Raw genomic sequence first — 72,089 nt, forward strand, 5'->3', positions numbered from 1 at the left:
TCTAGTTTAAATTTGATGGTTATATAAAATGATTCTAGTGTACTTAATATCTAGAAATTGGAAAATAAACAATCTTAACTAATTGTTTAGGTGTAATGATGAAATTCTTTACAATTTTTTTCTTTTTGTTTTACATTATTTTGATGTTTTTTAGTTTTGATAGATATATGTGTGCGTTTTTAGTAATGGGTTGTCTAATTAATCTAATTAAGGACACTAGAATCATTAAAACCCTCCATTTAATTAAAATAGAAAATTATATATTAAAATAACTAAAGTAAAATGTTAAAATCTTTCAAGTTTAAATTTGATAGTTATATGATCATATTTAAATTTTTCTTTTTTTTTTGAAAAAACTATTTTGCATCAAAACAATATTACATATAAATAAACAATTAAATATTATATAAAATTATTATAAGATGCCTTAGTATTTTCTTGACAGGGGGATAGACCGTCAAATTTAGGTCCAAACACACAATCTGAAGTGTAAAACAATTACCAATAATATTTTGCTATTTTTTTGGCCATAAAAATAGTTTGCCCTGCTTTTAACACACCACGAAACCTTGTTTCCAGCTTTACCCACAAGCTGTCCCAAAACTACAAAGCCATACGAGTTTCCTTGCATGATATCCGCATGGCAAGCCCTAACCCAACTCCCCAACCGCAGTTAAACAAAACGCCACATAAACATTTACCGCCGCCGGCAGTCTACTTTACTCCGCCTTAACTTTAACCCCGACCGTAGTTAGTGTTCCGATGTACCAGTCAAGTAATCTGGTCTAGGGAGAGTCGTCTCTCAGAAAGCTTGGCAGCAGAAAAGAAGCCAAAAAAGAAAACAAAAGAGAGCGTGTCCAACCGAGAAGAGAAGAAAGAAGAGAAGAGAAGCCAAGTGTTTGATCGAAAGCCAGGAATTTGTACAATCGCCTGCAAAATTTCAGCTCTGAAAGAAGCACTACATTGGAGGAGGAGGCCTGTGAGGTCTCCTTCATATGATCGTCTTATTTATGAGAATAGATTGTTTAGGGTTTCATTGGGAATTGGTATTGTAGCTGAATTGAGGCTCGATCGTGGTGAGTGAGAGCTCCAGGTATGGATGATCGAATTGGGAAGGGAGTAGATATGAGTACGGAATGGCGTACGGATCTTATCGGGGATTCATAGCATGGTTTTTTTTGGTAATTTGGTTGTTTGATGTGTATTATAGTTAAATTTATGTGATTGCTGGCGTTAGGGCTTGTGGTTCTGGAAGGGAAGTGGGTTCGGATGAAGTAATGGAGTTAGGGTTGGAGATTTTGAAGAGGTAATGGATTTAGGGTTTGATCGGATAGGGAATTGGAGACGTTAGGGTTACTGCGTCTGGTTTGTTTGGATAGAAAATTGATGGCGGTAGGTTTTCTGGTTATGGTTTGATTGGAAGGAAAATTTACGGCGTTAGGTTTGCTGCGATTATATGAATAATTGGTGGCGTTAGTATTCTGCGTGTGGATTGATTTGGTGGGAATTTGATAATGTCAGGCTTTCTACTTCTGGTCTAATTGGAAGGGAACTATACGGAGTATGGTTTTGGTTTGATTGGAAGGATAATTGTGGCTTTAGGTATTCTACATGTGGTTTGATTGTACTGAAAATTGTGTCATTAATGATTCTACGTCTAGTTTGATTGGAAATAAAAATTATGACTTAAGCGCTTCTGTGTCGAGTTTGATTGGAAAGAAAAGGATAGGAGGGAAGTTATTGTTTGTGTGAGGGTGGGGTGTTAATATGGAGAGAGGCAGCAGTTCGGGCACCAGTCCCAGCAGTGAAGATGAGACAGATCTTCCGCAATCTGGCAATCGCAATGCTAATTCCTCATGGAGGCCGTCCGCAATGCTGTTTCGTCCTTATATTGCTGCACGTGGCAGAGGAGCTTCACATTCGCCGGGTTCCTTGCGTGTCATTGTCGGCAAACCTGTAAGCAAATCTGTAAACAAATTATGGTTATTTGATTTTGTCGTTGATTCAAAATCGTCAAGATTGCAGTATACAGCTTTGCTAGATGTTTGTGGAATCTACAGCATAAGAAAATTAGTGTCCAAATTTAAATCACTATTTGCAAAGTTTTAATATGAAGTTTACCAAAATATATCACAATGGTAAAATTATGGATGTATAAATTCGTTACGACATTTAAACTTGCAATGATGAATTTTCTGGTTCTCCTCAATAAACCTGTAAACTTAAAATGTTTGGCTTCCGAAATATCTTATTTGCTTTTTTTGTTTTCAAAATTGGCTTATTTATTCGGTGTCTGCCATTTGCCCAATTTTTCACGAAATTTAAATTTGTCAATAGATGAATTTTCAAAAAACTGTTTACATAGTTTTCATGTGTAATTTTAAATTTACCAATATGTATTAAAATGGTCAAATTATGATGTATAACTAGTTAATAATTGTGTTTCTCCGTGGAGTCAACCTGTATAGATAATAAATCCTATGTTTTCCCCTAGAATTGACATATAGTGACCAAATATGTGAATAAATAATGAATCCTATTTTTTCCTTCAAATTAAAGTACGCTGGCTAAAATAGACATATATAAGTAGTATGTTGAAGAAGAATAATTTACCAAGCTTTCTGCAAACCTTGTTTTTTTCCCTTGATTAAACCTATTGTGATCGATATATATTATAAATAGGAAATCCTATTTTTCTGAGAATTAATCTATATTAAACGATAAATCCTATGTTTATTTCAGAATTAACCTACATTGGCCAAAACATAATTGATAAATAGTAAATGCTATGTTTTTCTATAAAACAAACCTATAGTATGTCTTTTTTGAACGAGGATTATTTACCAAGTACGTGCAACCATTGGCCGTCATTTCATATCGCTAGTTATTTTCCTTGCTTTCTAGACACTTTGATGTGAACAGTCTAGTTTGTACCCAAATTATCAACATATTTCCGGAAACAAGGTGTCAATGTAAATGACCTAAAATTTCTTGTCTAATTGAAAGCCCAGTAGATCAAAGAATGGAGGTTTCCACTCTTATTTGTTGGGGTTGTGTTTTCTGGTTTCTACTGCACTATATTTGAGGTCTTATTTTAGATGATCTTAGTTCCATAACCTATCATCAGAAAGAAGTGAGAAAAAATGCGTGACTAATCTTCACATGCACACAAGATATATCTTTGATTAAAAATCTGGCTATCCCACAGATGCCCAGATTGAGTGCAGAGGTTATTCATCAGTTCTATTATTTGAGTATGAATTGGACAATGGTGTATTGTGCACTTAGATGACCAAGTCACAGCATTGGCAATTACCGAAAATACTTTGGACCTTTTGTTTCCTTTGTTTCACTCGCATAAACAGCATATGCCAGCTACATAGCTTGTGACATATATTTTGTCCCTGCCGTCTCTTCATATTGGTGTTGGATTTAATACATAGTTATCAAGAGATGGGAAAAAGCAGGGACAAGTAGGTGAACACTAATGGAATTAGTGTAGATGAGTAAATGAATAAGGATTCAGCTGTATGGAATGTGGATGACAGTCAGATTAGGGTACAAAATTTAACAAGTAAGGATTTGTTTATGTATATAAATGTACTAAATACAAACTGTGAGTATGGGGACAGGAATGTGGTCCGCTTTCTCATTATGGAGGTTTCCTTGTAATTATGATTTAATCTTTCTTGCCATGCATCTCAATCCCAATATTTGAATGTATCCATTGTTAGTGATTTATGACAGCGTTAATCCATACTATTACTTCTTTACCTGCATTGTGCAAGCCTGCATTTTATATTTGGATGTAAGCTGGCACGTGGAATTCCATCCTATGGTGCTTATTCTGATTTAAATTTCTAATAAGTTTGTAATGCTCAAGGGCCCCCACCCCCCATTTTTTTTATATTATTTGTGTGTTTTTTTAATTGGGCCTTTTTTGGCCAAGTTGTAGGGGATAACTAGCCAAATTTTTTTTGGCCGTTTCCAAATTTTTTTAAAACATCTCCGAGATGTCTCAAAAAAAATAAAAATGAATTTTTGGGGACATTTCTGATTCATCCCTGCGTCCATATGACTTTTCCAACTAGGATGGCACCATTTTGGCTAAGGAGGCGTCCTCAGGTAACATAGTTCAATTGGTACCTTTGTTACTAGAAATGTGATGGCAAGGCTCCATTTTGTGTTTTGATAGGCAAAACGTAGTTTCCATTACATAGAATCATTTCTAAGCTTGTTGTGCTGTTTCTCGCCGTTGTAGGGAGTTCTGAAAATTTTAGATGAAAATGAACAAAAAATTTGCCATTTTTTGGCCATTTCCCTTTCTTAAGGGGGGGTATTAGGAATTTTTCTTTATCTTCAGCAATTTCAAACTTAATCAATACCGTAAGAAAACCATTGTTGCCTTGGATATTAATATGGCCATTGCCTCTGAAATTGGCTTTGCATCAATATTTTGTTTCAAATTTCCAACATTTGTATTAAACTCTCAAATATGCATTCTTAATTCAATTCCTCAATATTTAATTTTAGCAGATTTTTTGAGTCCCTGCCTCTTTTTTCGTTTGATTGATAAAGGTGCTATAAGGGAATCACTCCCGTTTACAATGCTCTGAATTTGGCAAAATATTTGTAGCTACACCCATTAAACTTAAAAAAAACCCTGAGATTGCCAAAAAGAACCCCACCTGAAATCCACCTATCACCAACTCCTACGATCAACCCTCCAAAAAGATAAGATTCACAAAAAGTCGTCCTTACAAGTCGTTCCCCAGTTCACTGTGCTTCAATGCCCATTACCACCATAGTTCCTTGGCCAGTGGTTTGTCCAGATCATCCAGCAGGAAACAAATACTCACTACGGCCTGTCTATGCCTATGACTCATTCATTCTTGAGCCCCAAATAGTAAACGGGACTAGGGGTCTGTTAAATTTGTGTAAAGCCTTGGTCAACACTCTTTGCCTGGCCAAATACACGCTCTCTTTTTTGCCATGGCTAGCCACTCCATTCCACCTCTCTACCTCGATTGAATGTATGCCAACATCATCTTGTGCACCATTGTTTTCATCTCCAATTCTAGCAGCCAGGCCATGAACCTGGCAGCAACATCTGCATTCGTTCGATATCTCTGCGGTTGGAACAGGTACTTATCCCCTAAAAACATTTTAATTCCTTGTGTAATTCCTTGCAGGATCATGGGAGAATTGCATTGGAAGACTACCCTTAGCCTACTATCTGTCACCTTCCCCTGGAAAGCCATCAACCTTTTGCATGCCTTCATACTGGAAGTAGCCTCCATGGTAGCGAATGATGATGCCATCCCACCTCCCCACCATTTAAAAGACTCTTCACCGTCCTTCCATGTGTATGAGCCCACTCCCTCCCAGTCTTGGTCATTAATGAAATTTTTTTCTTACCTTAACTTTGCTCGCTTCTCCCATTACCTGTATGTGTAGTCCATCCAATTTATCGTTAAATTGTTTTGCATTTAATGCTGTTGTCCTTCCATCTTGGGCCTCTCTCGTGCATGTATTTTCTAATTGGTCCAATTCAATCTGTTCTCTGTTACCCCTCATATTAACCACCCACTTCGCTATTTGATTAGCTGTTGCATTTTCTTCCGGGTATGTATGTGTTATTTTAAACCCTTCCAAATCTCCAATCCCCTCCAAATTGGGTCCTGAAGCTTTTGCAACTTCCAATTTGGCATCCGTTTGCATCGGAATGTATTGATGGCTATTTGGGAGTATCATTCCAAATGTAGTTTTCAGATGTCTAAACTCTTGCAGAATTCTACTGGCATCTAGGTGGCTTGGAACTCTGCCTCATTGTTTGTCTCGGGCTTGAGCCTCCTTGCTTCCAGAGCTAAAATATTGTCCTGATCTCTCAATATGACCCTTGCATCCATGGCCCTGGGTTCCCTCGGGAAGCACCATCAGAGTTTGCCTTAACCCATCCCTTCTCAGGTGGACAACACTTTGCCTCTACACACAAATTTGCCTGCAAATCAACCTGCGCAACCCCATGAATGGAGGGAGACCTCGCCTCTATTAACATTAAATATTACTAGGTGAATTAACATTGACAATAGACAATTCCTTGATGGTACAATTCAAAATAAATTCTTTTGAAGTGCATTTGATTTCTTTGTAATCAATCATTGGAGATTTAAATAATGAATCAATGAAGTTGGGACTGCATAATATTTTAGAATTAGTATGTGGGAAACTTAAACATCTAAAATAAATAAATATTGGAAGTAGTTTACAAATATAGCACAGGAGCATCAAAGTACAAACACCATCAGACCAGCTTCCAAGTGCAAAATGGGACCAAGTGTGAAACATATACCAAAGGACTAACCAATCAGTCCAACCATCGCAAAGAGGAACCCTTACATAATGGCCCAGATCAGAGGTCATCTATTACATACACTGCTATCCTTTACTTATAAGAAGAAAACACCCAGTAACAAGGCCCTTCCAAAACCATTATTAATCTGACCATTGCAGAATGAACCAACATGAAAGATGTCTTTTGAGAATGAGCCAGCGATCCTCAATTTGTGATCTCAAACATTGGGCCAGTAAGCCAGTTTAGTGATAGTCATGATTATTGCAAGGTGTCATATGCTTATAAAGGCTCCCATTATTTGTTCCATCTCTTATTTTTGTTTGTCCTTTTATTGAACTTGGCAATCTTCTGATAGAAGGGAAGGTTTTGCAGAACCAGTTACCCAACCCTTGTGATATCACATGCCCCTAATAGTTTTACATCTAGGAAGGGTACAAAGTTACATTTGGATCCTTTATTATGGTTCTCTTGGGGATGAATTTGTTTAGGCTCAAAATTTTAACACGATCCTCAAGTTGACCTCTTTCTCCCAAACTTTCTACTCAATGTATTATGCAAAAAATGGTATTTACTCTCGTGTCAAGGGTCCAATTAATGAAGTCCTTGAATTATTTCCTCCAAAACCAAATGCCATCAGAAATCACACATATACAATAGAGATGTGATGGAATTGAAAAATTCCATTATTACTATTATAGGAAGGGGAAGAAGTTATATGCAATGGTTCTAAGTTACTGGGTATGCCTGGAACCTAAGTTGCTGGTCCGGGTTTGTGTTCAAATTCAGGTTCAAGAGCTCAGTTCGCCGGTTCGGCAAAATTGGAAATTGGGTTTTGGGTTCGTTAGTACAAAAACAATTTAAAAATTATATATATGTGCGTGTGTGTGTGCGCACATGCATGCGTGCAGCCTAGAAGCCTGAATTAAGATTAGAATATCACACAGCATCATAAAAACAACAAAACCACCATAAACTAGTAATCATAGCATCATATACTCCGAGTTCAATATCAAAATAATAATATCGAACTAGAACCAAAACCAGACTAGGTTCAAACCAGACCAGTACCCAGCCTGCCAATGGGAGAACCCTGCAACATAGCCTAGAACCCACTCTGCACTTGTACTAGGTGCATTTGGGTATGGGTTTACACGGGTACGCCTAGGGTGTGCTGTGGATGCTCTGAGTTCCCCGTGGGTACACGGGTGCATACCCATGGGGAACTCGGGGCGCACTCTTGGAGTACCTGCAGGTACCCAAAGGTGTTGAGTGCCAAAAAGTAACAAAGCAAAACATTTTTTAACTTTTTTTTGGCATCCAAAAACTATAAAACGCCTCTAAATGCATTATTTCACCCAATACAAACATCAATTTGCTCTCTTCACTCTCTCTTTTCTCATTTTGGCATCTTTTTTGAATATCACATAGCATCATATAAACAACAAAACCACCATAAACCAGTAATCATAGCATCATATACTCCAAGTTCAATATCAAAACAACAATATCGAACTAGAACCAAAATCAGACTAGGACCAGAACTGTGTTCAAACCGGACCTGTACCCAGCCTGCCAATGGGAGAACCCTGCAACATAGTCTGCAACCCACCCTGCACTTGTACCAGGTGCATTTGGGTATGGGTTTGCTTGGGGGTACGCCTAGGGTGTGCTCCGGATGCTCTGAGTTCCCTGTGGGTTTTTCGGTGCATACCCACAGGGAACCCAGGGCACACTCTAAGCGTACCTGCGGGTACCCAAAGGCATTGAGTGCGAAAAAGTAACAAAACAAAACATTTTTGTAACTTTTTTTTTTGCATCCAAAAACTATGAAGCGCCCCTAAAAGCATCATTTCACCCAATACAAACATCAATTTTCTCTCTTCACTCTCTCTTTTCTCATTTTGGTATCTTGAAGGTCAGCTGGTTAATTTTGAAGGTGATCAATCAAGGAGTGCCAAAGGAGGAAAGATTGAAGACAATTATGTTTTTGATTGTCAATTTTGATCTTGATCCTTTTGATGATTTATGAAGATTGAAGTCAATTATTATTTTTGATTGTCATTTTGTAATTGTAATGGTTTTCATTTGAATCGTGGTCCTAAACATATATGATATATATTATATGGCATATGACATAATATTGAAATTCTGAACTATCAATTGGCATTTTACATTTATCTTTATCACTACCATTTTGGCTTTTGGCATTGATCAATGATGAAGTATCATACTATCAAATGTATTTAGTTTTACAATTTTGCGTACATATATATACCGTACCCAAGGAATTTGTTTGCTGTACTGGCATACCTGTACTCGTACCCATACCAGCAACTTAACAGTGGTTATATGAGGTTAATTTGGACACGTAGTTATTGTTTGTTGTAGTCAATTGATAATTTTCTTTGCAATGTAATCAGTGATATGAATACATATAACAAAAACATATTTTCTGCAGTTCATGGGTTAAACTCTCTATTTTATTTGCTCTTTATATCTCTTTTTCTAATTTTTCTAATTTATTTTCTAAATACGATTTTTTTTTTCTGGTTTTTTGAAAAAATCTTATACTTCTGAGTTGTTGATTTTTTTTCAATTTTTTTCCGCTGCTATGAGAGAGACCAAGCAATGAGAAGGGGCATCATTGAGAAACATTTTTATTATCTGATTTATGCTCCTTATGGAGCATAGAACTTTGGTTCTGTTAACCTCTGGATGAAACCCGCTAGGTATGGCATTGGAGGATGAAAACTCACAATTCCTTAGGGTGATTTCACATGGAGGTTACTATCGTGCAGATTTGACTAATTTTCAAGTTAATAACATTTGCTGTTCATCAACAAATCTGAGCGTTAGCTTTGAAGAAGGTTTATGTCGAGTGTGGCCATGGCATTTTGAGGACTGGTTAGATTAGATCACAGCATTTTGTTAATCATTTTAAAATCTTTGTGAAGAGTTGTATCCTTCCATAAGGGAGTTAAAAATTAATGTGGCTGTTTAATACTTGAAAACAGAAGATTTGGGAAGTTAATATTATTAACCTACAACAGCCAATTACTATGGATGTTACTGTCAAAAATTATGGATGTTCTTGTGAATATCTGGAAAGCATAGCCAACTCCTGGAGTGAAGCTTATCACTCGTACTGCTGGTATGGGTGACTTAAACAAAAGCTGGACACTTGTGGCATCTGCTACAGGCGAACATGTAACCCTACAAAATTTAGCAAACTGCTGTAGGTGACTTGTAGCCTTGTTATTGTTAAGAAGTTTGTTATGCGCATCTTCCCGCCTTGCTATATTTGACTTCCAAGCTGCAAAAATTGTCATGTAGCTTGACCCTATTTGTTCACCTATAATTGATCCATTTCCGAAACATTAACAAAAGATTACGTGGTTCTTGCCACTATTTTACTACTGTTACATACTACATTTTCCGGTCAACAAAAAGTTTATTGCTTATCATATCTATTCATTTAAAAAAAAAAATTGCTTTATCCAAACCTTCATGCACTGGGGATTCCTCATGATTTGAGCCCTCAGCACAGCAAATTGGGATTTGCTTAACTTCTTTTGGTGATAGTGTGAGTCTGATCCTGAGCCGTACTGCAGTTTTTTTATTCCCCTGAATCACTACACAACCCCAGATAATCTCTTATTTAGCATTTATTTGAAAATATTCTTTTTTGTAAAGACTGCATGAATCAGGTAGCCTCCTCTATAAACTGCAGTGCGCTGGATAAACTTTCTAACGTTATTGGTTACGCTGGCGTAACACGCCCTCCAGTACCACGTGGGCTGGGGGAGACTGGAACTTGTGACCTCGTGCCTACCACAGGAAGCTCTCACCAATCGAGCCAGGCCTGAAAATATTCTTTTAGTTCTTTAAGATTTCATATATTTTGTTTTATAGAAATTCTTCTAGCTCAGAATTTATTTGAAAATATGCAGTAGGTTCCTTAAGATTTCATTTATTATTTTATTTCAGCATTTATTTGAAAATATTCTTCTAGTATCTCAAGATTTCATATACATTCATCTAGTTCCTTAAGATTTTGCATATACTGTTGGGGAGTATTATAAAATAAAAAAATATTGTTTAAAAGAAATTTTATTGAATCTTAATTTATTGTTTTCGAAATTGTGAATTTTTTTTTGTGTGGAATGGAAAAAAAATATCCTATCCAAAAATAATATCCTCTGAAATCATCTGTACATTTTTATGTTGCTGGGAAAGAGAAACAAAACTTTTACTTAGCAAGCCACTTAGGCAATAGTTGTACTGTAATTCCTCTATTTGCACTTGCTTCAATAATCTAACGGTTATCAGTGCTGAATTGATTAAGTCAAAATTCTAACCACCAGACTATGAGGAAGGTCTGTGCTTGTGACGACTGTATTTTCTCGTAGAGTAGAGACAAAGTGTGCACCTGCATACATCAAAAATTTGAAAGGCGTAGCACTTCAACAGTTTGAAAGGCTTCAATTTTATTACCAAAAGAAATTTCAGCTTACAGGCTTTAAGAGTATTGATGAAGCAAGCGAGCAAGTACTCTAGATCAACTTGGATGGCAAGGAGGAACAGAGCATGTCATAGCACTTCGGACATAGATGAAAATGTTTTGTGCTCATCATTGTTGAGGAGGATTAGTAGCTGATGGAGCAAAAAAGATTTAGGTAACATTAAAATTTGAGTGAGGAATAATAAGATGATTACACTTTTAATTTCCATTTATAAAGTGATTTGGTGCAAAAGGGTTGTTTCAGCTTAATTTGGATATATATAAACATGGGCACTTGTATCCATCGGGTTGGTGGAATAGGGATCCAAATATGTAAGTCACTAGACAAAGGAAAATCAAGTTTGTTATATCAGATAAGTACATTGATGAAGTTAAGCATGTTAGTCCACCACTAGTTATATTTGATGTTGTGCTTGGAAGCTCTTATATGGGAGTGAGAGGCGTTATCTTTATGAATAAGAAATTCAATATCATTTTTCCAAGCATAAGTGAGTATTTATTGTTAATGGGCTGAATGGATAAAAAAGATGTTAGCTTCGACAAAACCTCTTCCTTCTATCATCGATTTTCTTTTTGATGTCGGGTGTCTATGGAATGTTGTTGCCAAATGACCCCTGTATTTTGTTTATAATTTTTGGTTTTGACTTTGACTGTTTATAATTCAAGGTATTCACTAGCATAATTTAGTAGTTGGAATTAAAGACTACTCAAAGTGCCTTATGTATTGCATGTAAAAATTTATATCTGTTGCTTTCGTGGTTTTTTAGTTGTTTCTACCAGTTCATCTTTGATGTAGGCTACACCTAACAGCATGGACTAGCTTCTTGTCATTTTTTTGACGGAGCAATTACTGATCACTAGAATTTATGAATATATTTCTATTCTCGATTAATTAGTGGACTAATGTTCCACAGTGGGTATGGAAGTGAATTTAATACAGATTCTTGTAGAGGAAGAATTCAAACATTTTTGTTGGGCTGATGCTTTAGGGGACTTGTTTTCTGCAGCTTGTTGTCAAGCTGACAAAGGACATAATTGAAACATACCAAATTTGTAATCCCACGTTCACTTACTCAGACTCTTTTAATCCAAAGCGATACCTTACAAATCCATCTACTGGGGTCCTGAATGATGCTGCAGACAATGCAAATTCAGATCTAATCTTGACTGTTAATGCTATACTGGTGAATTCTGATGCCAACCGCAGGTAAGATGTTTTGTTGAATTATTTGTTGGTGAGACTGCTGGAGATGTGTTTATAAGAAGAATATGCTATTGTTGGTATATGCTATAAATAAATGTTTTAATCGTGATGTCTTTAATAAGTCCTTAGTTCATTAATACCCAATCTTTTTATGTGTATTTAATGTTCACTATTTTTTTTTCCATAATTAAGATAATGTTAGTTTGTTTGTCCATATATTAAATGGAGGTAGAGTGGCATTTCATTTTTAGGTGTGTATATTATGAGATAATGGGAGATATAATTTCTTGTACATCAATAATTGAAGAGCTTTTATGTTTCGTTATTTATTTACTTTTTATACTTGTGAGTTGTTCATGACATCTTAGAGACAATTTTGTGAATTCTTTTTCACTAGAAGCTGTTATAATGTTTATTAACTTAATTTCATAAATTGGTTGTATTAGTTTATTTATGCATATATTACATGGAGTTGGAGGGGCATTTCAATTTTAGGTGTGTGTATGATGAGATTATGGGAGATACTATTTCATGTACAGGGATAATTGAAGCTTACATGCTGCATTATTGATTTATTTTTTATACTTATGAGTAGTACATGACATCATAAAGCCAATTTTGTGATTTTTTTGTGACTAGAAGCTGTTTTTGGGTGTTATATTTCTAATTACTAATACATTAAAGAGAGTTTTCACAGTCCATGAGATTACTAGACAGGATTTTGATCTGATAAACTTTTTAGAAGCCTGTCTTACAGCTAATATATAATAAAAATAGGTAATAATTATTAAAGTAATATTGTAATATTAAGCTTATAATGGTCATTTTAAGTCGTTTAGTTAGTTTTTAGTAACTTTATATTCTGTAAGTCAGTCAGTATTTAGAATCTTTAGAATCTAGTCAGTATTTAGAATCTTTCTATTCTAGTCAGACTTTGGTTTGTTTCAGCAAGAGTTTTTGGCACAATTGTTTCATCAAAATCATGGGTATCAGTTTTTTTCAATGTTTTGGGGTTGTGCCTAGGGTTTCTAGGACAAACGACATTTGTACAAAAGTAGTATTGAGTTCTTGCACAATTTTTTTACAAAATCGTGGGTGTTGCTGTTTTTCTCCAAAGCAGTGGAGGGTTTTTGCCCTATTTTTTTTGACGATCCATGTCGAAATCATGGATTTTCAGACTTATGAAGGTTTAGAGCGATTTTCCAGAAAATCGTGGGTATGCAGAATTTTTGCATGATTTTTTTAAACAAATTGTGTGTTAATCATGGATTTTCAGACCTATGAAGGTTTAGAGCGATTTTCCAGAAAATCGTGGGTATGCAGAATTTTTGCATGATTTTTTTAAACAAATCGTGGGTTTTAGTTTTTTTAAAATTTTTTTTATCAACAAAAATCAAAGATATTTGAGAAGATGTTTTTTTATCTCGTTTTCCGTGTCTCTGGATAGAGGGAGGCTGTCACTATTGTGGTAAACTTGGTCATATGAAGAAATTCTGCAGAAAGCAGTTTGCTGATAAAAAATCCAACCAGGGAGGGTCTCAACAACAGACTTATGTCATAGAGCATTCAAAGGAGAAGGGTTCAGTCTTCTATGCATTCATGGCCAAAAGACCAGTAGATCATGACAAGTCTTCTGCATCGTAGTTAGTAGAATGACCATTAGGGGATTCTATGCATTTATGGCTAAAAGACCAGTAGATCATGACAAGTCTTCTGCATGGTAGTTAGTAGAATGACCATCAAGGGAGGGTATTAAAGTGATATTGTAATATTTAGCTTATAATAGTCATTTAAGTCATTTAGTTAGTTTTTAGTAACTTTTTATTCTGTATGTTAGTCAGTTAGTATTTAAAATCTTTCTATTTTGTCTTTAGTTCTCGATCGTTTCCGTTACGGGAAGATCTTCCTTAATTGCTTATATAAGGAGTATTTCTGTCCGTTGTTAACAACAATCAATTATTATTTCAATAACTAATATCATATTGTAGGTTTACTACATTGCCTAGATAACTTATGTAATTTGTGTATATTAAAGACTCTTGATTTTCACGGTCCATAACATTGGATATGAGTGTTTCTGGATTTTAACTGTGTTAATTGTTAACATCAACACAGTTAAATTCCAGAAACACTTATCCAATTTGTATATAGTTAATGACCTGCATATCCAACATCATTGTTGCATATATTTATATATCTGTACACCTATATTTGTTTGTTGCCTTCTGCATTCCACATCAGGTGGTGTAGTGGTTATGGTTTGTAACATGTGAAAAATGATTGTCTCGTCTTTTGCTTCACCCTTGTAAAATGCTCACAAAGCTCAGGCAGAAAATGTCTTACAGGCAACCCCTTTTCTTTTTTTGACTGGAAGTGCTGGCAGTCCTGGAAAGTTGTTCAAGGTCAACATGATAATCTCCATTAGGGCCTTTACATGGCTTGGTTGAACTGTGTGGAAGCTGCAAAATTCTGCTGTGCAGTTTATGCATTAGGTCATATTCAATCTGTAATTTCTCAAGTTCCTACTTGCAGGAAATTTAATGCATAATGTAAACTGTTTACGCTTGAATTGAACATCAAGTGGCAGTGAATTGAATTTAGTTTGTTCAACAATTAGTTTGTAATTTTACAGGAAACAGAATATGAAAGATAATAACTTAATTCAAATGAAACAACACATAATCAAAAGTAAACATAAACCTTGAAACATTGCTGTAGAGAAACTCAGTTTGAAAGTGTCAATTTATCAGTTCCACTTCTTACCTACAGCTCAATGTTGAGTTCGCTTACAACAATTGAGCATTACTACACTTATGACTTATCTTAACTCTTTGTTGCCTTGCAACTTCCTGAAAATACAAATCATAGAAGCAAACATATTTCTCACGTATATCTAAACAGACCAAAAGATAAGTCTATTCTTAATTTATTGTGATAAAGTTGTGAAAAAGATGGTAAAATGTTGGGCTCGGGTGAAAGTTTGGCAAAAATCAGAAACAGTTGCCTCAAACTTCAGAAAAAATCCCTAACCCTAATTTTGAACTGAAAATTTCAGATTTGAACCAGAAAAATCACATTACTCTCCACAAAATTGTGTTTTATCAAAGGTAAATTGTGTGATAAACAGTCGAAAAATTGGCAAAAACACATAAACCTGATAAATTAAATTTCTCTTGTTTTCTAGCAAAATTGGCAGATGCGGTGATAAACGATTTATTAGGACAAAATTAAAGACGTATGCTTTTATTATACAAGCAATTAGATTGGCTTGTTATTCTCCTAGCTTTTTGATAGGCGACACCACCTCCTTTAACTGGACCTAGAGTTCTTTTTTTCTCATGCACTAAATGACCCCCAACTGTTGGTAATCGTAAGAAATACAACTTCTTGGCCATAATTGGGCTTTCTGTCAGATTTGAGCAAAGGTGCTACTTTCTCAGACAGAACCACTTGTCATATGAGGAACTACTGTTGTGACAAATAGAATCACAAGTCCTGCAGAAACACCATTTCTACTGATGAAACTGCCCCTAGCACAAATGCAACCTTAAACATAACTGGTGGTTTTGTCATTGCATAGATAGAAGGTCAGAACCTTGCAATATTTCTGATTTTAGTAGAATTCTTAATTGTTTGTTATGGGATATGTTTTTCTGATTTTTATTCATCAGTTCATCCTTGTGTAACCTATGAAAACTTAGGAGGTAGAGTTTAAGGGTAAGCTATTATATCATATAAATTGAAGTATAATCGGATCACTTTTAGAGGATGGATTTAAGGATATAAATATGATATATAATATCCTTTAGTTACAACTCGCCAACTTCAAAGGAAACCCTCAATTTTGGAAATTGTCTCAATATTTGGGAATCTCGAAAAAATTCCTTAATTACAAATGACTTTGTAATGTCCCCTTTTGGGATTGCCCTAAATTTTGACCTTACTATTATCAAGTCTATTGGCTTCCTCTCTATATCATTCTGAAATCAGTTATGAAGTTCGATGCTCCCTTGAATGGATTGACTGATCTTCTTTTTGGTTCGATTCTTTTCAAATGATGTTGGTTTGATCCTTCTTCAAATGATGTCTCCTTCACTTTATACCCTTCATGGAGAAAGAGGGTCACACCCTTCCGTTATGAAAAGATACATCTGTTTGGCAACAACTTCTGCCCTTTCACTTCTTATTTAATCTTCACCTATCTCTCACTTCTCAAATCTGTCTGTACTTCTTTTCAAATCTGCATATATCCCATTTAAGATCTGCTGCATATCTTCTTCTAGATCGGCATATCCTATTTTCTCCTTCCCTTCCCAAATCTTATTTCAGATCCCTCTCTATACTTCTAATTTGAATCTGCTCTACATCTCCTCTAATTCCACTTTATTCCCCTCCATTCCATTTGATCCTTCTTCCTCTTTATATCTTCCAGTGTGAGGGAGAGGTCACACCTCTTCATCATGTCTGCCTTTTGGCAAAAGTCACAACCTTTCACAATTAGCACCCTTTGAAAGAGTACAACCCTTCATAATCTGTACCCTTTTGAATGAGTCACTTTACCATTCCTTTCTTCTTCCCTTAATTTACATGCTTCTTCCTTGATTTACATAATCCATTCTTTCTTCCTTTCTCCATTTCCTTCCCTTAAAATTAAGTTCTTTTCTCCCTTTTATATCTCATGTTTGAGGGAGTCACAACTTTTCATTTCATGCCTTTTGACCATTCATTAAACTTAACTAACTTTTAATTATTTTAATTTTATTCTTTTATATTTAATTTTAATTTCTTTTTTGTATTTTTATATTTTAATTTTATTATTAGCATTTATCGTTAAATCCTATTTCAAAATGGGGACATTACAGACTTGGGGAATTCCTTAGAGTGGTCTAAATTCTGAAAGAGCATTTGAAGGTGTGTAATAGCTGCGAGGCAAATATATATATATATTTTCTCTGATTGCTAAATAGATTTAAGAGCCTATAGCTGTACTCAATTAGCTAGTGATAACATTAGTAAGATATTAATAGTATGTTAGAATCATATGTATAATGTAATAGTGAAACTCCTATTACACTTATTCGTTAACATCGTTCGTAATTGTAGATAGTTTTCCTGGGTATTGTGTGATTCTTTTTCTCATCAATTACATTTGTACATTAGTATCTTCTGGTTTGTTTGGGTCTGCAATTTATCATTTTACATTCTCTTCTCTTGTTAACATTGCTTGTAATTGTAGACAGTATTTCTGGATATTGTGTGATTCTTTTTCTCATCAATTACATTTGTACATTAATATCTTCTGGTTTGTTTGGGTCTGCAATTTATCATTTTACATTCTCTTCTCTTATTTTCTCTCTACATTCTAATGATAGGTGACAAAAGTTTCTAAGATGAGAAAATTTGTTACACAATCTAATCTAGAAAAACTACCTATGATATTATGGATTGTGGAAATTTAGTGTCTTCGATCTTTTGTAACATCTTGATGGCATTTAGAAGTTCATCAATAATATAGGATGCCATCTTCTCTTGAGATTGATAAGCCTCTTCTCTCATTTCTTTCTTCTGCTTTTATCAACATTGGTAACAAAGCTAGCACAATTTAATCGTGTAGAAGAAATTGGGAAGAGAAGTTTGCGTGCATAGGCTTGTTGAAAGATTGTGATTTCTTTCATTTGCGTGGCATAGCAGAAAATCGAACAATGGTAGCTAGTCTGGAGAATAATAAGCCATAGGTCATGGGAGGTGGAAGAAAATTGTTGACACATAGAAAGGTAGAAAATATAGTTATGGAAAAGAAACACAATTGTGATGTCATGCTTTGTAGTTTTAAGGGCACATTCTAGTCATTGGGGGGTAGAAGATTCATGAGTATTTGCAAACAAGGCCGCAAAACATTGTTGAGAATTGTTGAGCTGTATGGAGGTTGTGACCTGCAAAAATTGTGATGAAATCCTAGGTAAGGAAAAAATTGTGTTTTAGGGTACAAGTTTAAGAGTGCAAGAATTGTTGGTTTTTTTGGTTGTGAGAAGAGTTAGTAAAGGATTTTAGGAGAGTAGAGGCTAGGCATGATTTTTGTAGTAAGAAAACTACAAGAATCTAGTCACAGGATTGAATATGTTTAGGATTTTTTAAATTTTTTTAAATTTCCCTTCAAAGTTTGCAAACAAATATTTGTGAAACTTGGGGTTTTCAAATTTAGAAGGATGTGATATTTTGTGACAATATTTTTTTTGTGTCAAATTTAAAAGGAGTTTTCCAACATCTTGAGGGTAGAAATATTCTTGGGAAAAGTTTATTTTTGGTTCCAGTATTCAAAATCAACAATTGCTAGAGTTGCAAAGATCAATATGACAAATCTATAGTATATGGAGTCACCAATTACTAGCTACCACTGAGTATTGAGAGCATGGCTGAATCCTTTTAGGCATAGAAACCAATGCCATAAATAATCTTGGTGACTTGATAGACATCATAGGGAAGAAATACCAATTTTGAAGTTATTAGTGTCAAATGATCTAATTATCAAAGCTTGAATTGCCACATTCCCATATGTCTTGTGGGATAGCTTGGAAATTAAAACTTAAGTTTTAAAAACAGGTTGGGTTATGTATCTCAAAAATTTGTTATTTTCTATTAAATTGGTTAAGTGGGGTCTTTGTACAAACATCTCTTGAAAATCAAAGATCTTAAGGATCATCTTGTTGCCATCAACGGACCGCTTGATAAGGACATTGTTGCACTATTCATTAGTAGTCTGTCACCTTCCTTTGATACACTTGTGGTAAACCCTAAGTTTTGATAACATAAATTAATATTTATTACAGAAGGAGCATAGACAACAACACATAGGGCCACTAGAAATGCTCTTGCTTCCCTACCTGGTTTAAGGGCAAATGTCAATTTTTTTTTTGATGACACTTATTTCAATCAATCCAGACTAAAGGTTAAATGGTTTTCTCATAACAAGTTTGGGCATGTGAAAAATGATTAAAAAAAAGATAGTACGCTCTATCCCAAAAGCAATATAATGAAGCTAATGTGGTGGATATTGCTAATGAAGACCATGAAGAGGAGTATGCATTGATGGCTTTTTGACATATTGTTGAAAGCAATTGTTGTTTCTTTGATTTATGTGCGTCTAGACACTTCATTTGTCAAAATGACTTGTGTGCTAGGTTTATGGGATGACAAGTAACATACAGTTTATGGGATGGGTGATGTTGTAATTGCACTCAATAATGACATCAAACTTTTAGTACAAAATGTTAGGTATGTTTCAGGTTTGAAAAAATTTTACTCTCTAGTAGCCAATTTATGAAAAATCCTAACTTTCTAGTTCAATTTCATGGGAAAGAGTGCATTGTTTGTGATGTAAAAACAGGGATGAGGTAATTGTTCGAGGTGTTACAGCAAGGTGGTGTGTACAAACTACAAAGGCTTGTCCAAACTTGCTAATCCTATTTTGCCTCCTACACTCACAGAGCCATGGTTGAGTCTGACGTAATGTCCTTTAGATATACTAATGGCAAACCCTGATTTTTTATTTCTGTATTTTCAAATGAAAATGGAATGTTCCAACTGATATTTAACTCTGAAAATGTAAATTTCTGTTTTGTTTAATAAACCCTAACCACTGTAGAAAAATCAGAACAAACCCTAGGGCAGAAAATAACATGAAGCCCTCTAAAAGTAATTTATTTTTATTGCCAAAATGTTGATCAGATTTTACAACCTCAAAAATAATATTTGATTGAGTCTTTTGCACTTACAAGCTGCTGCCTTGCCTTGTACAGTTGTATGGCACTGCATTAAAATATTAGCAAGGTGCAGACACTTCTTGATGCTGATTCTTTCACAAATGATGAATATTTCATTATCCCTTCGAATGGAACAACTAGCTAGAGATCTCAATAAAAATGCTAATAAAATTCAGATCTGCCTTGGAAATATCTTTAATATGTCATAAATCAGGGGTTTTCTCTTTACCAAGCCCGCCTTGCAAGGTTGGCGCTTTACTTCAAATTGCTGATTGGATGACTGAAATAGCACAAACAGCAGCTGATGTGACTGTTTTAATTCTCAAATGTCTCATTTTCTTACTTCAAAGGTGACCCTCAGCTAGGGTTGATTGGAAATGCCATAAACAATTTAGATCCATTTAATTAGTAATAGCCATGGATGTAAAGAGTGCCTTCTTTAATGGAGATTTGGAGGAAGAAGTGTGCATGGCCGAACCACAGGGTTTTTAGGTTGTAGGGAAGGAGCATCTTGTATGCAGACTGAAGAGAGCTTTATATGGCTTGAAGTAGGCACTGAGGGCATGGTAAGTTAAAATTGATAGATATTTGGTTGAATAGGGATTCCGGTGGAGTTCTCCTGGTCCAAATCTGTGCTTGAAAGACATTGGTAATTTTATCATTCTGCTAGTCATTTATATAATTACAGGTAACGAGATACATGTGAAAAGGTCAAATCAAATAGAAATCAAATACAAGTACAACTTTTGACACGATTGATGTAGGCTTCTTTCCTTGCTCTGTGTAGGTGTAGGAATCATAGAATCCAAATAGAGGAGTTTGCTTGATAAATTTAAGATGACATTGCAAAATGTTGTCAACACCTATGGAGAAAGGGCTGAAACTTTTAGGCAAAACTGACTCTCTGACAGTCAATGAGTCATTTTGCAGCAACTAGTGGGGAGTCTAATAAATTTTATAGCCATTAGGCTTGATTTGAGCTATGTTGTAAGTTTCGTTTCTAGATTATTGGCAGCACCAAATGTACAACATTGGATTGCAATGAAGAGGGTGTTGAGATATGTGAAAGGGATGCTTGACTTTGGCATTCTGTATAGAAGCAACAAAGATCCTAGGCTGGTTGGGTCCACAAATTCAGATAGGGTAGGTTTTGTTGATGACAAAAATTCAGATAGGGAAGGATTTGTTGATGACAAAAATTCAGATAGGGCAGGATTTGTTGATGACAAAAATTCTACATTTGGATATATATTCAATCTTGGCATGGTGCAGTCACATGGACTGGCAAACAGTAAAAGTAGCATGGCAGGTAGTATGGCTCCCAAGGATGCTCTCAGACGTTAAGATGCCTCAAGCAGAGCCTTCACCCGTGTTCTTTGACAATCAAGGGGTGCTCAAACTTGCCAAGAATCTAGGCTTCCATGAGTGTACTAAACATGTGGAACTACATTGTCATTTTATCACACAACTTGTAGAAGGTGGAATTGTTATGTTCTAGCATTGTCCTTTAGGGGATCAAATTGTAGACATTGTTACGAAGCCTTCGGGTCTTGAGAAATTTGGAAATTTTGGGATAAAATTATTGTAGTTAGTGTATGGACCATTAAGGGAGGGTATCGAAGTATTATTATATTGTAATGGTCAAATAGTTTGTAGATTGATGTGATTGTTTTAATGCTTGAATAGTTTCAGCTGATGTGACTTTTAATGCTCAAATATTTGATGTTATTACTTCAAAGGTGGCCCTCAGCTAGGGTTGACTGGAAATGTCATAAACAATTTAGATCCATTCAATTAGTTATAACCATGGTAGCTTAGTTTGGATAGTCCATTAATAGGAGGAAAAAAAATCCTTAATGGAGATTTGGAGGAAGAAGTGTACATGTCTCAACCATAGGGTTTTTTGGTTGCATGGAAGAAGCATCTTGTGTGTGGACTGAAGAAAGCTTTATATGGCTTGAAGTAGGCGCCGAGGGCATGGTACATCCAAATTGATAGGTATTTGCTTTAATAGGGATTCTGGTGGAGTCCTCCTTATCCAAATTTGTTCGTCAAAAGCATTGGTGATGATATGATTCTGCCAATCATTTATATAAATGGCATCATTTTTACAAGTAATCAGGTACATGCAATTGAAAAGATCAAATCAAATATGAGTACAACCCTCAACATGATTGATGTAGGCCTCTTACACTGCTGCCTAGGTGTAGGAGTTTCGCTTAACAAGTGGTTACATATTTCATTTAGAATCCAAATATGCTAGGAGTTTGTTTGATAAGGCGAAAATGTAAATTGCAAAATCTTGCCAATACCTATGGAGAAAGGGCTGAAACTTTCAAGCAAAATTGACTCTCAGACAGTCTGAAGAATCAAAGATCCTAGGCTGGTTGGGTGCACAGATACAGATTGGGCAGGTTTTGTTCATGACAGAAAATCCACTTTTGGATATGTATTCAGTCTTGGCGTGGTGCAGTTGCATGGACCAACAAGCAGCAGTAGGTAGTAGCTCTTTCTTGGACTGAAGTAGAATATTGAGGAACAGTAAGAGTAGCGTGTCATGTAGTATGGCTCCTAATTTAAGATGCCTCAAGCAGAGCTTCACCTTTGTTCTTTAACAAGCAAGGGGTGCTCAAACTTGTCAAGAATCTAGTCTTCCATGAGCGTACTAAAAATATGGAACTACGTTGTCACTTTATCACACAACTTGTAGAAGATGGATCAGTTATGTTGCAGTATTGTCATTTAGGGGATCAAATTGCAGACATCCTTACGAAGCCTTTGGGCCTTGACAAATTTATAAAATTTTGGGATAAACTTTGTGTAGCTAGTAGACAGACCATTAAGGGAGGGTATCAAACTATTATTATATTGTAATTGTAGTATGGCTCCTAATTTAAGATGCCTCAAGCAGAGCTTTCACCTTTGTTCTTTAACAATCAAGGGGTGCTCAAACTTGTCAAGAATCTAGTCTTCCATGAGCGTACTAAAAATATGGAACTACATTGTCACTTTATCACACAACTTGTAGAAGATGGATCAGTTATGTTGCAGTATTGTCATTTAGGGGATCAAATTGCAGACATCCTTACGAAGCCTTTGGGCCTTGACAAATTTATAAAATTTTGGGATAAACTTTGTGTAGTTAGTAGACAGACCATTAAGGGAGGGTATCAAACTATTATTATATTGTAATTGTCAAATAGTTTTTAGACAAGTTTAATAAAGTCTTTTCAGATTTAGTTTAGTCTTAAATTAGTCTTTATGCTTTATTTAGTTTTCACTATTTTTAGCTCATTGTAAACCTATATAAGAAAGCGTTTGCTGCTTAGTTTATTAATTGAATATCTTGTTAATCATTCTGTTTTGAACTTTCGTTATATCTAACACATCACTTAAAGATGAGAAATGTTATGTGGCATAGTGTAGCAGTCATTTGTGATTTCTTTGTGTTTGTTTGTTTTGTAGTCTGGTTCATCATTGATTGACTTTGGTAGGCTGCCTAGGCAGCCTTTTGAGAGCTGTATTTTTTTCATCAAAACTTTGTATTCGGTGAATTAGGTACATTGTGAAAGATATACTGGGACAGGGAACATTTGGACAGGTTGCCAAATGTTGGGCACCTGAGACAAACAGCTTTGTTGCAGTCAAGATTATAAAAAATCAGCCAGCTTACTACCATCAGGCGCTTGTGGAGATCTCTATTTTGAACATGGTAAGAAAATAGTTGTTTGTACACAGCTGTGTGGGAAAAAAACAGTTGCAGCTTTTGTTAAATGTGATAATTTCTGTTTTATAAAGGTTACAGTTATGTTTTTTATTTTTGGCAATGGCAGCTCAATAAAAAATTTGACCCAGAGGACAAGCACCATATTGTCCGCATCCTTGATCATTTTGTTTGTCAAAGACATCTCTGCATTGCTTTTGAAATTCTTGGAGTAAATTTGTAAGTATATTACAGTATTTATAGTTTGCAAGAAGATTGGCATCCTTAAACATAGATATCTTTGGATATCTTTGTTCTTTTGCTTTTAAATGATATTAGGAGGTTGTTTTCTTGAAATTGTATTTCATAGTTAATTTCACTATGAGTTTATTCTTGATTTTATTTAGTTTCTTGGTAATCTCAACTGTTTGAACAATAATGTATTATTTGTACAGGTTTGAACTACTCAAATTGAATCAATATAGAGGAATATCTCTGAACCTATTAAGGTTATTTGCGAAGCAGGTGCCATCTGATTTATCATTTCATTATTTAGAATTTCAACATTTAGCAATTTATTCTCTCCGTAATATTACTTTCAACAACTTGAAACCCATTTTTAGTTCTTCATCACTGAAACTTGATTTTTTCTTGGGGGATTTGTTTTTGATTTTGTTTTGTCAGGATTGGTTCTATCATATGATGATTATGAAGCTTGATGCATGAAAATTACTTAAGTTGCTTTGTTTTCTTATTTGTGTTGTTTCTTTCAGATCTTGGATGCATTACTTGTGCTGCGAGAAGCAAGTGTTATACACTGTGATCTGAAACCTGAAAATATACTCTTATCAACAAGGTGGTATGATGTTCTTTTGTGTGCTAGAGTTTTGTATCCTCAATGAATTTTCACATTAAATAACAGCATTCTCGATTTATACAATGCAGTCTGCAGTTAGCAGAAATTAAGCTTATTGACTTTGGGTCAGCATGTATGGAGAATAGAACAGTTTACTCTTACATACAGGTATTTTCTCTTGTAATATTTGGCGCTTTGTTTGTTAACACTCCAAAATTATCTGCATCATGAAATGAACATACAACATTCTAATACCATGGAAACAAATTTCTTAGTTTTAACTTTTTCATAAAACAGTGTTGTCAATGAGTTTTTGTCATTTCTTACCGCAGAGCCGTTTCTATAGATCTCCAGAAGTTCTTCTTGGGCATCCGTATCCTTGCAAGTGTGTTGCTTATGATGGAAGTTTTCCTCATTCTTATTACATGATTCATCCTTGTCATTTTCTTTTCTTTGTTTCTTTTGAGCAATACATAAATCACATGAATGCAGGATAGCTATTAATATAGATTATTCATATTTGGAGAGCTAATCAAACACCTTTTCTTGTTCACCTTTGCTTTTAAACAGTTAAATGCATGTTTTTGATTTTCTAGCTGCTACTTAACTCATTACCAGATATACAACTGCTATCGATATGTGGTCCTTTGGATGTATCGTTGCCGAGCTGTTCTTAGGCTTACCTTTGTTTCCAGGAGCTTCGGAATATGACCTCATTAAACGAATGATAGAGATACTTGGGTAAGTTTATGGGGCTTATACATAATTATTATGTTCAAAATGTTTGCTTAGAAAACTATTCATACTTAGGAAATGAAAAATGAAGAATTCAAATTTCAGTGAAATGTTTCTGCTTATGTTGCTTGTGACATTGCATTCATTTAAAACCATTTCACTCCCAACAGCCATGAATGGGGGAAACTTGATTGATCAAGTTAAGTCAAAATTTACTATTCACAATCTACAATTTTAATCAGTATGATTGTTTCCTCTGTTTGCATTCTGTTGACTTGCCTTTATGAGCATAAACTTTGTAATTTGCATATGTTTTGTTGTTTAGAATACTTGTCCCTTGTTTTGATTTCAGACATTCAATAAATGATATTTCTTTTCTCTTATGTAAAGACTTAGAGTTATTGAATAGTTTTTGTTCTCAATGAGAACTGCAAGATGCTTGCAGCAGTCAAGTTTACATATCAAGCATTATATTGGGTAGTTTATAAATAAATAATAAATTCCTGAATTATGAGTGTTTTTATTCAGAGGTCAGCCGCCAGATCACATTTTGAGGTCTGCAAAAAATACAAATAAATATTTCAAGCATGTGGGTGGTTCTTCACGGTTAGATGAAAACCGAGCTACAGAGGGACAGAAAAGTGTATATCGTTTTCTCAACGAAACAGAATATGAAACAGTGAGTCACATATATTGTTGTGTATTTCTGTTGAGTGTTTTATGTTTTATTCATGCACCGTGTACTACTTTGTAAAATATTGTGTATACTTTTGTAATAAATTATATGGTTTGCTGGTTTCACATGTGGTATAACTCATTGTCTTACACATTTCCACTATGTAGAGAGAAATGAAGAAGCCCGCAATCGCAAAGCGTTATTTCAATTACGAGACACTTGAAGATATTATTTTCAACTATCCACACAGAAAGAAGATCACCGAGGAAGAAATTTCCAAAGGTTAGTATGTTTGTTAGTTGTCACTTGAAAAGAGTACTTAAGGACATTGCTTGTTTTTCTTTTATATATAAATTTGTGTCTAGCTATTGATAATCAAGATTGAAGTGATACCATTGTCAGTTATTTTAGTAGTTTGTTTACATATGACTGAGTCATCCCTATAAAGTGCTGACATCCTGACACTTATAACTGGATGCCTGCAATCTAGCAGAGAATCAAACACGCTTAGCATTTGTTGACTTCTTGAGAGGCCTTTTTCAGTTTGATCCAGTTAAGAGATGGACACCTCGACAGGTGATACCGTCTTCACCCCTTCTATCAAGTATTTTTCTGGAATACTTATTTTATTCATGACTGTTAGCAGTATCTGCAATATTAACTATCAGTTGTGCTATGCAGGCTGCACAACATCCCTTTGTGACTGAAGAAGCCTTTACTGGACCGTACAAGCCCACTCCAGAAACACCCCGCACGGTAAGGAGTGGGCCTAAAATTTAACACTGTTTGCAGATGGTCCAAATTCAACACTCGTTAACTTGTGACCTCTTTTATATTGTAGCCTGTATGTCAGATAGTTATGGTGGACCACAATCCAGGTTCAGGCCACTGGTTTGGTGCTGGCCTTTCTCCACAGGTTATTATTTGATATTGTTATATATCTCATCTTGCAATGGTTCACAAGATATTAGTTTCTCTATTTACCATGGTATTATTGTTTATTGTAGTAGATTTTTCATTTCTTTCCAATTGGATAATTTTTTTATGTTTTAATTAAATGATCAGGTCACTAACATGAACAAGGGCATTCGCTACAATAGCCCACAATACCAGATGGCTCCTTTTTCATATGCAAGTAGTTATGGTAGTCTTGGAAGCCACGGTAGTTATGGAGATGGTGTTGGCTTTGGAAGTAGTTTTGGTAGCTATGGTGATTCCAATAATATTTATACTGGGCATCGTCCGACTGCAGCAGCTGGGATCAACAGTCAGACTCAGACTACTCATGGTAGTACAGGTCTTGGAACAAGCCCCGACACAAGATGGAGGTTGCCACAAGTTCCTCCTGGGCATGGACTTGGTGTAAGTCCCTCCAGTGTAATGTTCAGACCCATGTCATTGGGAGCTAGTCCCTCTCAGTTTACTCCTCCAAACTCTCAGATTCAGGGTTCATCTGGATCTCCAATAGGATCACCTGGCAGGTATGGGCCAACATCACCTGCGAGGAGTGGCATCCATGTGACAGGTTTGGGTAAAGCAGCTGCCGTAGGACAGTATCACAAACGTAGGGGATTGGGGATACCTGGCAGTTTGCATCTACCACCTCAGGAGAATGTAGCACAACATTGGCAGGGCCATCAAGCCAATTTTGGGGGAAATGTGGATGCAGGTGCTACTAGCTCTGCAGATGGAACTGCTAGAGGTAGTTATATGGGCTCTCCTCGTGGTGGTCAAGGAAATGCTCATCTTCAACACTGGAGACAAAAAGGTGGAAATGGCACCAATACTGCGTCAGCGGTATCAAATAATGAAAAGACTGCCGGTCTACGCGCTTCTGGTTCATTGGGTATTCTTCTCACCTCAACAGAGTTAGCCTCTGAAGGACTGGAAAGCAATTCACCACCACCTGATCCTGGAGATTGGGATCCAAATTACAGGTAGCAGAATGGAACACAAGTGAGTGAACTGTTTTGAATGCTAATTCTCAATTTTTCTTACTGTTATTGTTTTTGTTCCAGTGATGAACTTCTATTGCAAGAGGATGGGTCTGAGGTAATCTCACCAAAGTCAGGGGTTAGTGGAGGCATACGATCAGGTCAAGTATCAGGTACTGCTAGTACATCTGGTACTGGAGTTGGTCGATATGGTCGTGGTCATACACAGTCTCCAAGTTCAAATAACAATTCAAATGCATACAGGTATATCTATGTTTATTCTCCTAAAGCTATCTTCAAACAGACAGATTATTTTTATTATCATTTGCGTACCGTGGAAGAACTTTGCCCTGCCATTGCAAGGGATATTTAAACTTTGAACTAATTTGGCTCTTCACTTATCTTGTCTTCCCACTTCCTTATGCTTAGAAGTTAGAAATACAGAGCCCTGTAAAGTTGACATCCTTTTGCAGGTTTTGATGTAGTTTTTTCGGTGCTAGAATTTCTAGCAGCCAGTGATTGCAATTTTGAATATAAACTCCAAAAATGCAATATTATTTCTAATTTTTTATAGATAATTTTATGTGGCTCTATGAAGAGGCCTCAACTTGAAATGCTAAGTAAGAAATAAAGAAAAACATATGTAATGTCCCAAATAACAATTCCAACAAATGCAATTTATTTACAAATAGAACTCAGAATTCTATGATAAAACTACATAAATGTAATGCCGTTTTAGAGAAAATCCTAATTTAGGTCTTATAAACGATATTAATTAACATCAAAGCATTAATATCAAGTATCAATGATCGTATACAAGTAATCTCTGTTAAAATCAAAGAATCCTAAAAATCATTCATAACTATTTCATAGCTTATTCCATAGTCAACCATGTTAGGAGTCCAATGGAAAAGCTTGATAGGATGCTGGGAGCCTGTCCCCTGCAACCAAGCCCAAGGGCATGGAATGAGCCTCCAAGTCATTCGTCCCCTTGGCCAACAAGTATGGCATGACCTCCAGTCCATCCATCTTGGGGTTGGCATACTTGATGAGGAAAGACTGGTACTGCTGCATCTTCCTATCAAACATTTCACATTGATTCCAAAGATGATTGCTCATGGAAATTAGGCAGGTAGTTACTAATCCTATATTTCTTGATGGATTGGCAATTTAATCAAATAAGTAAGACTTAAAGCTTCCTAACAGAGATTAGGATGAGATAAATAAATAAATACAATAATATTTGCATACAATTACTTTCCTTAATATTATAGATTGCTGTATTTTATTTCTGAATTTATTTTCCAAATCAGACTTGATGATTCAAGGTATTGGTGAGTGGTGATTAAGTGATTCTTGATTAGATGATTGATGAGTGACAATGTAATGAATGATAGTTTGATATATTGGTGGATGATGATTGAATGAATGTTGATTTGATAGAGTGATGCTTGATTGCTGAATTGTTTGTTTTCTTGATCCCAAAATGAAGTGATGATTGATGTAGATTTGATGATGATGGATGATTGAAAGATTTGTTTTGATGGATTCATGAGTGATGATTGAATAATGATCCTTGAATGCTTCGAATGATTTCTCCTTTACACTTTATTGGTGAAAGGGGCATCACCTTTCATAAGAATTGAGTCACCACCCTCCATTGCTGCCTTGTGATAATAATAACTTATTTTCCAAATTGATCTCCCTTGCCAGTCCTACTCAAATGAAACCTTCTTCCCTTTATATCTTCCATTGTGAGGGAGAAGTCACACCTCTTAATCATGTCTGCCCTTGCCCTTTGCAAGAGTTGCAACCTTCAACTATTACCACCCTTCAAAATAGTCACTTCTTTATTTTCAACCCATTCCTTTCTATTAATCCTTTCTTGATTCATGTGATCCATTCTTTCTTGGATGTTCTTCTCAAATGAAATGATCTTGGATGTCCTTCTCAAATGAAATGATCTCCCTTTTATATCTCATGTTTGAGGGAGTCACAACTCTTCATTGTATACCCTTTGAGCATTCATCGAACTTAATTAAATTTTAAATATATTATATTATATTTTTAATTTCTATTTTTTTATATTTAACGTTATTATTTTTTGTTATTAAATCCCATTTCAATTTAGAAGGCAATTTAGCATCTAGTTCAGGTAGAAGTCTTTCTTCAGACAATTGATAACATCCATGGAACTGCCCTCCACTACAAATTTCCTGCATCCGTTTGAGCTAGATTATGAAAGACCTGCAATGACGGCTTCTCTGTCCACCTTGTTGTTGGTCATATGACCTAGCAAGAGGGAGCCACCTTCAATAAAGACAACAGATGAATTGTGGAGGAAGAAGCATGCCTTAGCTGGTTTTAGGTTACATGAGAAGCCCCATTAAAGTTCAATTTCCAAAGCAATTGTTGGAGCTTTCAACATATTCTACCATCTTTTCTCTTCACAATTAACCCATCGACAGGAGACTTTTATTTCAAATGTAAGGATGAGCACTTACAAAGAATCTCAAACTGTGTGTGTCACTGTGTGCAACCTATTAATATTGCATTGTCATACAAATAGTAATGTGTAAGTTGCCTGTTCATAAAGAGTATACTGTATGGATAGCTTTGAAAATCTACAATTATCAAAAACACTATTGCCTGCTTTGGATTTAATTCTTTAGAGTCAATTAGGCATCAATGGTATTTTAGCAGTCAGGCATGGTTTGTTGTAATATTTTTCTATATAGTTCATATTATTTTGTTTTGCAGTTACGGTACTTTTTTCTTTGTTTACATTTATAGTGATCCTGGTTTGTCATGTTACATATTGTTGAAATCTTGAATACTTATCATGAAAATCATATTTTTACTTATCAATACACCATCTAGATTGTATCAATGTGTTGAGTGTAGTATCTTTATTTTGATTCTTGTTTTTCCTGCTTGGTAATGTTGTTAGCATTGTTGGCATATATGGTATAAGTTATATGGTGGTTATAAAGTGTTAGACCAACGGCTGTGTTGTAACTGAAAAATGTTGGTCTTTCAAAGAGCACTTCTGCAATAGGGCTAAGGATGCTGATTTAATGACAGATCTCTCCTTTACTGCTAACATTATGTTGAACACTATCTCTTAAATAATGTTGTTATCTATATGGATTGCAATTCCTATCCTTTATCAATACAACTTGTGGTTCTATTTTGTGTAACTTGTCCATAATTGAAGAGGTTGAATGACTACAGGACAATCTACTTAGATTCCTAGTATGTTACTGCATAATTTTGTAAGATCTCAATGCCAAAATAGATGACACAGCACAATAATAACATATTTTAAGGACACATTCAGAAAAGTGACATGTGAAGAAGATGAATGGAGTGAAGATCGATACTAAAGTATAGAAAATAGCACCACTAATCCGAGCAAAGGTGGATGAAATCAACATGCTCAAGGGATGGAATAAGAAATTTATAGAAAATAACAAAGGTGGATAAAATCAACACGCTCAAGGGATGGAATAAGAAATTTGATGACTTACCAGACTAGTGGAACATGAAGAATGAAGAATGTTGCGAGAGAAAATGTATGGCAAATTGTAAGCCAAAGCTGAAGCTGAAACAAATGAAGAAATCAACATTTTTAATCAATTTGGTAAAGTAGTTCAACCTTATCAAGAAAAAAGCAGTTGAAACTTAATAAGAAAAGAGAGGGTGAGCTCAAGGAGAGCAATTAACCCCACCCACCACACCATTGAGGACATTCTCATAGCCCTGTTGACTAACTCACATTATCTTTGGTGTGAAACAGGTAGATGGAAAAGGCCAAAAGAGTTATGGGAAGAGAGAGTTTGTCTTTTGCACTCCTAGGACAATGGAAACAGAAAAGAACTATATTTTGGAATGTAAAAGTACACATATAATTTAGCACCAACTTCATTTCAAGATTTATTTAGCGAGGAAATCATTGTGGGAATGGGGGTAGGGTCTATTGTAACATAGGCTATCTTTGGCTTCATGGATGTTAAAAGTCTTATATTCTATTCTATTATATAATTAAATTTTACTGGTGAAAGATTTCTTTTCGTGATGTCCTTGAAATCCCCCTCATAAGTGCTCTTTCAATGTCTTTCCCCCATCTTAGATGCTCTTACAGACCTTATGTGTCATAGATGCTCCTACTACCTTTGTCACAGATGACATTCCAAGTGGTTGAATGAACCATATGATGGAAATGTCTCCAAGATGGTGCCCTATTCCATGATGGCTCAATAAAATATTATTATAGTTTAGAATGTTATTATGCAAGGTGTACAACACACCTTCTACTCTTTTGTCACAATCAGTGCTAAGTTTCTTCTTCTAGAACTTTCAGGTACTTTAGGTTTAAATCGTTAACTTGTCCAGATCTTCCCCATGACATATAGCATTGTTATTTTTGAAGTATGGCTCCTATGGAGCAAGCTAAGCTTGATGTTGCCAATATTGTCAGAAATCTGAAGTTTGTCAAGGAGGAATGCTGATTAAAATTTGAGGATTTTTGTGAACTGTGGTTGGCCTGAGCAAAACACTATGGACATGTTAGAGCACAAATTACCAACCAAGACACATCTTGTTATTATTTCTTCAGTTGTGTATATTTTGAAGTACTGTACTTGATCGAGTGTCACTTTCTATGTCAATATTTTATGTTGCAAAATGCCATGTCTGAGAAATTACATTCATCAAAGGAAGAGGCTAAAGTCGCTCTCATCAATGAGGCCTTGCATGTGAGTTGGGGGAAGAAGAAAACCTTACCTACAGACCTAATTTATTCAAACTTACCAGCCACTAAGGTTTGTTGTTGAGTATGACCTGGAATTTGTTCAATTGAAGAACAGTGTGGCTGAGGTCGAGAGGCATGCATTAATGAGGGATCATTGAAGGGAAAGCTTCAGAAGGCTGTTCAGATGGTTAAAAGCCTGCAAGCATGGAAAATCATTGTAGGGCATCATCTTAAGCAGCACATATAGGAACTATACATACTCTGGACTATTTTGGAGTAGATGAGAGCTACCGAGGCCATGATTGCAAAGAAATGCATTTACGTGCTTGACGCGTAATGATGAACTGAATACTGCAGCAAGTAACTTGCAGTGTTACCTGACACTGAGTGATAACAAAAAATTACAGCACTTTTTTCATTAGAACTTGCCAACCTGTTAGCCCCAATTTGAAACCTGACAAATTTTGAAATTTTAGCATCCAAAATCTTGTGTGGGATAGTTCTTGGTTTAGAAGGTCACCAATCATCTCAAATGTTGAGCATCTTGTCGTCTTGAAGTGGACCCTCCATTGTCTCAACTAGGAACTCCAAGAGCAGTGATACATACCGACTGAGATTTCAAAGTTTCAATAACTATTAGGCAACCTTTCACTACCATGACAAACTAATTCAGCCGATTAAAGAACTATCATCAATCATTTTCATTTGTCAAGTTATGAGCCTATCCTCAAATTTTTATCTAAAGTGAATAAAGCATATTTTGGTGCTTAGATATTCTTTGTCATCTATGGGAACATTGTGCACCATACCGAAATGAGAATTATGAACTGGCAGAAGAATATCCATTAAAGCATAAAGTATAAAGAAATTTGTTGAATGCTATGCTTCCCACGATGCTCATACATGTGTGAGATTTGAAAGCATCCATGGCATGCAAAATGTTTGATGATAAACCCTTTGAAGGAATGTGATCTCACGTATCCCATTATTGTAAATTTCACGTTTAAAACGGATTTTATTGAAAAGGCTTTAGTGATTTTCAAGCAAATGCTAGTGGTACTTGTAAATGAAATTCCACAACATCCTCTCGGCTTGTATCAAAACAAACACTTTGGGGCAGCGCAAAGCACAAATATAAAGAGATTTTTATTAGATGTTATAGTTGCTCATGTGCGGTTAACACACAAAAATGCGGTATCATGCACAAAGAGCGAGAGTTATTTGACAACGTGCCTTTGTGAGGCATCATTTCTTATTTCATTCTAAGCAGTGATAATAGGTAATTCACAAAGTGAATTTATTAAGAAGGGTTTAGAATCTTTCAAGAAAAAGAAAACGAAATCAGTTGATAGCATTGAAGTTAGCAACCTATTGGTCTATGGCTAAGTTGGATGTAGAGACAAAAAGGTGCCAAAGATTGTAGGAGATTCTCGATCGACCATTTAACAATCAAGTTAAAGTTGCCATTCCTCCAAGGAATGTGCTATTTCTTCAACACAATACTCATAAATAGAGGAATGTTATCGGTGATTTTTGAAACTGGATTAAAACATTAATGCTAAGTTTTTAAAGTGTTTTAAAATGTTCACATAGTTAAAAGAACGTGATAGTTTTCGGTAAGTTGATGAAGTTTGTCAAAATGCTGATGCATTTCACAAATCGAATCATCTAATATTATGGTGAGTTGGGTTGTTTAATAAAGAAGCTGATATTTTAATTTAATTGACAACTCATCGATAAGTTGGCTAAGTATTCAAAGGTGCCGATTGAGTCGGTAAGTTCGTTAAATTAATGAAAATGCTGATGAGAAGGTTGGTAAGTGATTTTCAAAACGCAAAGAGGGGAAGTGAATGTTAGCGGCTTTTCACGTTAAGGCAACTTCAGTAAGTTTAGCAACTCCTCCATAGACCTGATAGAGGGACAAGGTTTGGCATATTTAAGTTTGTTGGTAACTTCAAATGATTCGCTAAGCATTACAAGAGGCCGATGGGTAGTTATTATAACTACCTAAGAAAACTAAATGAAGACATACTTACCTGCATGGCCGTCCAACAGGATATGGACATCCATCGCAGCTTAAAGGATAAAGAACTACATATCCATCGCAGCTTAAAGGATAAAGAACTACATTGAAATGTTGTGATTGAAATTCTAGCAGATTCGCATTTAAAGTATGCATTCCCAGACAAAGCTCGCATTTTCTTTGCTTGCAGCCATGATGACAGATATATTATCTCACATAATGCTCTATTCAATGTACATGTGAAAGTAGAGATATGGACATGGCTCATGGTCCGCACACAGTGCCACACAGTGTTTCACGAATTATGGTCTGACAAAATGATTGCAAATCATGCACGAAATGGAAGTGCTGAAAGTGTTTTTGAAATCTCAAGTGCTGTAGGTCAAAGAAGCTCTGGATAAAATGCTAATTACAGGTGTAGCAATGTCAAACTCCATAGCCTTACACCAACATCCTCCCATCTCAAGTCAAAACAGAAGCTTTAAAACAGTGTATGGGCGACCTCAAAATGCAAAGGATAGAATATTTTTGTGAGGGGTTGTAACTGCAATTTCCTTGCTCGACGTGTAGGCAAAATGAAGAATCTTAGACAACGCACCCGAATTGTTTGACATAATGCATCAAAGAGATCTCATCTCATGAAATGAAATGATTGTAGAATGTGCAGAAGAATGGATTACATGAGGAAGATCCCAAATTCTTTAAGTTAATGAAGCACTCTGGAACACGCCTTGATCATAAGATAGAACACATCCATAGACACAAAAGATCTACGCAAAGTGGGAGAAATTGACTCAGAAGATGATGGCACAAGGTATTTTTAGACTCAAGCCGTGTGCTTGATGTTGTGATAGAGATTTTTGTTGGATATTATACTTGGAAGTGCGTCAAAGATATAATGACACGAGCCGCCATGATAGCAGGAAAAGCATATAACGGATTCTTGTAAAGGCGACAAATTTTTTAAGCAAATATGTCCTCTCTGCCTTTGACAAAATAGGAGCTTCAAACCAGCTTATGGACACAAAGCAAGATAGAAAGGATAGAGGAATTTGTTAAATATTGTGTTGCAGCAACCACCATGATAAAAATGCATGCAAAGTATGGAAGCTTAGCAAGTTAACTTTGGATAGATCAATCAAGACAAAAAGGATAGAGGAATTTGTTAAATATTGTGTTGCAGCAATCACCATGATAAAAATGCATGCAAAGTATGGAAGCTTAGCAAGTTAACTTTGGATGGAATGCCTCAAAAGAGATCACCTCATGAAATGTCATGGTTGCAGGGTATTTTCAGTTTCAAGATGTCTACTCAAAGTTGTGATGAGAAGGAAAAATAAATAATTATTTGAAGTTGATAATTGTAGGAAGAAGCTTTATTGATGTAGTAATTGCAATGAACCTTGTGAACATGCATGCAAAATGTGGAAGCTTAGAGGAGGGACGTGATTGAAAGATTGCACGATACGTGCAAAACGAAAATCGGCTTTAGAAATTTAAAGGACAATGCAATTGTCAAGTTTGAAGCCGAATTGTACAACCCTCGCACCTATCTTTTCCCTACCTTGGCGCCAATGCGGGAACTTTGTAGCAGGTTATCGACACCCATCAAAGCCCATGAACTTCTTGATAGAATGTGTAGACAACGCACAAGAACTATTTTAGAACGTATATGCAAATGTGGAAGCGGAGATTAAAGCTCGCGATTTGTTTTAAACAATGCCTCGAAGAGAAGCCAACTCAGGGAATGTGGTCTCGTGACTCCAAATGTTGCAGAATATACATAGATTGGATTTGTTAAAATGGCTTTAAAAACGTTCAAGAAAATGTGATTGACATGTGTAAAGCCAAGTTGAACACAATGATTGCAGTGAAAGCATAAAACGGGTTGTTGAAAAGGCTTCAAATGAAATGCAATTGGTAGGTGTAAAGACGATTTCTCTAACTTTTGTTTCTCATTCCAGCCGTGTCATGCATTAATTGAGGGTTTTTAAATAGCGTAAGGACACCACCAAAGTATACCAGAAGTCGAGATTTTGGTCAGATATTCGGTTGGAGTACTATGGTTGGCATTCAAAAATCAAACTATGTAGAAGGTGATCCTATTAATACTAATGATGCGCTCTTGGTGGGTGGTGCAATTTCGGATGCTAGAAATAAAACGCGTGGATTATGTTGTTAGCAAATTAGGTTTTAATATGGAAAATTCATCTTCACTTATGCAAGGATTCCAAAGAAGTGCGAGTGACATGCAAGATATTTTACAATGTTGAATGACTACCTCCCTATGTCAACAATGAAGATATCAAGCTATTGGGTAGATGGTGAAACGATTACAAGTTCAAATGAAGCAAATGAAGATGGACAAGTACCGAGCAGCGTAACTTGCAACTTGGTTTTTCATCAAAGTTACAAAGTTTCAAAGTTCTTTTGTAAAAGTGACTATGTCACTTGTAACCACAAGTTAGAATCCAGAGTTGTTTCTAAAAGGTAGTTACTTGAAGTAGTCACTTAGTTATCCTAAGTGGTTATCCAAGTGGTTACTCTAGGTAGTTACGCTCAGTGGTTACAAGGTAGTTGCTTTCTAAAGCCTATAAATACAAGGCTATTTGTAATGTAAGGGAGGGGGACTCTTACGGAGGGGAAACTTGGGAGGAATTTTTAGAGAAACTTGTAATAACCTTTGATTTCACCCTATGTACATAAGGGTTTTTGAAAACTTGTTTATTTTCAAGAAGATAATGAATAATGCATCTAGTTCGTATGTCTGAATGTGTTATTGAGTTATTATTGCCGATTTCTCGTACATTATATTGGTAATCCCTTTTCAAGCATATGTGTAAAACATTGACAACCTATGCATTTGATGTAATGATACACAAACAGACTTTGGTATCTCAGTTTGAATGTGTTGAAGTAGCTTATCTCCTCGTGTGTTGAGATTCTTCATTCTGCATTCATTGTCATTGTGCATTCAAACATATTTGCTTTTGGCACCCTTGTAATTGTTATTAGTTGTGAAATCCTTGGTATTCGTATGTCTATCATTAGGGTTTTTGTTATGCATCTTGTTTTATTTTTATGTTTTCTCCTTTATGTACTTTCAGGTTAAAAGTACTCAAAAACCTCAAATATCCCCATCATACGAGGGAGGGGCCTCTCAAACGCAGAGGAAGATTGCAGTTTGATTGCAATCTCTCCAATTGTTACCGTGGTTGTCACTGCTCTTCTTTCAAAGAAACAATTGCAGTGACAAATCTGTTTACCAACACAACCACACTAAAAATAGTGGAAAAACTGAGCTGCTGCAGTCAAAAAGGGAGTCTATTCTATGCCATTTGGTATATGTTTGACAGCTTGTTTGTTGTGTGAATCACAGGTATTTAACTTCTTAAAGATTCAGAAAGAAGGAAGTTGTTCCATCTTCAAACTTGAATCACATTTCTCTTCCCTTTTCCTTCAATGTGACCTTGTTCAACATCTATATTTCTTTGTGAATTAATATAATAATTTAGGCAGTTAATATTTTTCATTTCATTTTTTCTTAGGGCACCAAATTATTTATAGAGAAATAAAGATTACTAAAATCATGCTATTGATTTCTTTCTTGGTATGCTCTAAATAATTGTAAAGGGGATAAAAAATAAGTGTATCCTTAATTTGCTTTTAAGGAATATTAATATATAAGAATGTTTCATTATATTGAACCTTTTTTATTTATTATTAAGGGATTAGACAAAAATTACTAATGTAAGAGGATGTTAGTATCTCTTTAGGTAGTGCCTTAGTTAGAAATGATGAGTTATACTATTTAGTTCAAGGATGCCCACACTTAGTTTTAAAAGAAATATATAATTTGTAATTTTTGTTTCTATTGAAATTTGAAACTTGAAGTTGATATGTATTGGACACGGTTTTTGGTCAATGATATGTTACCTAAATTCAGTAATATGCATGTTTTTGAAGAATATTTTTACAAATTTATGTGTTTTTTAATGTTCAGAAAATTTGTTATGTTATTGCCAAGTTTTTCCCCGAGTTTTTAAATTTTTAGGGTTGGCTGAGTTATTGCCGGGTCTCACTTTGTCAACTATAACTGGGGCTGCCTCTTTAGGATCAGCAGGAGCAGATGTGCTGCTAGGGATGTCTTCTCCCTAATTCTTCCTCGATCATTGTTTCTATTTTGTTAGCAAGTCATCTCAGATGGGACTTGTGAGTTTTTTGTTCTGGGGGATGATGTAGACTGCAATAATTTTAAGCTAATACATGTTCTTCTGATTTAATTAATGTTGTTATCATTGTCAACTTAGATAGTGCAACATATATTGTGGTTGTAAGTAGTCTGATTAATGGTTGTGTCTTAACAACAACCATTGGCCCTTCAAATACTGAGACGTGGGTGCTGATTTTATGATATATTCTCCTCGATCTTTCAAGTTTGGTCAATGGTCTCTTGCTTGTCCTAGCTTAGATTTTATTTTAACCAAAAGAGGACATGGAACTCTGTTGACAAGATGATTAGAAGGAATGTGTGTTTAGGAAAATTATTACACCAAAGTTGTTTTAAGGTGTGTTTTTTCAAGATATTATGTCAAATAATAATTTTAGTGATTTCACAGTTTCTAGTTAATCTGGCAGACTACTGTTAAAGTAAATTTACGTAAATAAATGGAATGCCATATGATTAGGTTATTTTCAAGACATGTTTGTAAGATAGGCGTCCTTTTATAAGTATTGATATGGTTGCCATATTTAGACATTTTGAATTCTTTCTAAACATTGTAAATGGTTTAAAGGTTGCATGCTCTTAAGACATGGATTTTGTGCATTTGAACCAAAGAAATGGGACTCGGACTTGGCAAGGCCGAATCGGACTCGGACTCGGGACTTGGAGTTAGACTCGGCTGGACTCGGGAAAGTGAAAAACTCAAGAAATTTAGAGATTTTTAAAGATTTAAAACTTGCTTCATGCACCCTTTATTGAATACACCTTAAAGACACAATAACATCATCAAACTCTTCTCATTTGATTACATACACAAGTATACATCAATCACATAAGCATAATCGCAAATTGTAGCTGAAGGAAATAACAAACATAAATATATAAATATTGTCAAATGTATACAATATTACAAAACTCATGGAATAAAAAATCCATGTCATCATATGATTATCATCAAATGTTCCACACAAATACCAAAGGTAAATACAACTACAAGCCTATGGCTTAGAGGAGAGTGCACCCTCTCGCCCTGGCCCCCTATGAAGGCGTTTAAGGTAGGTCCTGGATGATTCGGCAGCCATAGTCGCTCCCCGTGACACCATGCCATGCTCACCAAGATCAGGAACATCTGTGTCACTATCACTATCTCTTGTCTCTGCTCGTGCTCTCTGCTCCTCCTCTGCCATGACTATAGCCTCAGCCTCTATATCTACCTGGTCGATCCAATCAGTGTCATCATCACTAAAGACAGCCGCAGGATCTGTCTGACTATCATTGGCCCACTCTGCTTCAGGATCAACCTCATCTAGAATGATAGGAGAGATGTCAACTGATGTATTCTTTCTCATTCTCAAGCGGAGGTTGTAGTGAACAAAGACAAGATCATTCATCTTCTCCATAGATAATCTATTGCGCTTTTTGGAGTGTATGTGCTCAAACATACTCCAATTGCGCTCACAACCAGATGCGCTACATGGTTGGCTCAAGATGCGAATGGCCAACTTCTGAAGATTTGGTGTCATTGGGCCAAAAAAGCTCCACCAATGATCTGAGTTTGAAATGAGAAAAATAAATAAAATCAGTCTCACTCGTGAACTCATTTAACAAGTTACAATATACAATAAAACTAAAATGAAGCCTTACAATTTATTTTTTCCTTTATTTTTACCTGGCATCATAGTTGTCCTACTGTCTTTGGCGACAGGACGAGAGAAGGTCTCCCCTTGTGCATCTGAGAACAACTGTAGCTCTCGAATAAGCTCTATCTGAGTAGTACCAGCAGGTCCCATCTTCTCCATGATCGAGTATAGCCCATTAAGGACCTCCACATCAGCCTTGAAAGAAGGGATAAAATGGAATGTCGGATTCAGATAATAGGCTGCTGCATGGATGGGCCTATGAAGCTGATGATGCCATCTCCTATCAATGATCTCCCAAATGGGACCATACTTGCTCTCATCTCCTCCATAGACGGATTTGATGCCCTCCTTCGCCCTATCCATGCCCTCATCTATGTAGCCCATTGCAGGCTTTTCTCCATCCGCAACTCGCAACAAAACCACCAAGGGCTTAACAAACTGCAAAATTGAAAATCACAAGGGACCCAAAAGTCTCGCTCATCAAGAATGCAGTCTGCCATATCTTTCTTTGCAGGGGTGGCAGCATAGGATGAGGAAGACCACTCCTCACCAACAATCATACTTCTGAAGGCCGACTTAGAGCTAAGCATGGATTGCAATGTGATGAAGTTTTTGGCAAATCTTGTGATTCCTGGACGAGCCAACTCCTTCTGCTCTATGTATTGTCTCATAAGAGCCAACGCCCATGAATGATTATATACAAATTTGCACACATTTCTCGCCCTTTCTACACATCTCTTGACCCATGGGAGTTTTCCAATATCCTCCAACATGAGGTCAATGCAATGGGCAGCACATGGAGTCCAAACTATAGATGGGTGCCTCTCCATCAATAGTCTACCTGCAGCAACATAATTTGTTGCATTGTAATTAATGGAGGTACAAAATAGTAATTAATTTGCAAAAAAATTTAGTTTGTAATCAAAAGTTTACCTGCAGCAACATAATTTGCTGCATTTTCGGTCACCACCTGTATCACGTTCTCCTCACCCACCTCATCAATCATCTCCTCTATCTGCTCACATAGGTAGGTGGCATTCTTGCAATGGGCGGAGGCATCAATGGACTTGATGAAAACGGTGGCTCCTGAAATAAAAAAATAAAGCTAGATCAATGATCATTCAATAAACCATTAAATAAAAAATAAAAAATAAAAAATAAAAAATAAAAGATTAAATGAAACTAAAATTAATCAATCACCTGCGGAAGAAACAAGAAAATTAAGGAGAGTTCTATTTCTCCTATCCGTCCAACCATCAGTCATGATGGTGCAACCTTTAGTGCTCCATATTTGGCATTGTTCAACTAATTCCTTCTTCACATCATTCACCAATTGAGACAAAATGGGTCCCCTCAAATCACTCTCAGTAGGGGCTTTGAACCCCGCCCCGCATATGGTAAGGGCATCAACCATTTCTTGCCAATAAGGAGACCTGTCACAAATAGATTCAATGAGATAAGTTAAGTATGTTCTATGTACTATGTAGTATGTACGAGAAAAAATAAAATGAAGAGAATCAAAGTATACAAATTAAAACAATCAAACATAAAAGTTATAGAACATTCACCTGGCTGTAAAGAATGGAATACTGCTGTAGGTCCAAAACCTGCCAACTGCCATTTTAGCGGCATCATGGACCTCCTTGTTCCAACCCATGCCCTCAAGTGACTGTTGGGACCCAGGAGTAGTGCGAGGCACAAAGAAGGTATCCAACCTAGATTTACGAATCCTAGGTCCAATGCTAACACTCCCACTACAACTACTAGTGCTAGGAGCATGAGAACTGACGGTGGCACTGCCACTTACAGAAGTAGAAGCGGAAGCACTAGCAGTAGCAAACTGAGTGGGACGATATGAAGGTAAGGAAGAAGGGCCTACAACACAACCTAACTGTGTCCCTCTTCCTAAAGTTGCCTCTCTCCCAATGGCTGCTCAATCCTCCTTTTGTTTCTTTTTCCTTTCAATTTCCTCAACCATTATGTAACAATCACGTACGGCCTCAGGGAGTGCTTTTAGGCATGGTTTGGCATCATGTCCACGCACACCAGAAATATGGTATTTCAGTCTATATATACCTCCATGGAATATTGTTTTGCAAAATGTACATTTTGTTTGCCCCTTTCCTTGCCCTGGAAAATCCTCATGATATTTCCCAGCAGGGTCCTTTCTAATGGGGTGTCTAGAAGCTGAAGTAGACATTGTAGGATAGTTTTGTGAAACTTGAAGTTGAGGCAAATAATAAAGTGAAGTTTGCTGCAATAAAACATTACAAATACAAAATGAAATTAACACATACATTCAGAAAAACTAAGGTAGGGTTTGTAAATTCAAAAAAACTAAGGTAGGGTTTGTAAATTTTAAAAAACTAAAATTGTAGGGTTTGTCAAACCCTACTTTTAAAAAACAAAATTTACAAACCCTACATACAACCCTACATAGTACAACTACATACTACATGCTACATACAAAGTTACAGACATACAAAAGATTTTGGAAGAAAATGTAAAACTCTCAAAATAAATGAATAGAAAATGGAATTTTTGCATACAAGAAACAAAAAATCTTCAAAAAAAAATCTTACCTCTTACAATAAGCTTGAAATGGGCTGCAAACTCTTCTTATCCAACTCTTGATGCACCAAATCCAAACACAATGCAGCCCCAATGTGATAAATTGAAGAAAACTTGAGCTTCCTCCTTGCTGGTTTTTCTTCTATGCACCCTTGTTTTTCTTCTCAACTCACTTTACTCCTCCTATTTATGCAAGTGAATGAAATGAAGTTCACTTTTAGGGGTTAGAGATAACTAAACAAAAAAAATGGACTTGAAAAATCTATTAAAAATGTTTTTTTTTTTTTTCTTTCTTTATGCTAAATGCCGACTGAGTTTGAGGCTCGGGACTCGCCGAGTTAGGCGAGTTTTCGCCAACTCTCGCCAGACTCGGCCGAGCCCGAGTCCGAGTTCCAAAGACTTGGCGAGCATGTCTCGGACTCGGACTCTCTGAGTTTGGTGATTTTCAGGCGATTTTCTAATCTCTGATTTGAATAGAACAAGTAAGGCAAAACGTGGAAATGTTTTTAACAATTTAGAGAATTGTTGAGAGGTGTGAAGGATTTGCTGCTTTTTTTGAACCAATTCAGAGAATACAGTTATTTGCGTTTCTAGTTGTTATGAATCACCAAATAAAAAATGATCTCATCTTGTATTTGTTCACAATTAAAATGTTGAAGTGACTGCAACATCATATGGGAGGTTAATACTGTGCTAAGATATGTGTTACGGGAAACTAGAACTTGTGTGCATAAAATTTGAGGTAGAGAAACTTAAAAGAAAGAGGAGATTATATTTTAATAGCTGATGTCAATAAATGACAAAACAGGTCAATGTGACTCCAGATTTGCCATGCAATGATAGCAAAAAAAGTTCCAATGCCCTAAGCATCTTACATCACATAAAGCAAAAGAGCTTAATTTGATCTAGCAGGAAAAATACTAGTCAAATGCTTCCGTTTGTGTATATTCTAAAATAATGTGAGGATGGATACACTGATTTGACATTTATAATGAAAGATCAAGGTCAAGGACATAGCCAATATTTAGGAATTTGTATACAATGAAGTGGTTTAGATTGTACAACACAGTTTTGCCAATATCCTGTAAGATTTTTTTGAATGATTAGATGCAATAAGTAAAACATACATTTAATTTCAAGATTTTGTCATCCTAGGTCTGTAAGAAAAGCACATAAGCAGAATCTCAAGGTTTATTGCAACAGAGACAATCCATTTTAACATATTAATAAGAGAAAGAGAAATAAGAAGAACTTGAGTAGAAGGAAGAAGTTAGCTTGTTCAAGCTGTCTGAAGGAAATGGAGATATTACAGTTCCAAGATGATAAAGAAAAGTTTAGCTATCACTATGTAAACCTCAGCACATTGAAAAATAATGCAAGAAAAGTTATTTAAATTTAGTGCATAAAAAAAATAGAAATTTGATTGCATTGATATTGCTATTGAGTCTGGGCACGTTGAAAAGCATTTCAAGAAAATAAATTAAGATTTAGCGCTAAAATAAAAGGAGGTATAATTACACTGATGTTACAATGTAAATTTCAGCACATTGAGAAGTAATTCAGGAAAAGAAAATGAGATTTAATCCATTAGGAAAATGAGGACTTGCTAACCAATTGTTATTTATGTCAAGAGGCGATATGACAGTTGTTGCAATGGAGTAAATTCCTAGTCTTGAAACAAATGAAGGATGTGTCAAAGGGTATCGAGTATATTAGTTTTGAAGCAGTTAAGCACATGACACACATAGAAGGGGGCAGTTTTGTGTTTCAATTTTTCGGTAAAGATGAAGGCAGCACAAGAGCTATGACATTTGGAGATGGTTGTACAAAGTCGATACCAGGAGGATAGGTTCTAGTAGAGGTAATCTATAGAAAGGTTAATGGGATATAATTTGTCTACTATACCGGAAATAACTTAAAACTTTGTTTTGGTGGTAAAACTTTCTAAACAAGATTTGGTTTAGGATCTTATAAATCGACATATTTATTGATGATATGGAAGTGGATTATGAGGTGGTTGTTACAGGGTTCAGGGAAAAGATGTTTAGGTTCAATGTTCATTGACAAACAAAAAGCTATTATGAAGCCTGAAGTCTCAAAATCACTGGGGACAGTAATGTCCTATAATGCAATTCAGGATGATATATGAACTAGATACAGATCTTGAGTTGAAGTTGACAAAAGAAGGTATGCCACAGACGGAACAAATAAACAATTGCTTGTGAAGTTTCAAATAAGGGAAGGAGAATGTTTAAGATCAAGGAAGATAATGATAGTTCAAGGCATGTACAATGGTTTGGATATAAGTTTTAAACAGATACTTTTTTCTTTGGTGATTTTATTTGATGATTCTAAAGGCAATAAGGCCGAATTCAAATTAGAATGTGCACACGATAGCAAAATGACTGAAGTGGTTATTAGTTGTCTAGTGATGGAATTGACATTATAGTTTAGTTTAAGAGAATAGAAATAAGAGTATTGCATCAAGAACTTCACGTAAAAAATGCAGGATGTTAACACTAATGGCCAATTTGATTATCAACATGGAAATGATTAATCATGCTTTTGTATTCTGCATATTAGAAAGGGGTTTTAGGTCTCTATTCAGTGCCACAAGACTGGATTGTTAAATTTGCTGGACCAGATAAGTTGTCAGTTAATGAAAATATAGTTGTGTGTGATCAGATGGGATGTGATTAAAAATGAGTCTATGAATGCTACATGTTCACCTGGAAACATGGAGGGTAGTCTCACCAGACTTAATAAGTTCATTGTAGACTGCCTTGAAACATTTTCCTCTCTGTTTGCCTTGAGTTTGACTCGAGGACTATGTTATTGCAATGTAGAACTGGCAAAGCTTGAGACAAAACCCTTGCTAGATAGTACATGATTATGATATACACCCCTTTTAATTCTTGGATTTTCAAATATTACATGGTTTGCAAAATACACGATACCAGTTACCTTTGTCTTATAAGTGTTTAATGGGCTATTATTCCAAATAGCAACACAATTTGGCAAGCTTTCTGATTTCCCATTTTTTATTAATTTTAAAAGCTAGAAAATATAATAGCATCCATCATGCTTCATGTCTCATCATTTTTTAACTGTGACATGATACTCCCGAGGTAACTTGCAACCTGTGAAGAACTTTCAAAATAAGTAGTTTACATAAATCATTTTGCTTGTACCTAAATTCTGGTTGGCAGCTCATCAAACACACCTATAATTTTGAATACCTTTTTGTATCACTTTGGTCTGTGATTTCAGGCATATGCTATTTTTATGAAATGAAATTATAATGTGATCCAGGAATATATTTTCTCTCTTCTTATCAAATAAATATAATAGGTTGATGCAAACATTGGTTCGGGAATAACATAGTTAAAAAGCTTGAATACATTGGTAGCAGGTTAGTTCAGAGTTATGTTGCATCATATATAGTCATATGGATATGGTTCTGACATTGTTAGTTTTAGAAAGGTTTTTGATATATAGCTTGGATAGAACATATACAAAAGTAAGCAAAAGTGTATATTTGAAAGAAATACAAAATCAAAATTCTTTTGTAATTTAACTTGGAACCAGGAAACATAAATGATTGGAAGAGTTCCATTAGTATCAGGACTGTGAAGAAAGAATATCAGCTCACTTGTATTATTGACCAGAAACATAGAGATTTTCCACAGTTGCTGATCAGCTCTACAAATCATCCAATTGGCTTTATATGACTTGCAGCACAAAGCAACCAAAACCCACTGAAATCCTGAAAATGAGTGGTGTGCGAAGAAATAAATTTTTCCCTATCTTCATAATGGATGTGTGTTTCCAATTCGTTATTCTCTTCTTTTCTTTGTTGGATTTTTGAGGTTTTATCTTAAATTCTGTACCTACTATATTAGGCTGGTAAAACTTGTATATTAGATAAAGCAACCAAAACCCACTGAAATCCTGAAAATGAGTGGTGTGCGAAGAAAGAAATTTTTCCCTATCTTCATAATGGATGTGTGTTTCCAATTCGTTATTCTCTTCTTTTCTTTGTTGGATTTTTGAGGTTTTATCTTAAATTCTGTACCTACTATATTAAGCTGGTAAAACTTGTATATTAGATAGCAAGGGAGTATGTAAAGTACAGCGTAACATGTCAATCCAATCTTTGAAATGTTTGGACTGGGCGGTAGTGCCCAATATGTTCTGAATCCTTGGAACTGTCCCCGTGGACCAACGGATGCTATCTAATTTATGGATGTTTGTGAGGAAGGATTCTCCTATTTGAGTGCTTCACATGAACTCCTTTTATGGAGCTTCATTAGTAGCTTTTCTGCCAATTCAACATGAGCATGATGCTAATGCTAGATAAGCACCTTCTGAATGGAATCTACCAAAGAACTGCTTTAGAAAATGCACTAAAAAATCCTCTGCATAGTTCGCATGTAACATGCCATTATTGACTTGCAATCATTTGGTTATGACAGGAAATTCAATTGGTTTACTGGTTGATTACGTTTCCTTTCCTGCTAACCTTTACAGCGACATGGCCGTATTTTATATACTCTAATATTACTCAGTTGTACATTTTATTTGCTTTAGTTTCTTGTGGACTTGGAGTAAGGCCAAATCAATGTTTGGGAAAATTTTCAATAGCAATTAATCTCCAGGGATTCCAAAAAGATGTATCAGGAAAATCAACAATTTATAAAAACAATTGTGAATTTATTATATAAAAATAGGGTTAGTACCAAAATTGCAATCAATGAGGAAATTCATGATTAATTGGAGATTTTGGTGAGGGTTGGTCAGATATGCACTCCTCCAAGTGGTGCGTATTTATTTTGTGGCTGGACCAAGCATTTCTTTATTGGTTATTTCATAGTGCTCTCTTGAAGCATGGGGTATGCAAAAATCAGAGGATTTCATCTGACTGTCATTCATTCGGTTGGTCTTTTAAGTTTTTAACATGTCGTGTTGTACCTTTGCTGGAAAATTCTTAAGACACAATTCGTTTAGAAATTCAAAAGTTTTAGAAGGCTTTGCAAAAGCCTGTCACTACGTTTTAGGGAAAATACTTTTTGCTGAAAGTTATTACATTTGACAGAAAATGACTTCATCTCAAAAATAATGTTTGTGTTTTTCACCAGCAGTTTCCATTTATTTGTGAGAAGATAAAGGTCTTCTATCAGTTAACTGATTTGAAGAGATTTGGTACATTTCCACTGCAAGGAATTTAGCTCATGCATGGCTTAAGTTTTTTCCTTCTCTCAGTGCAATGAACTATCAGGTATTCCGGTTTGGAATATCAATCAGATGATATTCTATTTTACTCTTCGTAAAGATTCTTTTCAATTCTCTTTTTTTTGTTCTTCTATCCTGCATGAAGAGAGAGTTTGCATGAGTTTGTTTGGCTCGAGCTATCAAATCTATCTAGTTTTACACTGCCAAACGTCTTTGGTTTTACTGTCTAATGGCAGTCAACATTAGAAAATCTCCTAGTAACAAGCACTGTATTAAACATCCATACCTAAGTGAGTAGCTGATAATGATTATCTTTGCAGATTTTGTTGGGGGTGCATTCATAGACAACGAGTTAGTTGCTGGAATCTCTGAGGTTGATGGTTCTGACCAGAATGGGTCTTCTTAGATTTTCACCCCAGTTGTAATTGAAATTATTATTCAATGAAATCAATTGATATAATATGATTTAAGGAGTTGGAAGCATGCTAGGGAGAGTTTTGCATTCGGCTGGAGGGTAATTTTCAATCAATTTTTACTATAATTAAATATGGCCATAAGTACCCTTCACTTATTTTTAAGTAAATTACATCCCTTAGAAAAGCTTGCCTGAGTTGCAAGCATAAGAAACAAATTCAGACAATACATCTTACTTGCAATCCCATTGGACGTTAGGAAAGTGATTAGACCTAGCACTTAACAAAATGCTTGATTGACATTAGGTCATATGGTACCGTTGGTTGGTGGCCAATAAAAGTTTGAGATTGGTATACCCTACTGATAAAATAAAGGCCTACTAAAACCCAAATTTGGGTATTGTAAGTTCATAGGTTCAATGCAAATTGGATGCGTTCTTCATAGGTGCTCACTGCTCATGGTGCATACATGCATTTATGGAAAAATATTAATGTTAGGATCAGATAAACAAATATAAAAGCTATTATCCAATACCTAGCAAATTAACAAGGTGAATACATGGGAATTTCTTAGTGAACCATATCTTTTTGTAATTTTAGAAGTTGTGGCAAACCCTTTCAGTTTTGAGATTTCAAATTTTGAAATTTATCAGAAATCAAGACATTTTCTAAATTCCATAAAAATATACATTCTTATTCAAAATCTAAAACTAGGGAAATTCTTGAAATTAAAAAATATCGCTTAATAGAAAGAGGCAAATCATCATTTTCAGTTGGAATTTACTGCACATACTTAATTATTCATTCTTATCCATTTATCATGGAATGTCTCAACATTGTTTTTTATGCCTCTTCCTCCCAGATCCAACGGATTAGTTCAAGGACATTCTAATCCAGAAGGTAGTCCACCATCTGCTCATGGAATGCTGCCAGGTTACGGTCGATCAATGTCAAAGCCTTTACACCATGGACAGAACTCTCCAAGTCGTCTGGGGCAGCAATCATCACAGGCATTCCAGCAACATTTTCAACAGTATCGTCCTCCATCAGTGTTGAATCCTGATCAGCAGTTGCTTTCTAACGTGTTGGGACAGCATATTATGCATCAGTCGAGTAATGTGGGGCATAATCAGATTTCAAATGGGGGAAATAACTCTGTTTATGCATTATCCTACGCTCAAAGAGATAACCGAGCAGAATACACTCAGATTCCTGGTATTGGAAGTGCCGTTAGCACAGGAGCTCATAGTTACACAAACTATCCGCAAGATCATGTGCTAGAGAACACCAGTTGGTTGTCTGGAATGCCACGTGCCCAACCACAGAGCGCAAATGATATTTCTTGGGGTACTAATTTACAATTGCTTCAAGAAACTTATATGATATGCGTTAGTTTAAATTCCTCATCTATGTCATTCTTTGAAGTGTGACATAAAATGAAGAAATGGTTTTACACTGCTACATTCAATTATGTGCTCATTGTAATTACTTAGTCTTTTTATATGCAGGGCAAAGGACTGGTCATACCTTTACCACTTTTCCTCCCTCCATTCATGGCCGAAGAGATTACAGGAGGATTGGTTGATTTTATAAGCTGGCTTATTTCGGATTTTAGAAGATCGATATTCTTTATTACCCACCTTCACTCATCCCAATTCTATGTGAGACTTTAGAGTGGCATCTCTAAAGTTTGTACTGCTTTAGGTGTAACCTTTTGGGCTTGTTTGCCGACCAGAACAAATTTCTTTGTTTAGAACTCCCCAAAAATTGTCACATGGATAGGAGGACATGAGCTTTAAGTATAATTGTTATGGCTAATACAATAGCCAATCCCTTCAGATTGCCAATGATAAGATTTTCTGGCGAGGCCAGATCTGGTATGAGCAGGAAAATGGCCCAATTTCTTCATTTTCTTTGTGCCTGTGGCTAGTACAGTCATGCATATTGATTGTGTTCTATGCTTCATGGTATCTTGTTTTAAGTTGCTGTTAATTTAAAACTACCTGATTCTTGGATTTTCATTAATTATTATCTCATGTTATCTTCTTTCATGTTTTATATTCATCCAAATATAAAAAGATATATTTTTCAGATATTTTGTTAAAGACGTTTAAAGCTCAACACAAGGTTTCTTAGTCAAGATGGCTTCGATGGGATAACAATCTTCTTTTTCTCAATGTCTATGAAAGTGTTTTGTTGTACAGATGAAAAATCAAGAAGAATGTGACACGATCCTTTCCACTGTTCATAGGAATGACTCTGCTACTGAACCAGTTGTGGCTGCCAGGATTGTGCTGTTCTTTCAGTACTGGTATAGAAAGAAATCTGCTTTTCCTGTAAGTCAAATAATTGTAAGCTTGATTCCAAAGAACAAAAATTAGAGAACTAGGAACAAAATCTTGGCAAGAAGGCACCAAAATGTGTTTATACTTTATATAAATCTTGGCAACCCTTACTCTGGAAACGTTGCAATTAAAAATATGTGGGGAAGCATTCAATTAGTTTGCATTTCTATTGTTATGCATTGGTGATATGTGGTAAAAATTTAAAATGTCTACTAAAATTAGAAAAGTTGTTTAATGAAATGTTGTAGAATAGTCTCGCTTGAACTCTATAATGTAGATTTATGATAGCATTCTGGTATCCTGCAGAATTTGAGTTATCCGTATTATTTTCAACGTATCTTACAGCCTAATCTGACTTGATCCACCTTTGAGGTTTCTATTCACAGGTATTGAGCATTGACTGGAGCCATTAGACGCATTGCATCTCAAGAGGCTGTTTGCCAGATTTGAGATTTTGACAAGGATGTGACAAGGCGTTGTCCTTTTCTGTTCAAGTTCCTAATCTTGGTTGGACATTTCCATGACAGAATTACAGAGAAAGCAGGTGGTGATATCCATATTATAGGTATTTGCAGTTGAAAAAAAGATTTTGAGCACATCTCACAAAGACTCTGGTCACACCAAGTCCTGGTCCTTGGTTCGAGCTTAAAGTATTTGTACTTGTACACCAACACCACCATCTTTAAAGTGAATCAAACAAATGTTGGCTTCTGAAATAGACTGTATATGTTAAATCCTGTTTACATGTATTATTCTAGACATAAATTCTGGGGAGGTATGTTGATTTGAAGGAAATACATGATCAAATTTTTAAATTTTGATTTCTGTTATGCTCAGTTATGGCTGAGAGACATGAAGACCTTTGTATGTCAACTGATCTTAAGTAACTTATATTTGCCTTTATTAAATAAAGAATTCATGTGAGCTTTGATTGTTCTAGAAAATGTATCGTGAGTTTCTCATTTTACTAACATGAATGCTACGATATTACATTTGTCATAAAAGTACAGTTTTATTTTGCAGGGAGACTAACTGAAATGGCAGGATTCAACTTCCATTTGGTGATATTACTTACTGAATCATTCTTGTATTTAAATTGTATCTGTTTCGTCTCAGGATAGAATGTTTGTAATTGTATAGACGTGTTCCTGCTCCCCCAGGTCTCCCCCTGCTAAATCAATAAACAAAAAAGGAAACACACACCAAGGCAAGGAATGCATATAAGCCTAAGGGTATTCATGTAGCCACACCCAAGCCCATCCATGGGGAAATAATCAATCAATTCTGTTACACTGCTTTCTTCGAATACAACAGTACTATTGACAAAATTTCGTACAATCCTATTGAAGCTGCAGCAACAGACAACTTGTGGGTAAGCCAAAAGGAAAGTCACCAAAGTAATCCTGTTTGAAATGATGACAGCAGTTTGCTTCTCTCATATCTATTTCTCTTGAAACAATTTGGGACAAATAGTTACATATGGACTTGAGATAAAAGAATCTTGACACATGCAAGTTTCCCCGGGGGATCTTTTTAACAACTTGAAAGTAATTGGCAAGGAATTAGCATGTAGCTCTCTTAACTCAATCGTTCTGATGCAAATTTTGGATTCTTTCTGTAGCCTTTGGCCCTTTGCAACGCAGGTGTAGTTTTCAAATAGACCTTCCAGGCACCACAACGACAACACGCCAATTCGCTTCTAATAATTTTGATCGTTCACTGAGTACTGTTTTAGGCTGCCAGTCTGAGATGATACGGCCTATGGAAGATGAAACTGGTTTTTGCGTACATTTGCAATTTTACTTAATTGTTTGATCATTAGGCATATATATATATTTTTTTACATATGCAGCAATGATTATAGTTTTATAGACTGCATCATTTTGAGGCGTTGTCTTACAATGCTTGGTCCATCTATATATGCCTGTCTGCAACACTTGGGCTCATTTCATAAGATAAACACCTTGATGACATAGTTTAAAGTTGAATTTGATAGGAAAGGTGTCTCAGGGTTGCTCGTTAATTATATAAAGAGTGCAGTTTTCGAACGATGAAACATAAAAGCACAATTTCTAGGCTATTAACTTTGTTTTTTGGCAAAATTAAATTGTGCTGTTTGACGTCCCTTCCAGGGATGTCTGTTGCATAGATCTTTTTGAGATCTACAATTTTAAAAGTTAGATTGCATAGATCTTTTTGAGATCTACAATTTTAAAAGTTAGATTGCATAGATCTTTTTGAGCTCTACAATATTAAAAGTTAGATCCCTAGATGAAAAATTATGGCCTCTTGAATTTGAGCTTCCCACATTCCTACATTCGAAATGTAAACACAAGCATGTATGAATTGTGATCCACTTATAAGTGGAAGGAATAGCAAAAACAAGCATGTATGAATTGTGATGCACTTATGATAAGTGGAAGGAATATGCTATTTTTAGCTTGGGAACCCATATGAGGATTCCTCACTTATGATAGGTGATTTGGGTGTTAAGTTTTTTGACTAAGTATTTGGTTGCTAGTTTATTTTATGGTGTTAATTTAAGGTTTTATAATTACCAGATGGTTAATGTTTTACTTCTCCGGGTGTTTGAGATGAAGGTATTGATAGTGAGTTTGTAGGTATTGTTAAATTATTGTAATTACTCTAGATCTTTGGTTGGTAATACTTTTATAAAGGTTTGCTCTGTAAATATATTCTAAATATGTTTAGATTATTGAATAGTATCTTGGAGAGGGAGTTTTGGTTACTCTAGATCTTTGTTTGGTAATACCTTTATAAAGGTTTGCTTTGTAAATATATTCTAAATATGTTTAGATTATTTGTTTAGATTATTGAATAGGACATTGGTTGCTTTGGAGAGGGAGTTTTGGTGATACCTTTATAAAGGTTGCTCTGTATATATATTCTTAATATGTTTTGATCTTTGGTTGGTAATACCTTTATAAAGGTTTGATCTATAAATATATTATAAATATGTTTAGATTATTGAATAGGACATTGGTTGCTTTGGAGGGGGAGTTTTGGTGATATACCTTTATAAAGGTTTGCTGTATATATATTCTTAATATGTTTTGATTATTGAATAATACATTGGCTGCTCTGGAGGGGGAATATTTTTATGAGGGGTTTTTCTCCACACTCGTCTTGTGCTATATTCTCCTAATCCTAATCTATCAAACATTTTCACCACATTACGAGCTGGTATCAAATTCCCAAATTTCTAAAGATTGACTTCAACTTGTGATTAGGGTCGTTGCTTGCATTATGTTGCTGTACTTTCGATCTACAACATCAACATGAGGCTGGAGAAAATTGACCTCGTTGAATTAATTCATGGAAAAACACTTCATTGGAAACTCGGCTACAAAAAACATCTGCAGTTGTTAACAATCATTCATTTCTTTTTAAGAAGATTGTTTGGTTTTATTGGGAATCTTTACCCTCACCGGAACACAAATACATGGAATTAAATTAAAAATTTCCATAATATCTGGCACCGCATCTTTCACCATTTTGGACTATCTATATTATTCAGGCTTGGTAAAAAGAAAACCAGCATGATAAGACACAGCTGGTAAGCCTATGCTCTACTATTCGTGACGCTTAAAACACAACTGGTTTGAAGAGCAAGCATATATCTTTGTCGCATCCTTATGACTGCATCATTAAGGAGGTGGAGCATCTATCTTTGTCGCATCCTTGTGACTCCATCATTAAGGAGGCGGAGCATCTAGTTACAGAGTTAATGACATTTGTATACTTACAAAACGCCTGACACTGTAACATCGCTGCTGATAGTCTTGTCAGAAATTGACTTGATATAAATTATATGATAACACAGAGGCGATTTCCTACCTCCACTCTATATACCAGTTTTATCTAATGAAAAACAAATAGTGCCGAATCGCCGATGACATTGTGTCACTTGATTTGATGTTTCCTTGAACGAGGCTACATCTCAGTATTTTCTTAGTGACTTGTTTGGGTTGATGTCTTACCTTGTAAGAACTAATCCGTCACCTGGTGAATACTTGGAAGCTGCTAAACTCCACAAGAAAAGGCATGCCATGCAGTTTTCAAAAATCGCACATGCTCTGCATCCCATTGCTTTTAAATCAAAAAAATCTGACGAAAAAGTGCCGTGTTTTGCAGATCTAGCAGGTTTTTTGGAATGCCATTTTATGTGGAGATTAGCCTATACTGTGATATGTTGGTTATGTCACTTGATTTGTAGCATCCTTGATGCATATCTCCACATAGATACGGATAAAGTTATCATTTTCTATTTGTTTTATCGAAGGGAAGTGGACGGATCATCTATATGCTATGTGGAATTATTCCTACCTTAGGCAGTTTATAAAGATTATGAGATTGTATTGCTGCATCAGAGGATTTCTTTATTGGTTATAATTTTTCGCAAGGCCTTGACGATAAATTTATATTTATTTCTTAAGGTAAAAAAGCTGGTGAATCTTCTTGCAATTTATCTGCAAAATATCTTAGAAGCTTGAAAATTGATCTCACTGAATAAGGGTTAAACGATATTATTATTTTGACTCTTGTTTGATTGTTTCTGAAGTTTAGTAAGTTCAATTTTCCGAGGAAGTAAAGCTCTAGGCAAGGTGCACTCTGCTAACACCGACCAATCCTTTATAGATGATCTCAACCTCTTGTACACTATCTCAGAGTGTACTGACCTTTTACAAACAGGATTTTGTTCGAATTTTATTATGTCGGAGTGCCTAAATGGGTCGAATGGACTGGCAATCTCTTTGACTTCTCTTAAGTAAGGCGGAGTTGCGGGAACTGATTCCTTTCCTGCCTTTCAGAATTGTTGTGTATTCCCATATGAGAAAAACTTGACCATCCAAGGGTATGCGCATAAATGGGTTGAATGGACTGGCTATCTCTGACTTCTCTCAAGTAAGGAACTGATTCCTCCCATGAATTCCTGCATACTCCTAAGTTAAAATTTGAAAGAATTCTAAAGCTTTCTTTTGGTTAATTAATGTAAGGTTTGTAACCCTTTAACTATCTCACAAAATCAAATAATTAATTCATTCAATAGAAGTGAAATGGAACATCATCAATATATGAATTACATCTTACATCTCACATGTAAAAGTGTTAAATTCAAAATGTGTAGTCCATGAAATATGATATACAAAGAATGTGTAGAGCTCTCGTGTCCATTTAGTCAACACAATGCAAATAATGATATATGAGTACAAGTAACATAATCATTGGAGTTTTTGGCTTCTATTACTCAAACGGTCATTCCCAAACTAAGAGATGAGAACATGGTTTAGGTGCTTATCCACCTGAATGTGTAGAGCTCTCATGTCCATTTAGTCAACACAATGCAAATAATGATATATGAGTACAAGTAACATAATCATTGGAATTTTTGGCCTCTATTACTCAAACGGTCATTCCCAAACTAAAAGATGAGAACATGGTTTAGGCGCTTAGACACTCAATCCTGAAGCTTACGCTTCTTCAGAATTCTTCCTACTAAATTTTTTTTGACACTGCACGAAAAGTAAGTCATAACAACTTGAAAAAGATAATTCTGGTGCAACTTGATATATCTACATGCATTTCACATATGAACATGTTATTACTGTCAAGGTATGATAGAGAGAAATAATAACATCCATCTATTTCAATGAACATCTTATTACTATCAAGGTATGATAGAGAGAAATAATAACATCCATCTATTTCAACATTGCACATAACTTTGGCCAAAGCATTTAAATTGAATCCGGGTAGGTAGATCTTGATAAGAAGATCTACTTTGCTATTCATATTCGACATCCGTCTCTGAAATATAAACCCCAATCACACAAAGAAACCTACTTTCCTTATCAAATATGACATGTATGTGCTAAGTTGTGAAAATAACTTAATACTCTTTTCATGCAAAATGAAACTTTTCAACAAAATGAAAACCCCAATCACACAAAGAAACCTACTTTCCTTATCAAATATGACATGTATGTGCCAAGTTATCAAAATAACTTACTTTCCTTATCAAATATGACATGTATGTGCCAAGTTACCAAAATAACTTGTATTCTTTTCATGCAAAATGATAACACCTATCTGGCATTTTATGTATTTAAGATCTACTATGATTTCGTGCATCAGTTGATGAACATGCACAATTCCTTACATGCAAACATGGTAACTAGATGTTACTTTATCTATTTCAATTTCTACGTGCAAAATTTGATAAAATGCACATGCTATCTAAATTTTATGTTTCCAACTAATTACTTTGATGTTTTTACAGATACAAGCAAAATATATTTCTTAGAACTGAAATAAATCTAAGACAAATTTAATCAAAGATCATTTATGAAAATCAGATATATACTCAAAAACACTATCTTACATGTATATACATACATATATAACTATATATATCTATATATACATATAGATATATGCACATTCAAAATATTCAAATCAACAAAGCAAAGATTAAAAAAAAAACATGGGCCATAAATCCATAAATTGCATTGCAAACACATACAAACATAATCAGATCAATATAGATATGTGTAATACACATGCACATCCATATTCTTTATGGCTAGCGAATTCAAGATCTGGAACTACTGGCAAAACAAAATTTTTACGCAACTTTCTTGTGAATTTTTAGCAAAAGAAATGCTCAAAACAATTGTAAATACTAGAAATAGAAGAGAAATATTGCTAAAGATGGCTGTGTGAATGCAAGTCTTCCTACATATGTGTGCTCTTAATCCTTGAATTTATGCCCTCGATTGGAAAGTATTGGCGGTGCAAGAAGCTGCATTTATCCCTAGGAAGAACTATGTGAATTCTTGCCAAGAGACCTGTGTGAATCTTGCTAAGCGAGTTGCGTCAATTCCCTTCTTAATAGACCAGTCACCACCCCTCTTTATGAGCAGGCAATGCCCTCCTTATGCTACCATTTGTTTATGCTTTATTTTAGGCTCTCTACTTTCCTCTGCCCTAGTTGACTCTTCCTCATAGGAGTTTGATTTGTTCTATTTTTCTCAAAAGCTAAAATGAACTCCCCCTTTCATTCATGCAATTCTTCCCATACATGGCACATGCACAATTTGATCTATTTTTACAATAAAATTTTAACAATATTTGTTTTTATATAATAAATTATATTTGATTTTAAAAACATTACTTCAATGTTATATATATATATATTTAACTGAAAAAGAAGAATCTTTGTGAGATGAAATATAATCTTTTTAAATTTTCCTATTAAATACATACACATACAAGGCAATATCATCATTAATCACACAATGTAATCATGACAAGACAAAATGCAGTATGAATGCAACTACGTGTGTATAGGATTTCCATCACTAACTATTGCTAGGCGGCTAGATCATTTGTATTCCAACCTTGTTCTCACCTTCAATTTGTTCCTCCACCCATTTGCACTCAATTTATCGTCGATAGATTAGTCCATAAACTATAATCATAATCAAAGTATGTGAATTTTAGAAATAACATCTAATGACCATTTATGCACACACATTTATCCAAAAATCAAACAAAAGACAATTTATATAATAGTTTCATCCAATTTTATTGTACTATTAATGTTAGGTTTATGCAAGATTGGGATGCCATTTATGCTTTTATAATATAAGTGTCTTCCGAACCGAGCAATAAATATTGTTTGTTAAAGTGAATGAAATAATATGAGACGGTTAAAGTAATGTAAGTGATATGAAGTGGTTGAAATGAAATGATATAAAATGAAATGAAATGGTAAAATGCAATGAGTCAAAACAATGATTATGTAATGTAACTATTTCTAAAATGAAAATAAAATGAATTCTAAAGGGATGGTAATGCAATGAAATGAACCTTGAAAATAATGATGTGAAACAAAATGAAATAAAAATGAATCCGAATATAAAATGAATCCTATAATTATAATGAGAGGAACTAATGAAATTATTTAGTGAACCTAAAATGTAATGAAAATGAGATGAATGCAAATGAAACCTAAGATGACATGCAAAAAATGTGGAAAGATGTAATGCAATAAAGTGAATGCATGCAATCTTATAAACACATGCAAACGAAATGATTATGCAAATGGAGGTGGATAAATTTTTGTGATGTGCCAACTATAATATAATAAAATACATAAGATAGAAGAAGAAGAAGAAGAAGAAGGGAGATGAATGAATAAATCAGAGTCTCCAGGACAAATGGATGAAATGATGAGTGAGGTGAATGGAGAATGAGTGGATGGATGGGATTTGTTGTGTAAAATGTGGAGAGCAAACCTAGTTTTGATATTGCAACATATTATCTACACCACTGGCTATAAAAGTCAAGATGTTGTGAAAATCTGATGCATGGACTAGACTCTCAAACAATAGGTTATTACAATGCACACAGGTTTGCAAACATTGATGATGGTGTAAATGCAAGACTGTTGGATCATACAAGAGAAACCATCAATCATGCCATACCTCAAAAATATGCCCCAATATACACCAATCCAAGACATACCCAGATGTAGAATGATCAAGGTAGCCCTGAGTAGGCATAAGCATAGGACAGAATAAGAAAATCAAAGTGAAAAGACCAATAATGCAAATGACACACACGTGGCCAACTGACATCTCTTGCCAAGAGTAGGACCGTGATCTAGATAAACTATTGGACATGGGAAGGATGCATCCTGATGGGCAAGGATAATGAATGTGATTGAGGAGGTGGCAAAAGACCAATTGGTTATGCATGGAATGCAGACAAGAGCATTGTCACTTAGATTTGATTAGCACATTATGGATGGGTTTTTGGTTGACGCACAAGTTAAGAAGAGCTCAGATTGACAAGAAAAAATTAATATATTGGGGAAAAGCTTAGTGTGATGGGGTAAAGCTTAGTGTGATGGGGCAATCCTTATTCATAGTTTGGAACATAGTTCATCATGTCGATGGAAGGGAGAATGGGATGGGTGATCATGGAAGACGTGCGGGGATGTAACCAGGGCAAAGAGCACTTGCATGGGCAGGAAAGGGATAATAGGCCCAATGAGGATGAATGAAAAATTAATGGCTTACTTTACTAAAGAAATAGGGAAGCGAAGGAGGCGATGCAAGTGGGGAGGCGAGGTGGTGGATTAATTTCTAACATCACTAAAGAAAAGTGGATGTATGAGAGGGTTGCGACGACCCGAGAGATGGTAGCAAGTAGGTGTGGTGAGTGCCCAAAGAGATGGTGAATCTAAATTATTTACCTTGGTGCTTGAAGAACATGTTTTCGCCAAAGTACTTGCCCATAGCGTCACGAGGTGGTTTTCATTGATAGACTGGAATATTTTTCTTTACTTTTTCATTTTTTGATTTTTTTTTTGTATTTTTATGCTTTGTTGATTTTTTTGATCTTTTTTGGATTTTAAAAATTGGGACTCCTTGAAGATTAGGCATAAAATTCTTTGAGTGCATGATGTTCATGGGCTCATCCAAGGGTTTTCCTTCGGGTGTAGCCAACTGATAGGCTCCATAACCATATTTTGCAGTGATGACATAGGGTCCCAACCAATTAGGCTCGAACTTTCCCTTCTTTTCTTGGTCCTAAAGATTCTTTTGATTTTCCATGAGGAAAAGGTCACTGATATCAAATTCCCGGGTCCTTACCTTCTTGTTATAGCTAAGTCGAAGACAATTTTGATAAACTCGAAGATGATTCAAAGCCTTGAGATGCCATTCAATTAGTAATCCAAGGTCTTGTAATTTGGCCATTGTATTCTTCATTAGGAAGAATTTTATGCGGGGACACATGAAGTGAGGGGATCTCGATCTCAAGGGGGAGGATGACTTCAGAATCAAAGACTAGGGAATATGGTGTGGCTCCATTTGGTGTGCAAATGCTTGTATGATAGGTCCAAAGGGCGGGGTGGAGTTGCAAGTGCCAATCACGATCAACTTCATTGACTGTCTTCTTAAGGATCTTGATAAGAGTTTTATTTGAAGCCTCAACTTGACCATTGCCTTGTGGGTAGTATGTAGTGGAAAAGTGGTGTTGGATGGTGAATTTATGGCATAGTTCTTTGACATCCCGAGTCTTGAAGGGTATGCCATTGTCTATAATGATAACCTTAGGGATTCGATAGCAACAAATTAGGTAATTCAGGATAAATTTTGCAATCTATTTGCCAGTGGTAAAGGTGAGTGGTATGGCTTCCACCCACTTGGTGAATTATTTTGTGGCAATGATTATGAACTTATGGCCATCAGACGAGGTGGGATGGATTTTACCAGTGAGATCAAGCCCCCATTGTGAGAAGGGCCAGGGTGTAATGAATGACTGTAGATTTTGAGACAACATGTGAATCTTATCACCACATTTCCGATAAGGCACATATTCCTTGACATAGTGATAAGCATCTTGTTCCATTGTAGGCCAGTAGTATCCTGTGCGCAAGAGCTTCTTAGTCAAAGTAAGGCCACTGGAGTGTGCCCCGCAGATGCCTTCATGTACCTCACGTAACGCTCATTCAACCCCCTCTTTGTCTAAACACCTTAGGAGGGTTCCATCAAAGTGCCTTCAAAACATGTATCTCCAAGGATAGTGTAATGGGCGGAGCCACAAATGAAAGTTTGTTATTGGGTTTTGGTTAGGTGAGGGGGAATGGTATTGTCCCAAAGGTAGGCGTAGGTTTCTTGATACCATGGAGAGTCGAGACCAACAAGGACACATACCATGTTGGATTCAGGGACATCGTATGCTAGGACCAGAAGGTGGTCGACTAGGAACTCACACTTTTGATTGTTTTTTGGCTTTTGCAAGAGGGAACCGATAGTAACCATGGTGTTAGCAACTCTATTGTTTGTTCAAGGAATTTGCTCAAATTGGATGGAAGTGAAATGTTGTTTAAATTCCTCTACCATATACTGATAAGGGAGCAATTTGTGATCCTTTGTTTGGTATTCAACATTAACTTACATTTATTGATGAGTTGGGAGTCTCCATAGACATGTAGGTCAGTGATCTTCCATTGAATAGCCAGGCAAAGACCAGTGATAAGAGATTCATACTCCGCGATATTGTTTGTGCATGCAAAGGCTATCTTGTAAGACTTGGGAATGTAATCTCCTTAAGAGGTGACCAACAAAATGCCTCCCTCTGATCCATGTTGCATGCAGGAACCATCAAAGTAAAGCTACCACTTGGTTGAATCCTGTTGTAGACACCTAAAATTAATTAAATCAATATTTAATCATTTTAAGCATGTCAACATAATTAATTGATTTAATTGTGTTATCCTTATTCCTCTCGGTATTAATTATATCTAATTTAATTAATCCTGTCACTATCGTCCAATAATTAATTTATCAAATAAATAAATTATTCCTCTATTCTTCTAAAGTCCCTCCAATAATTATTTCCTCTAAACCCACTCAGTTAATTAATTTTAATTAATTAACCTAACTAAAGTGATTCCTACAAATCACTTTTCCTAATCCCACTTAGCCTAATTAATTCTTCTAGAATCTCTCATAATCCCACTTATCATTATTCTCCAATTTTAAATTCCCCCACTCATGTCACATCAATCTTGAACCTCTCAAAGAAATTCAAATTTATTTGAACCCCCCTATACATCCTCATTTTGAAATTCAAATTTATTTCCCCCTTCCCAAGGAATTTTATATTCCTTTTTATTTCTCCAATGTATCCTTGATCCATGTCCACTATCTTGAATCAATCTTAGCCTTTCATAAGAAAATCAATCTTGGCCCTCCATTGGCCTCCTCCAATCTATAAATTGGAGCATCTCTCCTTCTCAAACAAGTCATCCATTCTTCTATCCTTATGCTGCCAATTTCTCCTCCTATCATATTTCCTCATAATCCTCTATCAAATCCTTCTATCCATAATCCAAATCCAAATCCTTAATCCATCAATCTTGTTGAGCACTTGAGAGCAATCCACATCCACAACAAGCAAAAGAGCACACCAAGTGGAGAAATCAAAGGGACGCCTTCACTTCATCAAGCTCAATCCGAGGAACAAGTGGAAGCTTGCAAAGGTATAATGGTGTTTTGGTTAAGTTTATTTGAATGTTTGTCTTTATTTGTGTTTTAACTAACCATTTACCATTGTGCTATCTTTCCCTTGGTTCACCTGTGATTGTCATGATAGAGTCATCTGGAAATTCTGCAATCAAGGGGTGTTCTCCTTGTAGAGGGGCGCCAACCAATTCATTGACAATAACTTGTCTTTTGATTGCCTTCCAATCAACATACTCAATGTCGAAATCACTTAGCAACATAACCCACTTAGTCATGCGTCCTGTAAGAGCAACCCTTGATAGTAGGTACTTGAGGGGGTCAATCTTTGCAATGAGTTTTGTTTTGTGGTTGAGCATGTAGTGGTGGAGCTTTTGAGTACAGAAAACTACTGAAAGGCATGCTCGTTCAACTGGAGTATAGTTAAGCTCATATCCCACTAGTGTGCGACTGATATAGTATATTGCATGCTCTTTTCCTTGATCATCAACTTATGCAAGTAATGCCGCCAGGGCCACTGAGGTAGCTGAGATGTACAAGAGAAGTGGTTGCCCAAGGATAGGAGGCATCAACACAGGTGGGGAGGCTGGGTGCTTGCAAGAAGTTGAGTCCACTTTTTGGCCAAAAAGTGGAAGTGTTTTCCTTGTTTTTAAGAATTCATCCTGTTTGACCTAAAAATTTGAAGCACTTAAAGAATGAATCTTGAAAAAAGTTAGTAATAGAAAATGTAGTCCTTGAAGTCTAGTTTCCAAATATGTAATTTATTTTAATATTTAGATCTTAAAAATTTATTTTGAATAGGCATTACTAAAACCTATAGTTTAAAAGTCACTTTTTTCAGGACCATACCATGCTTGTGTACGACAAGCATAATTTGACCTAAATGAAAGTATTTTTCTGAATCCTTTTGGGAAAAGATTTGTAAACGAGATCTTGTTTATTTTTGTTCTTTTTTTTTTGTTATTATTATTATTATTATTATTTTAATCTATTAAAAATAACCTATAGATACATGAAATATAACATTTAAGTATAAGAAATTTCATGTATATATTGGTAGGATGTTTGAGAGTGGTTTCAGATCTTTGGGAGTTATAATGCAAATTCTAAATTTTAGAAGATCTTATAAATTTCTAGACAGTCAAATTCCAGCAATCAACAGGTTCCTATCAACATTTTCTCATTCTCTATATCACTCTCTTTATCTCCCTCAAGCTCTAAACCTATCTCTCTCCATATTACTCTTCCTCTATCCCCTCTCTACCTCTCTCCATCTCTCTCCTCTATCTCCCAAAATCTAGATCTCTCTCTACCTCTCTCTCACATCCTTAACTCTCTCTCTCTCTCTCTCTCTCTCTCTCTCTCTCTCTCTCTCTCTCTCTCTCTCTCTCTATGCACCTCCCCTCAATCCCTCGCTACCTCTATTTCTCTACATATACCTCTCTATCTCTCTCTCCCTACCTACATAGTTAGATGTTTAAATGTTTAAATTTCTCTATTATATGATTAAATGTTATGCATATGTTCTAGATGTTTTCAATGTTATGTATAAATGTTATACATGTATAGTTAGAGGTTAAAATGTTATCCTAGGACCTCTTAAGACACCCAGGTCCCCTTAAGACACTTAAGACCCCTCAGTAAATCCTAGGACCTATTAAGACATTATAGAAATCCTTAGTACATGCTAGGACATATTTTGACCCCTTAAGACACCTAGGACCCCTTAGTACATCCTAGGACCTCTTAAGACATCATACAAGTCCTTAGTACATCCTAGGAGCTATTAAGCCTCATACAACCGCTTAGTACATCCTACAACATCTTTTGACCCCTTAAGACACCTAGGACCCCAAGTAGTACATCTTAAGACTTCATACCACCCCTTAGGATATCTTAGTACATCCTAGGACCTATTAAGATAGATTATATGACCCCTTAGTACATCCTAGGGCCCATTAAGACATCCTATTCAACAGAAGATGAGCCCTTAGTAGGACCTATTGTGACATTATACCCTTTGGTAGACTTGTTAAGGGGTATTATGTCATAATAGGCCTGCTTAGGTATATTATGACCTAATGGGATCTATTATCACATAAGATCATACAATAGGACCTATTATGACATAAGACCCCACAATAGGACCTATTATGACATAAGATGAGCCTTAAAATGATCTATTATAACATAAGACCCCTTAGTACCTAACTACTATGACATAATATGCCTTAAGATGACCTATTATGTCATAATAGGTCCTATTATGTTGTAAAACCCCTTAAGAGGACCCATTATGACATTATGACATTATACCCCTTAGTACGACCTATTATGACATAATATGACCTATTAGGACAATTATGTCATAATAGGTCCTATTAAACCCCTTAAGAGGGCCCATTTGACATTATACCCCTTAGTAGGACCTATTAAGGGGTATTATGACATAATATGATCGATTATAATATAATAGGACCAATTATGTCATAATAGGTCCCATTATGACAAAATAGGATCTATTATGTCATACGAGCCCTTAAGAAGACCTATTATGTAATTAGACCCTTAGGAGGACCTATTATGACATTATACCCCAGTAGGACCTGTTAAAATACATTATGGCATAATAGGACCTATTATGGCATAATAGGACCTATTATGGCATAATAGGACCTATTATGGCATAATAGGACCTATTATGACATGATAGGACCTCTTAAGGGGTCTAATGCAGAGATTCTTGGAGTTGATCCTATTCACCTTCTTGTCTTTCTTGTTTTACTCAACCCACTAATTCCTCAAGCCCATTCAATGGAACTTGGTAAGGGTTTTTCTATTTATGCCTCCAAGGTCTAATCTACTTTGGCTTGCCTCCAAGGTATAGCCACTAATCTTTAACAATCTAACTTCCTATTGAGGATTCCACCTCAATCTCTACTCCACTCCTAAGGGCTCCAACAACCTCTGCAAAGGATCACAATACACCAACTCGTTCTAGGTGGGAAAAATGAACTTACATAGGGTGTTTGATGTCTTTGAGGGGTTTTATCACCTTCAATCCCATCTCCAAGCCCTCTCAGCTTCACTATGTCTCTATCAGGCTCCAAATAGGCCTAATACAATTAACCCTCCTATTGTGGTTTTCAGGGCTTAGTTTGAAATCTACCCACACAAGGCCACAAAGAAATTATAGATTTGAGTACCCTTTTCAGAGTTACAAAAAATATTGTAAAAATCCATCTGGGTTCTTTGTACACATGGGGTTTCCAATACTGTCCTATTTTTAAGGGTTCTAGGCCTACCGAGTGACTTACAAATTTGTTCTTGAAAAGTTTCACCAGTCAGAACATCTGCCAAAAATGATCATGGATTATTTAAGGGTACTCACATGGGTCTCCAACCATCTCTTAACTTTTCTTCTACCAACCCACATGTGCTCTGAAATCACACATCTTCTGCTGTTCTAGACTCACCAACTCCTAGCTGTGAGCCTAGGGTATCATTGTAACTCCACCAAAAAGGTATGAAAAATCACACAACCTACTCTAAACATATTTATAGACCCTAACATAACATTACACATGATTTCAACTGGTGCCATCAGTGGATGCTTAGGTTAGAGTCATTTTTCCCTTAAACCCTACTTTACAAGGGTTTTGCACCTAATCACAAAGAATGGTTCTAATCTCTGAAACTAGACACAACCAAGCTTGGATATCTACCTTGTTGGAAACTAGATTCACCAAAATCTCATGCCCTGCAATAAATATTCTTCTGACAAGTCCGTATTGGATCGTACAATACAACAAAAACAAAGAAAACTGTCAAAACGATGTCCAAACAAGATTTCCTTACAACTCAAAAACTTGCTTTTGCATTCTGGATCTTCTAACCCATACAATGATGATGTCTTGGGCTTTAAAATACCTAGTTTAGTTGGTTAGAACCAACTTCTTCACCGCCAACATAAAAAATGCAACTTTGCATTCAAGTGTACTTGGAAGCTCTAAAAGGCCCTCAATGCATTCTAGGATACCTAAAACAATGCCTTGCACCCTTTTACATGATGAATCTATTCTAGAGTAGTGCAACTATGAAGAACATCAACATTACAACTTTCTAGACTAATAACTTTTTGAACTTCCTGAACACAACAATACTTAAACAACTCAACCATGGCTCCATTGAGTTCCAAATGGTTGGTCCAGTTGGTCCATTATTACAACTTGAAAGACAATCACAAAAACTTAGAACAAACCAAAATTTATTGGAGTGATGTGTGCCCTGCACCATACTCCCCTGGGACAAAGAACTCAAGTCCCTTGAGTTAAGAGGTCTGCAATTTCCACACCATGCTGAAGTATATCCGATTCTAACATCCACATAGAATCTGATTCAGGTAACCCCACCCACTTTATAAGATAATTCTTGTATACACCTTTCCTTGTCTTCTTGACTACCTTGGTGTCCAGGATACTTTCCAACTTGACCGGTTGGCTTGGTGGCAAATCTCTTACCCAATCTTCAGTACCATGTGATGAAGTGTCCAACTGTTTTGTTTGTGATTATCCCTTGTATGGATAAAGATCACATACATTAAAGATAGGAGAAATACCCAAGGTGGGAGGGAGTTCAACTTCATATGCATTCTGACCATATTTATGCACCACCTTGAGAGGCCCAATCTTCTTCATCAATAGCTTAGTAGGCTACCATTTTGGAAGTCTCTCCTTCCTTAGGTATGCTAGGACCAAATCTCCAATCTTAAATTGCACATTCCTTCTTGATTTATCAGCATTCATCTTATACGGCTCGGACTTTTTTTGTAGCCTTACCTTATCATGCACTTCTTTGATACCTTCTGCAAAATTCTCCCCTTGTGCACTCTTAGGTGGCATAGAACTAAGATCTCTGGGCTCTAGTATGCCCCTAGGATGAAAACCATACACTATTTCAAAGGTACTTTTACCTGTACTTCCGTTAACTTAGTCATTGTATGCATATTCTGCCTGACTGAGTACCAAATCCCAAGTCTACCCATGTTGTTTGGTGAGGCATCTTAATAAATTTCCTAAGGATATATTGACTACCTCTTTCTGACCATCTGATTGAGGATGATAGGCAGATGAAAAGGATAATTTTGTGCCCAACTTTGTCCAAAGTGTCCTCCAAAAGTGGCTTAAGAACTTCACATCCCTATCACTAACTATGCTGATTGAAAGGCCATGAATTCTAACTCTCTCCTTGAAGAAGAGTCCTGCAATATAGGTGGCATCATTGGTTCTCTTGCAAGGTATAAAATGTGCCATTTTGCTAAACCTATCAACCACTACATACACACTGTCAAATCCTCTTGGAATTCTTGGTAAGCCTAACACAAAATCCATGCTCAAACATTCCCAAGGCCTCTGAGGTATGACCAAAGGTTGGTATAGACCTGGATTACTTGATGAAACTTTTTCTCTTTAACAGATTGCACATTGTTCTACAAACCTTCTCACTTCTGATTGGAACTTCAGCCAATGGTAAAACCTACTAACCTGCTCCATAGTTTTATCTATGCCAAAATGACCTCCTAGACCTCCTTGATGCTTTTCTTGGATAATGTTTTGTCTCATAGAACATTGGGGAATGCAAAGAAGGTGTCCCTTGAACTACAAACCCTCTTGTATCATATACTCTGAATAAGAGACATGTGAAGTGTTAGAAAAATCAGAACAAATAACATATATCTCTGCAAAATCTTTATCATCCTTGTAGAGGTCTTTTAACTTAGTCAATCCCACACTTTGCAATTGTATCTCCTGCATAGTCATGACTCTCCTACTTAATGCATCAACTACCTTGTTTGTAGTGCCCTTTTTGTGCTTGATAGTGAAGGTGTAGGATTGTAAGTATTCAACCAACTTTAGGTGTCTTTGATTCAACATCTCTTGCCCATTAAGGAAACTAAGGGCATGGTTGTCAGTGTAAACTACAAACTCTTTGGACAACAAGTAATGACGTCACTTCTTCAATGCTTGCACCATGGCATACCATTCCAAATCATATGTGGAGTATCTTTGCTTGGCTTCATTCAATTTTCCTGAGAAGAATGCTATAGGATGATCTTCTTGGCTCAAAACAACCCCTATTGCCCTCTAGCTAGCATCACACTCCACTGTAAACAACTGAATGAAATCAGACAATCTAAGGGTTGGCAACTCTGCTATCTTAGCTTTCAACAATTCAAATCCCTTGTTGGCTTGCTCTGTCCACTTAAATTGACATTTAATACCTCCTTTAATGGTGTTGAGCATAGGAGCACAATCATGGCTAAAGTTTCTCACAAACTTCCTATAAAAAGATGACATTCCATGAAAACTTATAACATCACTTATTCCTATAGGTATAGGCCAATTAAGTATTGCTTCTACCTTACTTGGATCCATCTTCAAACAACCTTGTGAAATGACAAAACCAAGGTAAACTGACTCTGTTTTCAAGAATACACATTTTTCAAGGTTGATTTTGAGTTGAGCCTCCTTCAACTTCTTCAAGACCATCTCCACATGCTTAAGGTGTTCCTCCTTGGATCTACTGAAGACCAAAATTTCATCAAGATACACAATAACAAATTTACCAATAAACTCAACTAAGACTTCATTCATGAGCCTTTGAAAGGTAATAGGTGCATTGGTGAAAGCCAAAAGGCATCACCAACCACTCATATAGGCCTGCATTAGTTCTAAAGGTTGTCTTCCATTTATCACTAGGTCTGATTCTTATCTGATGATAACCAGATTTAAAGTCCACCTTTGTGAAGTAGCATGCTCCACCTAGATTGTCCAATAGGTCCTCTATCCTTGGCATGGGAAACCGATATCTTATAGTGATCTTATTAATTGCCCTTGAGTCAGTGCACATCCTCCATTTTACTCCTTTTTTAGGCACTAGAACTGTGGGAACAACACAAGGACTCAAGCTCTTTTTAATAAACCCTTTGTCTAAGAGTTCTTGCACTTGTTTGGCGATCTCTTCATTTTGACTAGGTTTCATTTTCTAAGCAGCCTTGTTAGGCAGATTTGCCCCTGGTATGAAGTCTATTTGATGATTTACATCCCTCATTGGAGGAAAATAATTAGGCATATCATCTCCTATAACTTTTGCATATTGTTTTAGTAGACCTTGCACTTCTTGAGGCACTTCACTCATTGGATCTGCCTTAGCTTCATCTTTAGGCTTTAACACTATAGCTTGACCCTGATTACCTTCTTGTTTTATACTTTAAGGAACTCTTTACCACTCAACAACATAACACTTGACCCTACTTGTTTTTCCTGCTTTGGATCAGGTAATGGATCCATTTGATACTTGTTACCATTTTTGGTGAAGAGATAACTGTTCTTTTCTCCATCATGATAGGCTTTCACATCATATTTGCATGGACGACCCAAAAGAAGATGACAAGCATCCATAGGCAATATGTCACACAGTAGTTTGTCTTTGTATTCACCAATTTCAAAGTCCACCCATGCTTGTTCATCAACTAAGACATGTTGACCCCGGTTGAGCCATGACACCTTATAGGGAGTGAGATGAGGTAATCTTTTCAGTTTGATCTTATCCACCATTTCAACTGTGATAATATTCTCTGTGGAACCAGAATCCACAATTACCTTACAAATTTTTCCATGTGACTTACAAGCGGTCCTAAATAGACTTTTCCTCTGTGGTGGCTCTTGAGCTTGGGGTATCTTTAGCATTGTTCTTATCATCATTAAAGTTTCTCCATCTATCACTGGCCCTGCCTTACTGATTAGAGAGGTCTCACTTTGAGTATCCTCCTCTTTCACTAACTGAGTCCTTCTTTCACCCATGTATGTGCTTGTTGAACTTGAGGCTTTTCCCGAGCACCTACTCATGGTATGTCCCATTTGATTGCAGTGGTAACACCTTCCGGTGAAGATTGTATTTCCTCTCCTTGAGCTTCTAAACCTGCCCTTAAAATTGCTTCTCCCTCTAAAGGATCCTCTATATGTTCCTCTTTGTAATTTCCCACTTCCTTCTTGGTTTTTATGTTCTTCATTTCTTGTAGCATTCTGCCCTCTGCCAAAGGTTCCTCTACCTCTGAAGTTCTTACCACCTCTATGTTTCTGATTTTGCTCACTTCTCCTTTTGATCTTTTCCTCTGCCCTTAATGCAAACTGAAAACACTTATGAACAATGTCTGGTGTGAGGATGCTTATTTCATCTTGTATGTTTTGCCTAAGGCCATTCATGTATCTAGCCAATTTCTCCACTTCATTCTCATGCTTCCTAGCCCTCAAACTTAGTTTGTGGAATTCTTCAATGTATGCATTGACATCTAGTTCCCTTTGTTTCAAATTTTGCAGTCTCTTGTGGATTTGAACTTCATAATCCCCTGGTAGGAATTGAGCCTTAAGTCTTATCTTCATACGCTCCCATGAAGTTATCTTTTTCTTACCTACTTGCACCCTTTCTTCTTGCATCATGTTCCATCGAACCAAGGCCGATCCCCTCAATCTTGACTTGGCCACATTTACTCTTTTCTCCTATGCTACCTCCTTATAATCAAAATGATTATTTAATGCTTCTATCCAATGTAATAGCTCATCTCCATTGAGATTTCCTCCATAGGTGGCTAATCCATCCAAGTTATCCTTGGAGATGGATTTGACTGCATCCAAGAATAGTTTTTGGTCTTGAGGCATTGCTACTGTTGTCTGGTCCTCCTCATCTTCCACTTCTTCATCTGTCTTATCTCCCCATTCTGTCTTAACCTTCCCCTTCTCCTTCTTAACATCTCGGGTCCCTTTAGTTCCTTCTTGTTCCTTCAATCCTTCTAACATCTCTGCCACCATCTGCCAGATGGCTTCTGGAGTCATTGCCTTTGGAGGCATTGAAATTTCTTCTGATTCCTCACAGTCTGACATACACCAATGTTTCAAAACCTGGCTCTGATACCACTTTGATGCAAAGATTCTTGGAGTTTATCCTATTCACCTTCTTGTCTTTCTTGTTTTACTCAACTCACTAATTCCTCAAGCCCATTCAATGGAACTTGGTAAGGGTTTTTC

The 72,089-nt window shown here is 35.8% G+C and overlaps 1 protein-coding gene across 7 annotated transcripts; it reads left to right on the top strand.

The window, feature by feature from the left end:
- The first annotated feature begins 675 nt into the window (after positions 1–675).
- On the top strand, positions 676–51,891 carry LOC131060601 (dual specificity protein kinase YAK1 homolog). 7 transcript variants are annotated; one of them, XR_009110395.2, is made up of 20 exons: positions 721–1,956; positions 11,885–12,084; positions 23,400–23,553; positions 23,675–23,784; positions 24,000–24,069; positions 24,318–24,400; positions 24,490–24,568; positions 24,733–24,773; positions 25,019–25,141; positions 25,664–25,814; positions 25,979–26,093; positions 26,305–26,387; positions 26,493–26,567; positions 26,653–26,727; positions 26,877–27,748; positions 27,830–28,009; positions 49,465–49,949; positions 50,111–50,479; positions 50,854–50,938; positions 51,334–51,891. XR_009110395.2 is itself a non-coding variant. In XM_057993898.2 (18 exons), the coding sequence occupies exons 1-17, from the start codon at positions 1,768–1,770 to the stop codon at positions 37,891–37,893; spliced, it is 2,865 nt and encodes a 954-aa protein (XP_057849881.2). In that variant the 5' UTR covers positions 676–1,767; the 3' UTR covers positions 37,894–37,900; positions 49,465–49,598. The 7 variants fall into 7 exon arrangements, 6 of the variants coding, with proteins under 6 accessions (XP_057849881.2, XP_057849882.2, XP_057849883.2 ...); XM_057993898.2 differs by lacking the exons at positions 50,111–50,479; positions 50,854–50,938; positions 51,334–51,891 and adding an exon at positions 37,629–37,900 and having other exon boundaries at positions 676–1,956; positions 49,465–49,598; XM_057993900.2 differs by lacking the exons at positions 49,465–49,949; positions 50,111–50,479 and having other exon boundaries at positions 697–1,956.
- Positions 51,892–72,089: the final 20,198 nt, after the last annotated feature.

The sequence above is a fragment of the Cryptomeria japonica genome, chromosome 2 (assembly GCF_030272615.1).
Source record: "Cryptomeria japonica chromosome 2, Sugi_1.0, whole genome shotgun sequence".
In the NCBI taxonomy this organism is placed as follows: Eukaryota; Viridiplantae; Streptophyta; class Pinopsida; order Cupressales; family Cupressaceae; genus Cryptomeria; species Cryptomeria japonica.

What these genes read in the sequence shown, in the direction of transcription:
- LOC131060601 (XM_057993897.2), top strand. Translation starts at nt 1,768, where the DNA reads ATGGAGAGAGGCAGCAGTTCGGGCACCAGTCCCAGCAGTGAAGATGAG. An exon ending in CTCCAGAAACACCCCGCACG is followed by an intron (nt 26,568 to 26,652) that starts GTAAGGAGTGGG and finishes TTTATATTGTAG; the next exon opens with CCTGTATGTCAGATAGTTAT. An exon ending in CGCAAATGATATTTCTTGGG is followed by an intron (nt 49,950 to 50,110) that starts GTACTAATTTAC and finishes TTTTATATGCAG; the next exon opens with GGCAAAGGACTGGTCATACC.